This window comes from Dasypus novemcinctus, chromosome 9, assembly GCF_030445035.2.
Source record: "Dasypus novemcinctus isolate mDasNov1 chromosome 9, mDasNov1.1.hap2, whole genome shotgun sequence".
Classification (NCBI taxonomy): Eukaryota; Metazoa; Chordata; class Mammalia; order Cingulata; family Dasypodidae; genus Dasypus; species Dasypus novemcinctus.
In genome coordinates, this window is record NC_080681.1 from 47,839,439 (window position 1) to 47,911,527 (window position 72,089).

The window sequence follows — 72,089 nt, forward strand, 5'->3', positions numbered from 1 at the left end:
CTGGGTGTTATTGGTTTTTCCTTTTTGAAATTGTGTTGCATGGGGTAGTCAAGGAGTCATTGAAGTTCAACTGAAGAAATATTTTACATATGCAAAAGAACAGCAAAGATCTTTATGGTGTAATAGAGTTCAGGCAACGTGCAACAAAGGAACTAAGCTACTCTGCTCAGTGTTATAAAAATATGGTGAAGAATATCTCAGCAGTTTATACTTTCTTTAGGAAAGTGTTTTTAAAACTTTTATTTACTTTATTTTTTTTTTCTTCCATGAAAAAGTGTGTGTGCATGTGTACATTGGAGGGGCGGCAATGTGTGTGTTTTTCCTTAAGCAGTTATCCACAAGCCAGCCAATGTGTACCTGTGTCTTGGCTTACACAATTATCCACAAGACAGCTGGAAATTCATGTTGGTCCTGTCACATATGGAATTTACAGCCTAAGAGCAGATGTAGACAAACACAAATTACTCTGGGAAATCTCAAAAAGATTGGTATAAATTGGTGAGGGGTGTAGTCAGAGAAGTTCTAACTTGGGCAATATCCTCTTCTCTTCGTTCCTTGCCTGGGTTTTTACTTACCTCTCTTCTTTTCAATCTCTATTATAACCGCCCCTCCTCCCTCCCCCATCTCCCCCATTAAATTTCTTGGAGTAATTCAGGGCCTTGTCCTAGATTGCTATGTTTTTTTTCTTTTCAATACCATGAAACTGGGACCTCATAAATGAGAAGTCTGCACTCAACCACTGAGCCACATTGGCTTCCCTGAGTTGGCTTTTTCATTTGTTTGCTTGCTGTCTGGCTTTATTTTTAGGAGGAACCAGGAACTGAACATGGGAATCAGGCGCTCAACCACTTGAGCCCCTCCACTCCCACTGCTATGTTTTTTTAAAATTTACACTTTTCTACCCAGGAAATCTCACCCAATCCTGTGTCATTAAGTCTGACTGTACATTTTATACTACAAATGATTCTAAAATTTGTATCTTCAGCTGTAACCTTTCTTCTGAACTCAGACTAGTGTGCCCATATACTTATATTAGAATCCCTATATCAGTCAGCTTTCTGCAGGAAACAAATGTCACTCTAAAATTAGGTAATTTGAGGAAAGTTTAATCAAGGGACAATTTCAAAGTCCTGAGTAAGATATAAAGTAACCACAAGAGATGGTGAAGAACACGGTGCTTAACTTGAAAGGAAAAGGGGAAGAAAGGATTTTTGAAACTGGGAGAGAGAGGAATTACATGAAGAGGGCTGTGTTACAGGAACCACGATCTTAGTTTAGGCAGGGGAGGCAGCCAGCCCATGTGGAGGTTGCTGAGGGAATGCACACTCTGACTTCATTCTCCTCCCTTCAACCATTTTCCAATGCTCCCTGTTAGCGAAACTTACAAGGGAAAGTGAGAGAGATTATAGATGTAGTTCTCTAAGTCAGTCCTCCTGGGGCCACAAAAACAGGACGGAAGTGTAAGTTTAAGTGAGAATTAATTCTAAATATGTGAACTGACAGTATTCCAGAAGACAGTATATGCAAAGGCCATGAGAACAAAGCCCTCAGACCAGTAAGCTGTTCAGTATAATGGGAACAAAAAATCAGGGAGACAATTTATGAGGTTGAAGTGATAAAAGGGACCAGGTTCAAAGGCTTTAAAATCATATTAAAGAATTTGGATTTAAAAATTAAAAGCAGAGGAAGGTCAAGATAATAGTTATATTATAGAAACAACATTCTGGCTGCTGACTGGAGACTGGATTAGACAGATGGTGACTGAAGGGCTAATTGAAAAGTATGCAATGGAATTTTCAGACAGGAATTAGAGTATGACAAAGATACTCTATGACAGGATAGAAAGAAGCAAACAGACTGAAGAGAGATGTGAAAATGTTGGTAGGACTTCATGATGATTTAGATGCTGGAGGTGAGGGAGAAGAAACAGTCAAGGAATTTGTGTAGCTAGCTGGGTGTATATTAGTTGGAGGACAGCAGTTTCAATTCCAGTGGCAGAAAAGAGAATGGGAAGAATTGGGAAGGAAAATGAGTTTTACATAGATTAAACTTATGTTGCCTGTGGAACATTTTAGTTGAAAGGTCCAATAGAGAGAAGGATATGTAGATTAGAAACCCAGAGGAGAGATCATGAATATAAATGTATTCTTGGAAATTATTGTCATATTAATAATTATTATAGAAGGCAAGCAGGTGAGGAATTAAGGCAAAATAGTAGAGAATTAAACTGTAGCCTAGCTGACCTAACACTTACACTTCTTTCAATATACCCAACTAATAATAAGTTTAAGTATATATAAATTATAATATATATGTATGTATGTAAATGTATCCAATGTATATAGTAAAAGATAGCTGATTTCTAAACCTATCTTTTCAATTCTAATTCTTTGCCATAAATAATTGTTCATTGTTTTTGATGCTTTATTTATTTATTTTTGCAATTAGAGCTTGTTATCCAAGTTGTAGAGTCAACATTCCTAAGGTATCATTGTGAAAGAAGATTGCAGGTACCCAAAAGGTAGAGTAGACTGTAGTTTTAGAATTTGAAGGTTTTATCATTTAAAGGTCTTAGAAGTTGCACATTTTAGGTAAGAAAGCAAATGGTCATATAATTATGCCAGTAGGTGACTCTTTCAGAGATAAATTATAAAGAAAGTGATTAGCTAAGATAAATTATGGTATGTACTTGGACTAATTAAACATATCTACACTGACCAATATCCGTGTTTTAAGACTAATGGGAAGCAGAAGAGATAAGACACTCTGAACAATAGAAAGCAGTCTATATATTAGATTCTAATTTATATTACACTGATATTATAAGTCTCAAAAGATCAATTTAAATGTTCAAAAGAAACTCCATAAAATACAAACTTATTTAGATTTAAAGGCTGAAATGTGGGAAGCTGCGAAGAAACATAGATGCTGAAATTGCTAACATTTCACAAAAGACAAAAAAAAAAAAAAAAAAAAAAGTTCACTGCCTTAATGGAAACTGAACCAAATTCATAGAGAAGCAGATGTTTCCCTTTAGCAAACTTCCAAAGCAGCAGGAACTCGTATTCAGTCAGGAAACTGGCAGAGCTGCTGGAGCCATTTCTGAGTGGCTATGAGAGTTGAGAGAACGTCCTTGAAGACCTGCGCTCTGGTTAAAATGGAAGTGAAGGTTTTGGCAGACTGTGCTTTCGGCTGCCTGCCAGCGACTTTGAAAAGGATGACAACTAATGTGGCTGCCCAGATAGTTCTTTGGCTGCACCTCTGGTTGGAAGACATGATTTTGAAAGAACTCCACACAGGAATTCCATTTGGCAAGATCTTGCCTTTTGGCAAGGATGTGGAAAGTCTTCTTGAATAAGCATTGAGGAATAAATTATGTCTGCCTTAGGATAAAACTTCTTGGGGATAGGGAAAGAATTAGGCAGCAGATTATACAGAGGCAGAAAGTTTTCAGACTGTTGAGAGACACTAGAAATTTGCAATCACTAAAAATGACTTGATTCCAAGGGAAAAAAAAATGGGAAGTTCTTCAAAGGATCCAGAAAAGAGGGAACTAGCTTGGTTACTCAGTCATTGTTCTGGGTGAAGGAACCAAATAATTAAAATCATATGTGAGTTAGAAACGTGAAAATGTACGCTTAATTCAAGAAAACATTCATCTAAAATATTAAGAACATTTTGAATTATGTAAAACATATTTTACAGTGTAGAAACTGGACAACCTACTAATCATGAGTTCACAAATGTTGACAAAAATTTGCAGACCTGAGTCCTTCTGTTATCTTCCATATGAAATTTCTTGGGGACCAGTTACATTTGGGTTATTAGTATGAAATGTGGCATATAAGAACATTGTGGAGATGTCAGTGCTAGTATACGAGGGTGTAACAGTGTCCACATGCCTCCCTGGCTGGTGAAATGTCACCAGGTCTTTGCATCAGTTTATGCTCAGCTTCTGATGTGTGAAAGCAGCATAGTGTTTTGCCACTGACTGATAAAAAAAGGTCATGTTGACTTTTTCACCTCCCTCTTTTAAAATATGTAGTCATGACCACTTGAGATTTGGAAGAGAAAGATGTTTTCTCTAAGGTTGCAAGGCAAAATACAATATGCTCAGTTTAATTTGAGTTTCTAGCATAGTATTCAAATACAGTTTTCAAATTAGGTGTCTTATATTTTTATTTGCTAAATCTGGTGGCAAATTTTAAGGACAGTTTTATGAGGGAGATCTCCTTATGAGTTTCTATTGTATTAAGTATATAAATTCACCTGGATAGAGTCCAATATTAGTGAACCATAAAACAAATTATGCTCTCTGCAAAACATTGATAATGAAGTTCATGCTCAATTCTTCACCTGGTTAGTGAAATTATTTATTTTTAAAGAAATTTCTTTAATGATTTCACTTGCAATAGGGGTGCTGAGGAAATGGCTGAAAGATGCTTAATGGAGATGACGGAAAAGACAGAAGAGGGCCACCACCGAAGGAGAAGGAGAGGAAGAAGGCAAGGGATGTAAATTTTTAGTGACTAAGAACTGAGACTTTAGAGAATACCAGTTCAACTACTTCACTACGATTGTAACCTTGACTAAATACATTTTAAAAGAATAACACAAGGAATTACTGAGTACAGTGTTTGGCACATAGTAGGTGTATTAAGTTTAAAAATATAGTCTGTGTCCTGTAAAAAGATTATACAGCTATTGATATGGAATCCTGAGACTTGGAATCCAGATCTTCCTGCTCCGAGAGCAGTGTTCAGATAAAAGCTTTAGGGGCAGCTTAAACAGGTGACAGGAAAGGGAGGCCGTTAATAGTAATGCAATTGAGGGAAACAAGGTACAAACTGTAATTATAATTTAAAAATTAAAAGGACTGCTGTTGTTCTGCCTTTTTAAAAAGTGCTTAATCAAAAGGCAATTTCCCCCAATTACCTGAGGATATTTGACTTCCATGGGTAATTGCCTAATGTAAACTCTAAGGACACATATTTACAGTCAGCAGTTTTGAGAACCAATACCACAGAGTGTTAAAGACTTACTTATGATATCCATTCTCTTCAAGTTTAGAGTCATAAGTTGAGAAGGTTCATTGGCTCACAAGATTAAATCTATGAGGTTATCAATTAGAAACACTTGATTGTCGTGATACCAGAAAGTATTTTCTGAGGTAATTAGTATGAATTATTGAAAAATTTTATATTAAACATCTTGCTCTGGCTAAATCCAAAAATATTTCCTAAATAAATACTTTCATACTATCAATTGTCACTACTAGATTATAAACACGTTAAAGTTAGGATCTGTGCATATGGTATCTATAGATTCTCAGTGCCTTGTACAATGCATAATGGGCAAACAATGCAAAAAATGTAAATTGAGAAAAAAAAGGAATAATTAAGGAAATCATTAAGAAAGTGTGGTGGTTAGGAGCTATGTAACCAAGAAAAAACAACAACATGATTTTAAACATAATCCATTCCTGTGTGTATTGACAATTATTAATAGGACCTTTTGCTGAAGTTACTTCAGTTAAGGTATGGCTATGCCAAATCAGAATGTGTCTTAATCCTATTACTGAGGGATTTATAGGGAAGGTCACAGAAAGAGAGGAAGATACAGAGAGCAGCCAGAAACTGAAAGCCAACAAAACCCAGAAGATAAAAGAGAAGACAGGAGAGGCTGCCATGTCTATTGCCATGTGACAGAGAAGTCAAGGATGAAGGATAACCAGCTGCCAGCCCCGGAAGGCCAGAGTCCAGGAGAAAGCAACTCTTGGTTATACCTTTATTTTGAATTTTACCTAGTCTCAAAACTGTGAGTCAATAAATAACCATTGTTTAATGCAACCCATTGCAATGTATTTACTTTTTCAACAAGAAAACTAAAATAGGAACTATAAAGGAAGGCCAGATTTCAGCAACCTGAGAGAAACATACATAATGCTTAAAGTTGTGCACCAGCTCAGCTAAAATCACTTAAGTGTCTCTTTCTTCTACTTGCCTTGAAAAATGTTACACACAGTTTTCCCAAAATTCCAAGAGAGTTGATGATCTCTTTTGTCCAATCACTTCCCTATCAAAAATTTTTGCCCAAATACGAGATTAAATATATTGAGTAGTTAAAAAAAATGGAATTTTAACTAGAGTTTTTAATTTATATTTGAATGTCAGGTTAAATAAGCATCAAATTTCTCAAATGATGAGTAAATTCATAATAGTTAAACAATATAATTTTAAGAGCAAAGAGATTATAACATTTCTCACATTGACAAGATACTTGTCCCGAAATTACAAGGTTGTGTGTAAGTGAGCATATTGTTTTCCAATCAATATGGGTGAGCATAACAACAATGTACATTTTGTAGAATGAAAGGACCTTATATATATATATATATATATACACACATACACACATACATATATATAATGCATTTAGAATAGGTCTGCTACATAGTAAGCACAGTGTTATTGTTGGTTTTTATTATCATGTTAAACAAATCAATCTCTAGATTGAATATACATGAAGAAGGATGAGTGTCATAATCAGAAGAAAAAAATTTCAGTACAGGTAGATGAAAGGCATAAATAAAAATTGCTATTGAGTTGCATAATAATTCATTAATAGGATTTTTGTTTGTTTTAAACCAAAAATTTCTTAGGAGAGTCAAGAAAGGGAAAATGGAAACAGCATTAAAAAAACATAATAAAATACTAGGAGTTGACATCAAAGATAGTCTAGAAGAGAGGTGGGCTCATTATGAAAATAGAAGGAAGGTAAAAGAAGCCAGGAAATATAATGGGAATTGAGAAAGAAAAGAGAAAGAGTAACTACTTTTAAGATTTTGACAAAAGCAAGTTGTTTGGTTGATAATAACAAGCAGGAGAAGGGCAGACTTTCAACAAAAGTGTTTTATGGGAACAAAATCTACTGAGCTAAGTATACCTCAAATCCACCCAGCAGAAAAGCTCAAAGAATAACTGTTTCAATACTGATTCCTCAAGTGTATACAATACTCTCCTTCATGTAAAAGCCAAGCACAGTTGTAATAATTTAGCTATTATCAATCTGCTTCAGTCTTTGCGTTATTATGCGGAGAACAGCAAGGTGAGATCCAGGCAAACTGGACTGGGAAAAGGGAGCTGGTTCTGTGCAAATACATCCTGAAATATAGACATTTGAAGGATATCATCTCAGGGTCTAACTGTGCCAAAAAATAGGTGTAGGCAAGACAGAGTTTTTCCCTCACTTGAAATTTCAATATTGACTGATTGACTGGCAATATTCACCAGGATGTGGCCATTTAGTGCCATATGACAATCAGAGATTTAAGAAATGTGGAGTAATTCAAAGCTTGTAAATACAAAAATGACACAACGTTTTAGAGAGTTGCATTTGGTTTCCTCAGTGGTGAACTAAACATTTTCTCAAGGAATGGGAGAGATCCACAGCTAAAATACAAAAATGCTTAATATATTTGACATGATATTATGTGCTATGCTGAAAGTTAAAATGGCGAATGGTGGTAGCCTCTATTTTAGATAATATGGAGCTGGAAGGCCTTTCTCAGGTGACTATCTGAGTAAGGATCTGAATGGAACAAGAGACAACAAGCCATGAGGATCCCTGGGAAACCAGTGTCCAGAAATCAAGCAAGAGAAAAAGTATGAGAGAAAATGAATTTAGGCATACAGTCATGGACCTAATAATGTAAGGTAAAAGTTTCAAGTATATAATAAGAATCTAATCATTTCTCAGTGCTCTCCACATTAATTCAAGCCACTGCCATCCTTTGTCTGGATTATTTCAACAACCATCTAATTGTTTCTAATTTTGTTGCCTTCAAGTTGCTCACAATCCCCTTCCCAAATGTATACTTACTTAGCAACCAGGGTGTTCCTTTTTAAAGTAACTCAAAACAAGGCACAAAAAAGGCTTAAGACCTCCTTTTAGGATAAAACAAAGTTCTTATTTCACAAATGCCATTTCATTATTTCAGTAAAGTTCACAGTCTGCAAGACTCTGGCTCTCCTTTCTTCATCTCCTTTGAGTTCCTCTTCATTCACTCTGGTCCAGACTCCCTGGCTTTCCTGCTGTTCTTCAAAAATGTCAAATATGGTCCTACCTCAGGGCCTTGGCATTAGCATTGGAATAAACTTTCCTCAGGTACCTCTAAGAGCCTGTTTCTCCATTTCATTCAGGTCTCTCCCCTTACTTAATCTCATTGGAAAGAATAATTCCTACTATACTATTCCTCCTCCTGTCAATTTCCAGCACTTATCCTTTCTATTTTCCTCCACAACTTTTATTAAAATATGATATACTATTACCTAGTGTTCGGTTTGGTTTTCTCTTTGCTTTCTGTGTACCTGTATCAGAATAGAAGTTGTCTGGGAGCAAGGATTTTGTTTTATTCACTGTTTACTCATAAAACTGAGAACAATACCTGGCACATAATAGTTTATCAGTAAATATATTTTAAAATAAATGAATGACAAAGTGAAAATAGCAGCAACACAACTTGCTAATGGGTAAAACTTCAAGGTTCTCAGCATCAAAAATGGAGCAAATGGTGTTTCCATTAATTGAGATGAGGATCCGAGGAGAGGAGGAGGTTTAGAAAAAATACCAGATGTTATGTATGGAAAATGTTAACTTTCATTGTTTGCAATTGGTGTAGACTACTAGGGGAAACAAAGGGAGAAAAGAGAATCAAGAATGCTTTTCCCTGGAGGTTATTTGAAATAAGTTTTGTAGTATAACACCAAAGTGTGTAATTATTTTGACCAAGTATATTTGATCAATGAATATTATGTTAAGAAAAGTTTTAGAAATTAGGGGATCCTTAGAGAATCCTAAAGGGCACTCAGATAGCAAACATATGAGAAGTCGCTCCCCAACCCCTTCCACATTCCACTTAACCAAAGTAGTTCTGCTTTTAACAGGAGAAGGTATTCCTCTTTTAAGGATAGTAAATATAAAAGTTTTCCATGCCTACGAACATTTGAAACCAGAGATTTCAACTTCCTTTTTGAACAGATAGAAACTAGAACCAAAGAGGTGCCTTAAACTGCTCTTGATCGCAAACTTGACTGGCAGTGGAATGAGGTTCAAGTCAGGTCTTTTAACCCCAGGGTCTTTTCTCTTCTTATACAAAACATGACACATCTATGTTGAAGCCAAATATCATGTCATGAAAGGAGTTGGGATTTGTAAAAATGCCCCAGGAGTTTAATTGTCTGGAGCTAGCTCTTACTGATTCACGGGGAGCTCATTGTTAAATTTTCAGGGATTGTTCTAGCCAATTGTTAAAAACACATGTAATTAAAAATTAAACTATATAAACTTAGTTAAATTATATTAAGAATAAAGGAAACAAGAACTCAAAACTTATCACTTATTTTTTTAAACTCCCTTTTAGGAATATCTACATTCTTGATGTTATTGATGTTATTGATGTCTATTGTATGTTTATGGCATAAATTACTAACTCTTTGTTACTCTTCCCAATGCCCCATTCGGTGTTGTCAGCAGGCAACTGGAAATCTGCCATAGTAGGAGTATTTACAAAATGCTACAAACTAGCACTTTTCTCATTCCTCTGAACCTATGCACTTGGTAGGCTGGCTGTTAAACATATACCAGTACAACATTGTCTGAACATGAATATTACACAGTTCTTAAAAATTTTCTAGGTTAAATCAAGTAACTTCTCTCTGATTTTGGCCTGTAAATGCATGTAATAAAACTCTCAGGGAAGTGGATTTGGCTCAACTGCTAGAGCGTCCGCCTAACATATGGGAGGTCCAGGGTTCAAATCCAGGGCCTCCCCAACCTGTGTGGTGAGCTGGCCCACACGCAGTGCTGATGCATGCAAGGAGTGCCATGCCAAGCAGGGGTGTCCCCCAAGAAGGAAGCCCCATGTGCAAGGAGTGTGCCCCACGAAGAGAGCCATCCCACTTGAAGAAAACACAGCCTGCTCAGGAGTGTTGTTGCACACACGGAGAGCTGATGCAGCAAGATGACGCAACAAAAAGAGACACACATTCCCAGTGCCACTGACAAGAATGCAAGTAGTCACAGAAAAACACACAGCAAATGGACACAGAGAGCAGATTGAGGGGGAGAGAAAGAAATAAAAAGTAAAACTTTAAAAAAATTTAAAAACTTTCATCATATGATAATTGCACATTACATAAGTTAATATATATGAAATATCACAGAAGACCGTGCTACACCTGGGACTACTACTAGCTCATATGGAATATTTACATACATTGGAAGAAAAGTTCAATCATGTTCAAGACACTTCTGTTTGTCATAATATGATTATAGATTATTTTTCACTATAATAAAATATAATTTCCATCTGCCAGATAGTTTTTAAAATGGTCCTCACATAGCACTGTCTAGGAAATATTAAGTAAAGTCTTTGTATGTTCAAGCCAGCTACAAGGTAAAAATTGTTTGATTTAATCTAATATATAAAGCCTCTGCTTAAATGTAAATTATGCTTCAGTCAATACTTCTTGTATCACAGTCTTCAAAATCCATTTAATTTTTTTTTGGTGGAGGATAGTAAGTGACATAGAGAGTAGACCAAGGAGTTGTTTGTTATTTTATTATATGTACAGCAATATTGAGAGAAGTCCTCAATCCCTATCCGGGCTAACCAGTAATGCATTTTTCTCATGTGGAAAACAGATGGAATTGATAGAATGTGCCTATTATTCTTATATAGAATACACTATTTTTTTCTTTGCTGGAGAATTAGTTACATTTACATTTACAAAACATCCAAACATAAAATATAGGATTCCCGTATATCACCCTCTCACAAACATGGCATTGGTATGGAACATTTGTTACAATTGATGATAGCACGTTTTTATAACCTTACTATTGACTATAGTCTATGATTTAACTTAGGAGTCACTGTTTGTGTAGTGTAGTTCCATTGACCATTTTTCTAAGTTTTATTATTTACCATATATACAATCTAACATTTCACATTTTAATTATATTCAGAGATATATTTCAATGTTGCTAATTATCATCACAATGTTGTGCTACTATCACCACCATCAATTAGCAAAACATTTCCATCGTTCCAAATAGAAACCTTGTACAATTTAAGGCTTAACATTCCCTATCCCAACTCAGCCCCCTGGTAACCTATATTCAAGATTCTGACTCTTTCAGTTTGCTTATTTTATTTCAAATCTGTGAGAGCATTCAATATTTATTTGTCCTTTTGCATCTGACTAACTTTACTCAACATGATGTCTTAAAGGTGCATCTTCATTGTCACATGTATTAGGACTTCAGTCCGTTTTACAACTGTATAATATTCCATTATATGTATATATCACATTGAATTTATCCAATGATGGATTGATGGACACATTGGTTGCGTCTGTCTTTTGGCAACTGTGAATAATGCTACTATGAACATCGGTGTTTAAGTCCTATTGTGGATTTTTTTCTTGATTTCTTCTTCTAATTGTTCAATGCTTGTGTATAAAAACACAACTGATTTTTGGGTGTTGAAATTATATCCTGCCTTTTTCACATTTCATTTATTTGCTCTAGGAGCTTTGTTGTGGATTTTTCAGAATTTCTGTATATAGGATCATATCATCCCAAAACAGGGAAAGTTTTACTTCTTTGTTTCCAACTTGGAGACATTTGATTTCTTATTCTTGCCTAATTGTCTTGGTAAGAACTTCAAATACAATGTTGACTAACTGGTGACAGTGGGCATCCTTTTCTTGTTCCCGAAGTGAAAGCTTTAAGTCTTTTGTCATTAAGTAGGAAGTTAGCGGTGGGCTTTTCATATACACTCTTTATCATATTGAGGAAGCTTCCTCCATTCCTAGTGTTCCGAATGTTTGTATCAAGAAGGGAATGGATGCCTCATTTTATCAAAAGTCTTTTTTTATACCTATTGAGATGATCATGTGTTTTTTTCCTACTTTGTGTTAATGTGATATATTACATGAATTGATTTTCTTATGTTGAACTGACCTTGCCCGCCAGGAATAAATCTCACTTGATCACAATACATAAATCTTGTAATATGTTTTTGGAATTTGGTTTGCTTGTATTTTGTTGAATATTTTGCATCTATATTGATAAGAAACATTGGTGTCTGGTTTTCTCTTCTTGTGGTATTTTTATCTGGATTGTCTCTAGGGGTGATGCTGCACTTGTAGAATGAATTATGGAGTGTTCCCTCCTTGTCTTAGTTTGTTGTGCTGCTGAAATACAGATATTGAGAAATGGGTCAGCATTTAACAATGGAGATTTATTACTTTACAAGCTTATAGTTTCAAGGCTGAGAAAAATGATCAAATCAAGGCATCATCTGGTGATGCTTTCTCCCCCAAGATCAGTTGCTGGTGATCCTGGACACCTCTGTCATTTGGTAAGGCTCGCTGTGATACCTGCTTGTCTCTCCCTTCTCCTCTGGGGTTCATCCCTTTCAGCTTCTTGTTTCTAAGACTTTCTCTTTCTCTGTCTCCATGTTCATCCCATTTATAAAGGACTCCAGTAAGGGAATTACAACCCACCCTGAACCATGCCCTAATTGAAGAAACTTAACAAAAAGGTCCTACTTACAAGAGGTTTACACACAGAGGAATGGATTAGCTTTAAAAATATAACTTTCTGGGATACATACAATTGCAAACCATCACACTCCTTTTCAATTTTTTTGAAGAGTTTGAGCAGAATTTTAATTGTCTTCTTGGAATGGCAGTAGAATTCTTCTGTGAAGCCATTACTCCTGGGCAGTAGTTTTGAGACCCTTCCAAGGAATGGTTTTATAATCTGCAGGGAGAAGAATATGTCTCCCCTATTAGTCTTATGTTTAAAAAAATTTTGTTTGCAAATCATACTTGCTTGCTCTGTTCTGATGTTTGTAAGTGATTTCACGGTTGTCCATCAGTGTCCTAAATAAGGAAAAAGAAGATTGGGTTTGGACATCATTATGCAGATTTTTAATTATATTTCCCTTTCTGAACAATCCCTAATTATGTTTGTAGAAATCTAAATCCATGAAGAAGGCTGATCAAATAGTTAACAAGGAAAAATTTCTTCTTTCGCGCAGAGGCTTAGAAATAGTGCTGGTTATTTTGAGCTCTGAAATCAATAGGTAATAAAGGGAGACTGAACCATTTGACTGAACTAAGTTTCTTGTTGTTTAATGATTTTCAGTTCATTTTTCTCAAAAGCAATGGAAAATTGTAAACCTGAAATTCAGGAGAGGATTTATTTCAGGAGTTGAGAAATATAGATATTTGTAGACATTCAGTAATATTTTAGTTCTTGATCTGGCAGTGGCTAAACTGGACTTCATTATATTTTACTTTATGACATATACATGTATATTAACTAAAGTTTATGAATACAGAATATTATATTGTAATAATGAAGAAGATAGAGTCAAAGTATAATCACAAATTTTACATACACTAGGATAAGAACACTTCTGTAGACTCCTCGCTAACTTGAAGACTCATTGCACATATAAATATATAGGTGTTGTCTCCTGTTTTGTGTGCTGCAAAGAATTTAACTCTTTGTTGTGAAGACATTTCTCAACAATAACATTGTAATAATTGTAAATAAATAATCATAAAATCCTTATCTTCCCCAGAAAGTGAAATGAAAGCATTTAAAGCATGTTCCATACTATATAAGAATGGCTTCTTTGAGGTGAGTATATTCAACTTAGGTAATACATGTTATTTCTTCCTTCTTTGAGAAGTGTCCTTGGGCATTGAGTATCCATAAACTGTTTCACATATGGGGTGAATTTTTAGAAAGAAAATCACTAGCACCTGGATTGCAGTAACATTCAAAATGTCTTTGTGAGCTTCCAGCTGGCAGTATTTCTGCTCATACAGAATAAAGGCTTATAAGTTAAAGTCCCTTTTCTTTATACAGACCATCCTATCTACTTTATCACCTCTCTCATCCCTGTCTTATTCTTCTTTAATTGTAATAAAATTGATTTCTCTCTAAGTTCTACATTTTCTTCCATTTTAATTTATTTACTAAGTCTCATACTATATACCTGAAGGCTCTTATAACATGCTTTTTATGTGATTGTCGAAGGATGCTACATTTTTAAATATAAAAATTAATGGACCAAATTTGAACTCCTTTTAAAACTTTGTAATCTGAATGATGGATGAGTGCCTTCTAAAATCTACCAGTCAACTAAAATATCTTTGTTCTCCTTAAAAATTCTACGAACAAATAATTAATAGAAAAGATTTTTTTTCCATCCAGAATTCATTCCCAGAAGAGTGATTTAAGTGGAGTCTTAAGACTCAGAACATATGAGAATTCAATTTAAGATTCCAAAAATGTAATCACATTTCTGTTCTTAAGTTTCCAAGATTGGGTTCTTCTACTTTAAATTTTATTCATTAGGCCTGTACATTTCTGAGTTTTTGTTTGTTTTTCTCTTTTAAAAGAGAAAAAGAATGATTTTTATTTGGGCAGGTTTTCCTCATCACTCCAATTTGTATTTGTTTAAATATTTTGCCTTGTTGTTTACCACTATCATTACTGCCAACTCCCTAAAAATGTGTTCCTATCTCTTAGTTTTAATAAGTACAGTAAGGATTTGTGCTTTTACAGTCATTAAAAATAAATTCACGTTGACATGCTTGGTAGAATTTCTTCAATACCCTGTATAAATTAGCAGCAATGAATTCCCCTTCTGGTGCTGGGGGGTACCTGTAGTAAGACGGACCCTGAGGAGCCAAAAGAATAGGGAAGGAGAGAAGAGGAGATGAGGAATCAATTCATTTGTCCCTTCTCTATTCTTTGCATTAATAATGGCTTTTGTATATTTCAAGAGCAAAAAGCTGGAGCAGAGCCAGCAGAATCAAAACTCTCATAAACCATGATAATTCAATGTGTGATTGTGAAAAAAACGGCAGAAGGAAGAATTCATAGCACATCCATGGAAGTGTGATTTTTTTAAATCTGCTGTAATTCTAGGGACACACATGACTTTTATCCTACTATCTCATCTCACAAACACTACCACCTACTGGTGCAAGTCAATAAGTGGTCAGGAAGAATCTTTTTGTTCTCAGGTGACAATACTTTATAACATTCCCTTTCTTCTACATGAACAAACCTCTGAAGGGCTCTCTCGCATTTGTTTGCTTTTGCCTGATCTTTCTAGTTCTTATTTAGAAGACAATGTTTTACATCTTGAAAAAAACTATAAGGTCCACAATGTCTCAGTTCAGGCAATATATATTTGAAATACATGCTGTTAAATTTATGCCAATTATTTTAATTACTTAACATACTAAAATGTTCAGTCACTACAAACTTAAGATCTATTTTAGCATAAATCGTCAAATAATAAATGGAATTTATTTTAAAGAAACATCTTTCTTTTCAAGGAAAAAAAAATCACTGTTCCACTTGTTAGAACTCATAAAAATGTAATGGCATTCTTTTCCTTCTCTACATAAAAGAGAATTTTTTTGCCCCAAAGCAGTTCCTGTCCATTAGAGAAACTTGCTGGATGACATAAGATCTTCTACACTGGCAGATTCAGTGGCTATTTGGAAAGCTTCACCACCACCTGCAGCTGCACCTGCTGTGAGCATTTCCTCACAGATTCCTTAGTGAGTTCAAAATCTATTGCTTAGATTAGTAAAATGAGCCTAATCCTAGAAGCAATTTTCTAAAAGAGTAAAGGAGTTCCCTGGGTAGGGATGGCCTAAAGAGGTATTTTCCCCTTGCAAATTTATATGAACTAATACAGTGCTTGAACAATAAAGAATTGTGTATTGGGATATATTTTTCATTAACTAATATTGTACCAAAATTGCCTAGGTTGGAATTTACCATAGAATTAGTCCTCAGATAACTAGTGTGCTAAAAAAAAAAGAAAAGAAAGAAGGGAAAGGAGGAGACAGAAAAGGAGGAGAAAGAGAAGGAAAGGAGAAACAGAAGCAGAAGGAAATAACTTTCTGGCAGTCTCTTTTTTATTTAGTAATTTCATCTGCTAACTGCAGAAATTTTTATATATATTTGTGTTTTGTGTATATATAATTTTTTTTTTTTATTTTCCCCAAAGGTAACCTTTGACTTCTCAAATGAGAATCCAAACTTTGTGTCATTCCCCTGCATGCACAAGTTGATGTAGTCCCAGGCTATAGCTTTCATTCAACTCCTTCCACTCTTTCCAGCTTATACTGTCCAATCACACTGTTACTTAAGGTTCTTCAAATATTAAGAATCCCCTTTCCCAGGGCCTTTGACCTTGCTCTTCTTTAGGCCTAAAATGCTCATTTCCCAGGTATCTACATGGCTACATTTGACTTCATTCAAATGTCGGCTTTCGTGTCATCTAGAAGAAAGGCCTACCCTAAACACCTCGTCAAATTAGAGCAGTACCTTCCTCACTTTGCCATTTTCTGCCTCTTACCCCGATTCATTATTCTAATATTTAGTACTACCAGATATATTATAGATGTATTTCCACCTGTTTAGAATCAGTCTACTTCCAAAGAGTATAAGTTCCATGAGAACAAGGACTTTGGAAATTTTATATTGTTTGTATAGTAAAGCTTCTTGTACAGCATGGATGTTCTACAAATACTTGGTTAATAAACTTTTGTATGTATGATACATTAGACTTCAGTGTAGCTTTTAAGAACATTTTTCTTATTTTGTTTAAAAAAATTAACAACACCATTTGTGATGCCCTTAACAGATTAAATGATAAAATTGGCTTTCTTTATTGTTATGAAATTGATATCTAAGGTAATGAGCTAAGTTTTTATTTAAGAATATTCTAACAGTTCAGTTTAAAATGATGGTGGAATGGGAGGACATATTTTGTTAGAGATTCACAGAGTCACTCTCTTAGTCATGATCTATATTCAATATAAGGTAGGGTCTTGCCTCCAGTACTAAGAACTCTGCCAAGGCCCCCAAAAGCTCCCAAATAAGAAATTTTAACAATGAAATGGGGACAGTCTCAGAGTTATTTAAACTCTGAGCTCACTGTCCTTTTCCTTTTAAATGAGAATTGGACTACGTTATCTTTTTTTAAAAATTTTTTTATTTAATTCATTCTTTTAAAAAATATTACATTAAAAAACATGAGGTCCCATTCAACCCCACCGCCCCCACCCCCCACACCCCCCACAGCAACACTCTCTCCCGTCATCATGACACATCCATTGCATCTGGTAAGTACATCTCTGGGCATCGCTGCACCCCATAGTCAATGGTCCACATCATAGCCCACTCTCTCCCACGTTCCATCCAGTGGGCCCTGGGGGGATCTACAATGTCCTGTAGTTGTGGACTACATTATCTTAAGGATGTTTTCATGTTAAGATGTTCATAGTTCTATAACTGTCAATTAATTGGAAATGTCTGCTTTGACTCAAGATGTCAGAAAACTTTGTTAAATGAAAAGTAAATAGACTCTCTGCTAACAAAACTCTCATCATCTGATACACAAATATGCACAAGTATCTAGATATTTTCCGAAGAATTAAATGTTACAGTTTCCTTCATAGAGATGACGCTGAGTTTAAAATTGGTAGTTATATTTGTGTTTTAGTTTCTCGGCTGCCAAAACACATACCACACAATGGGTTGGCTTAAGCAATGGAAATTTATTGGCTCATGGCTTGAAAAAATCCAAAAATAAAGGCATTATCAACATGAAGCTTTCTCCCAGAAGACAGGCATACTGGGGTTGGCTGCTCACAGTCATCGTGTCTTGTTTTTGTTTTTTTAAATTAATTAATTAATTAATTTATTTATTTATATCATGGCAGTCTCTCCTGGTTTCTCTCCTTTTTCATTCTCCAGGTTCTTTTTACTTCAGTTTCTGACTGTTCACTATGTCTTCTTTTTCCTGTCCTTTCCCATCAGGCCTTCAGTGATAGGATGAAGATACACCCTGATTCCACTGGGCCATACTTATTTACAAGGGTATTCTCTCTGAGCGTTCACATCTACATGACTGGATGAAGTTCAAGAAGTTGTTTTTCTGGGATTCGTAGCTCTACAATACTAGATTTGTTAAGCACTCTCTGAACAATTTATTTAAAAAAAAAACATTTTAATTTATTTTGTAATCTCAGATCAAGAGTTAGCAGACTTTTTCCCACTGGAATATTCAATGCCAAAAGAAGAGTTGCTTGAATAGACTGATTTGGAAACATTTCATTTTGAATAGCTATGCTTCTGGTCTTAGGACAAAAGGATTTTAGGACTATGTGAAAAATACTAGTAGTATGTTCTTGGTATTTTTATTATATCCCCTAAAACATTTATTAAATAAAAAATGAAGCCAGATTTAATATTTAGCTCTTATTTAGAAAAAAAATTCACATTAATTTTGATCTTTTTAATGTAAAAAATATAGCATCTTTTGAAGTAATTGAACTAAAATATATTTGTACTATATAATATACACACATGAGTTGCATAATTTTCTAGTATTTGATTATGCTTGATCAATTCTTCCCTTTTGCAAATTTATTAAGAGCTAGATCCAGTGCTATTTTAACATGTATTGTTGGCAACGTTATTATGTTTTAAGTGACTAAATTAGTCAGCCAAAGGGGTGCTAATGCAAAATACCAGAAAAGGGTTTGTTTCTATAAAGAGTATTTATTTGGCATAGGAGGTTACAGATACCAGTCCATAAAGCATAAGTTACTTCTCTCACCAAAGTCTATTTCCACATGTTGGAGCAAGATGGCTGGCAATGTCTGCCAGGGTTCAGGTTTCCTGGGTTCTGCTCTTCTCAGGGTCTTGCTTCTCTCTGGGTTCAGTTCTCTGTTTTCTCCACAAGGTCAGCTATAGACTTTGAGGCTCTCTAAGCTTTGCCTCTCTCTACAAGGTCAGCTGTAAACTATCAGGCAAATGGCTCTGCTCCTCTCTCTTTGCAGTCTGCAGTATCTAAGGAGCCATCTCTAATCCGCTGTTCTTTTACTGGCTCAGGTCCTCTCTTCCCATGGCTTCAGCTCAAGACTCCAGCATCAAACTCCAAATCAAAACCCCAACACCAAAATGCCTCCAACTCTGTCCTTGCCATGCCTTTTATCTGTGAATCCCCACCCACCAAGGTACAGACCAGATTACAAACATACTCGAATATCTATTTTTGGAATTCACAACCATATCAAACTGCTACATATGCAGTTTACTTTCATTAAATTGTGTTGCATATTGCATACTCATTTAATTTTTTATTAAATTTAATGCACTTTATTTTTAGATAAACTTCAGATCACAGAAAAGTTATATGAAAAGAATAGGGGATTCCCATATAACCTATACTCCCTCTTTTACATTTCCCCCATTAATAACATCTTTCATTAATGTGGTCCATTTGTTATAATTGATGAATTATTGAAGCATTGCTACTAACCAAGATATATAGTTTACATTCTGTTTTGCATTTTCACTGTACAGTTTTGTAGGTTTTGATAAAATGTATAATGGCCTCTATCATTCATTGAAATATCATATATCATACAATAACAATGCCCTAAAAATGCCCTATATTCTACCTATTCTTTTCTCCCTCTCCCTTCCGAACCTTTGGTAATCACTATCTTTATATCAATGTTGCAAGTTCTTCCATTATGAAAATACTAATAAATCTATTTTGGTCTATGTTTGTATTCCCCCCTTGTATTTGTTCATCCCTCAATTTTAGGCTTTTGAGATGATGTTGCCTGTTCTGCTACAATAGGGAGAGGGCTTAGATCTTGGAAGGCAGATGGAAGGAACTATTTTGCTGTAGTTGTAGATATTTTTTTGTTTTTTTGGGGTGGGAGATATCCATCATCATCATTTTGTTAGTTGTCCTGGGCAAGTCTAATGAACTAGAGAGTAGGTGCTGGCCACAACTCTGCTGATTCTCAGGGCTCAGCAGGCATATGAACAGACCAAATATTTTAAGTCTCTGGGACATATATTTAATGGGTATACTGATAATTATAAGCTCACATAAAAGAGGTAGAAGAATCATGTGTAGGGCAATTATAAATGTGTTTAACTCTATTATACTGGGAAAGATATTATATGCTCCCAGATAAGGCTCACTGATGGTGTGCTGATTTCATGAGGCTATGTGCCTTGCCTATATTATCAGGTCATTTATAGAGCCCTTGGGAGAACCCCTGCTTGGGGTTTTGTTTATTGTGACAGCTAGCGAGATATGCCTGAAATATACATAAGCATAACCTCTGAAATGATCACCAATTCACTTTGAAATCTCTTAGCAATAAAAATTCTTTTGTATTTAATATTTCCCCCATTGGTCAAGGTATTTTTCTAAATGCATTGCTGGTTAGTACTTGATAGTAATCTCTTGGTGCCAGGGAAGGTCATCCCTAGGAGTCATGTCCCATGTCACAGGGAAGGTAGTGAGTTTATTTGCAGAGTTTTGCTTAGAGAGAGGCTGCAGTTGAGTAACAAGGTGGTTTTTATGAGATATTAGTTGTTATTAGGCATTAGTTGTTATTAGCCTAAGTTTCACTTTACAAGAATAAGATTGATAAGTACAAGCATTAATATTTAAAGGCTTGGCATATTGGTCTGTTTTTAAAGTAGTCACTGCCTATATACTCCAGAGATTTTAGCCACTTTGAGAAAGTAGCAGGACTCTGCAGGATGTGTATTTAATATTTTGTTCATTATTTCATGTGTTTCCACCCACTGAAAAAACACCCTATGGCAAAACAAACACATTTGTTTTCCATAGTGGCATGTCAACTACCACTGACCCCCTATACCAGTGACACTCTTGCCATAGGTCCCACAAAAATATTCCCACAATTGTATTTCTAACCAAGCCACATATTCACTTGTTCTTCATCCAGTCCCTCTCAGTTCATGGATTACTGAACTCATCCCCAACCCTGGCCCACTCATACTCATATTTCAGCATTGCCAAGATTCTCACTCTCAGGCTCATCCACTCCAAATTGCCACAAGCCAACATATCATAGATTCTGCCCAGATAGAGTATTGGCTTACTATTCTCTACTCCCTTTCTAATTCCCAATAACCTATCATCTACCCTCTAACTCCATCAATCTATCTTTAGTTTATATCAGTGAGATCATGCAATATTTGACCTTTAGTGACTGGCTTACTTCAATCAACATAAAGTCTTTGAGTTTCACCCATGTAGTTACATGTGTCAATGCTTCAATCCTTCTTTCAGATGAGGAATATTCCATCATATGTATAACACACTTTGTTTATCTAGTCATCCACTGATGGAGACTTGGGTCACTCTGAACTTTTGGCAATTGTGACTAATGCCATAATGAATGTTAGTATGCATATATCTGTTTGTGGCCCTGCTTTCAAATATTCTGAACATATTCCTAATAGTGGGATTGCTAGGGCATATCATCTTCCACAAAGGCTTCACCATTCTACATTCCCACCTGCAGTGGATGAGTGTTCCCATTCCACCACATCCTCTCCAACACTTGTAATTTTCTGTTTTTTTGTTTTTTTGTTTATTAGCAAGCCAGTTTAGTAGGTATAAGATGACACTTCATTGTAGTTTTGATTTGTATTTCCCTAATTGATAGAGATGTTAAGCATCTTTTCATGTGTTTTTTATCCATTTCTATTTCCTCTTTGGAAAGGTGTCATTCAAATATCTTGCCCATTTTTTAAATGGTTTGTCTTTTTATTTTCTAGATGTACAATTTCTTTATATATGCTGGATATTAGACCCTTATCAGATAAATGCCTCCTAAACATTTTCTTCCATTGAGTAAGTTGCTTCTTCACTTTCTTGACAAACTTCTTTGAAGCAATAAAGTTTTTAATTTTGAGGAGGTTCCATTTATCTCTCTATATTTTTTATTGCTCATACTTTGGGTGTATCACTTCCTACCACTAGAACTCATAGATGTTTTCCTGCATTATCTTCTAGGAGATTTCTGGTCTTGGCTCTTGTATTTAGGTCTTGAGATAATTTTTGTGTAGGGTGTGGGATCTTGTTCATTCTTTTGGATATGGATATCCATTTCTCCAAGCACCATTTGTTGAACAGACTATTTTGTACCAACTGAGTGTGCTTAAAGGCCTTGTTGAATATCAGTTGCTCATATATGCTCACATCTATATCTAAACTCTCAATTCACTTCCATTGCTCACTATGCCTATACTTGTGCCAATATCATGCAGTTTTGGCCACTGTAGCTTTCTAGAATGCTTTAAAGTTGGGTAGAGTGAGTTCTCCAAAATTTGTCTCATCTTTTTCAAGATATTTTTTGCTATTTAGAGACCCTCACTCTTCCAAATAAATTTGATACTTGGCTTTTCATTTTCTGTATAAAAGGGTATTGGAAGTTTTATTATGATTGTATTGAATCTACAAACCAATTTGTGTAGAACTGACATCTTAATTATATTTAGTCTTCTAATCCATGAATATGGAATATTCTTTCATTTATTTAATTTTTTTATTTCCTTAGTAATGTTGTGTAGCTTTTTGTGTACAAGCCCTTTTCATACTTTGTTAAGTTTATCCCTAAATATTTGATTCTTTTAGTTGCTATTGTAAATGGAATTTTTTTTCTTGATTTTCTCCTCAGATTGAGCACTATGAATTTATTGAAACACTGCTGATTTTTGTATGTTGTTCTTGTATCTTGCACTTCACTGATCTTGTTGTTGTCTCTACATACTTTGTTATAGATTTTTCAGGACTTTCTATGTAGAAGATCATGTCATCTGCAAATAGTGAAAGTTTTACTTCTTCCATTCAAATTTGGATTCTTTTACTTCTTTTTCTTGCCTAACAGATCTAGCTAGAACTTCTAGCAAATGTTGAGTAACAGTAGTGATAGTAGACATACTTGCCTTGTTCCAGATCTTAGAGACAAAGACTTTAGACATTTACCATTGAGAATGATGTTAGTTAGGGGTTTTCATTCATGTCCTTCATCATGCTGAGGAAGTTTCCTTCTATTCCTATCTTTCTAAGTGTTTAATCAAGAAAGGAAGCTGGATTGTGTCAAATACCTTTTCTGCATTGACAGAGATGATCATGTAATTTTGCTTTTTAAATTTGTTAAGGTGGAATTATACAATTGATTTCCTTGTATTGAACAACCCTTGCACACTTGATCATGACATATAGATTTTTACCACATTGTTGATTTGATTTGCAAGTATTTTGCTGAGGAATTTTGATCTAAATTCATTAGATTGGCCTGTAATTTTCTTTTTCCATGGCATCTTTATGTGACTTTGGTATTAAGGTGACATCATAGAATGAGTTAGGTAATGTTACCTCCACTTCTATATTTGGAAGAGTTTAAGCAGGACTGCTGTTAGTTTTTTCCATCAGATCCTTGGCTTTTCCTGGTTGAGAGGTATATGATGACTAAATCTCACTACTTGTGACTGGTCTGAAGTTTTCTATTTCTTCTTTCACCAATGCAGATTGCTCATGTGTTTTTAGAAATTAATCCTTTTCATCTAAATTGTCCATCTTGTTGGCATACAATTTTTCAAAGTATCATCTTATAATATTCTTTATTTTTGTGGCATCAGTGGTTATATACCTTCTCTTATTTCTGCATCTTCTCTCTCTCTTTTATTTTCTTTTTTAGTGTAGCTAAGGGTTTGATAATTTTATTAATCTTCTCAAGGAAATAGCTTTGGGTTTTGTTAAAAAATTTTAGTGTTGTTTAGTTCTCAATTTCATTTAATTCTTCTCTAATCTTTATGTCCTTTCTTCTACTTGCTTTGAGATTTTGTTCCTCATTTTCTAGTTTCTCCACGTATGCATTTAGGTCTTTGATTTTACCTCTTCCTTCTCTTTTAATTTTAAGGCTATAAATTTCCCTCTCAGCACTGCTTTAGCTGTACCCCATAAATTTTGGTATGTTGTGTTCTCATTTTTATTTTCTTCAAGATAGTAACTGATATTTCTTGAAATTTCCTCCTTGATCCACTGATTGTTTAAGAACATGTTGCTTAACTTCTATATATTTGTGCCTACTCTGGTTCTCTTCCCCTTTTTAATTTCCACCTTCACTCCATTGTGGTTAGTGAAATTGCTTTCTACATTACAATCTTTCTAAATTCACTGAGACTTGTTCTGTGACATAGTATGGGGAATGATCCATAAACACTTGAGACAAATGTATATCCTGCTCTTTTGGGTGTAATGTTCTGTATATATCTATTATGTCTAGTTCCTCTAATGTTTTATTCAAGGTCTCTATTTCTTTATTGACCCTTTGTTCATATGTTCTGCCTAAAGGTGATGATGGTGTATTGAAGTCTCCCACTATGATTGTAGAGGCATCTATTTCTCCTCTTAGTTTAGCTAGTGCTTGTTTCATGTATTTTGGGGTACCCTGGTTAGGTGCATAAATATTTATGGTTATTCTTTCTTCTTGGTCAATTAACCTTTTTATTAATATATAATGTCATTTGTCTCATAGAAATTTTGAAATTCATTTATTTTGTCTGATATTAGTATAATTAGTATAGCTACATCTGTCCATTTTCGGCTACTGTTTGTCTGTAAAATCATTTTCCAACCTTTTACCTGCAACTTATTTATGTCACTGGTTCTAAGGTGAGTTTCTTGTAGACAGTATATAAATGGACCATATTTCCTTATCCATTCTACCAATGTGTGCCTTTTGATTAGAGAATTTAATCCATTAACACTCAGTGTTATTACTATAAAGGGATTACTTAACTTAGTCATTTATTCATTAGGTTTATGTATGTCATTTTTAATTTTTATTTCTCTTTTTATCCTTTAAGTTATTCTTACTAATAATAATCCTTTCTATATTCTCCTCCAACCTTTTCACTCTCTCCTGTTTTTTCTTTTCCTTTCAACATGCAGAACTCCTTTTAGTATTGCTTGAAAGGTAGGTAGGACTCCTGTTAACAAACTCACTCAATTTATCTTTATCTGTGAATATGTTGAACTCCAACTCATTTTTGAATACCAGTTTTGATGGATACAGAATTCTTGGCTGGCAGTTTTTTGTTTTTTGTTTTTTTTCCCCTTTAGCACCTTAGCTATGTCATACCACTGCCTTCTCACCTACATAGTTTAGAGGAGAAATCAGCATTTAATCTTATCAAACATTCCTTATATATGATGGATTTCTTTTCTCTTTTTGCTGTCAGAATTCTCTCTTTGTCTTGAGTGTTTCACATCCTGGTAAGTATGTTTATCAGGTAGGCCTGGGATGATTTATTCTGTTTGGAGTGTGCTGCACTTCCTGGATTTACATCCATGACCCTCATAAAGTGAGAAATTTTCCACCATTATTTCCTCAGACACTCTTTCTGCCCCTTTACTTTCCCTTCTCCCTCTAAGATGCCTGTAATGCATATATTTGCTTGTTTGTGTTGTCATTCAATTCCATGTGTCCCTGATGAATTTATTTTCCATTTTTTTTGTCTTTCTGTTCTACTATCTGTGAGATTTGGATGTCTTACTCTTATTGTTCACTCTTCCCTCTGATTGTTCAAATCTGCTGCTATATTCTTCTAGCATGTTTTTAATTTCTTGAATGATGCCTTATGAAAGATCCGTTGTCACTTTATGTATGTTTAAAATTTCTTCTGTATGTTTCCCAATGTCATCTTAATATCCTTTATCTCTCCCTTCACTTCATTGGGTTGATTAAGGATGCTTGTTTGGACATCCTTGATTAGTTGTTTCATGTTCTGTGTCTCCTCCTGCTTTGTAGTTTGTTCATTAGACTGGGCCATGTCTTCCTATTTATTGTATGGCTTGTAACTTTTCTGCTGATGTCAAGGCATCTGTTTGTCTTGATAGGTGTATTCAGTTGGTTAGTTCTCTTTCTAGTCTAGGGTTTTATTGTTTTGGTTTTGTGTTAAGTGAACTCTTTGACACTTGGTTACACATATTCTGTATCTTTGTAGTTGCCTGTTTTCAACTGAAAAAATATTAGGTCCACAAAAAAGACAAGATTTTAGAATAGAAAAAAGGGAAATAAAAAAAAGAGAGGAAAGGAACAATAAAAGATATGGAAAAAAATGATATGGTTCATGAGTTCCAAAAATAGATATTGGATTATGTTTGTAAACTGGTCTGTACCTGTGCGTGATTAAATTATGATTAGAGCTTTGATTGGGCCACATCAGTAGGGTGTTGCATCCCTACCCCCCTTGGTGGTACAGATAAAAGATATGGCAAAGGACAGTGTTGGAGTTTTGATGTTGGAGTTTTAATGCTGGAGTCTTGAGCTGGAGCCCCAGGAAGTAACCACACAGGGTAGCTTGGTTGTGAGGAAAGAGAGAAGCCTCAGGAAAAGTAACAAATCATTCACAGTCTACAGCTGGCCCTGTAAGAGAGGCAAAGTCTAGAGAGCCTCATAGTCTACAGATAACTTGTGGAGAAAACAGAGGAGTTGAGTCTGGAGAAAAATGAACTCCAGGAAGAGAGGAACCCAGGAAGCCTGAACCCTGAGAGATGTCCACAGCCATCTTGCTCCAACGTATGGCAAAAGACTTTGGTGAAAGAAGTAAATTACACTTTATGACCTGGTAACTGTAAGCTTCTACCCCAAATAAATGGCCTTTATAAAAGCCAACTGATTTCTGGTATTTTACATCAGCACCCCTTTGGCTGACTAATATAAATCATGAAAAATAAAAAGGGATAAAAATATAAATGGTGAAAAAAAGAAACAGGAAAAAATAAACTAACATAAATAAAAGACAAGAAAAGTGAAGAGAGAAGAAAGAAATTAAAACAAAACAGGAGAAGGCAGAAAGAAAAAAGGAAGGGAAAAAATGAAGGAGAGAAAAGAAAGAAAGAAAATAATAAGAGAGAAACACACACACAACACAGCTTCCTCTTAGGCCACCAGCCACCATCTCAGTCTGCCTGTGCCTGTCAATCAATCATACACACAGCCTGCCTCTCCACAGGTAAAGTACCTGGATATAGAAAAAACAACAAAATAAAACACCTCTGTCTAGGTTCTACTGCTTGAGGTTGTTTGACACTTTGCTCCCCTCCTATGGGGAGCTGACTGGGTGCCTGACCATTTGCCAGCTCCCCCCTCACCTGGCCAGTTGGGCACTTGTCATTCTGCCAACTCATGCCCCAAGAACCCTTCTCCCCTGGGCTCCTGGGCACCTTTTGTCTACCCAATCACTTTCTTGGCTTCTCTCTTTCCCAGGGCCAACTAGGTGTATGTCAGCCTGCCTGATCAACCCCACCTTCCATGTCCTTGGAGCTGCTTAGGAACCAGCTCACAGTCCTTCTCTTTCCTAGAACCAGCTGTTCTAACTGTCCTATATCATCCTTCCCACTCCCTTATCTCCCTGAACTGGCTGGATGCTTGCCAGCACTCCCATTTACTCTCCTCTCCAGAGCACCAGCAGCAAACCTGTGTGTACCATGGCTCTCCTCTCCCTGGGGCCAGCTGGGCACTGGTCTTTCTGCTTGATCTCCCCTACCCCTGGTTCCCTCTCTCCTTGAGCTGGCTGGGTGCTGGCCACCACACCTGATTCTCAGTGACTCCCCTCCTGTATTAGTTACTCAAAGGGGTGTTGATGCACAATACCAGAAATTGGTTGGTTTTTATAAAGGGTATTTATTTGGGGTAGGAGCTTACAGTTACCAGGCCACAAAGGATAAGTTATTTCCCTCACCAAGATCTATTTCCATCTGTTGGAGCAAGATGGCTGCTGATGTTTGCTAGGATTCAGGCTTCCTGGGTTCCTCTCTCCCAGCGGCTTGTTTCTCTGCAGACTCAACTGCCCTGCTCTCTCCACAAGGCCAGCTATAGACTATCAGGCAACTGGCTCTGTCTCTCTCCTGGGGCTCAATCTCTCTGGGTTCAGCTGCTCTGCATCTCTATGTTCTTACTTCCCTGGACTCCAACTCAAAAACTCCAATTTCAAAACTCCAGTTAACTCCTCTACTCTGCCATGTAGTTTTATCTGTGGGTCCCTACTCCCTACTGACATGGCCCAATCACAGTCTTTAATCATTATTTAATCAAGTAAAAGTGAAACCTCTGAAACCAATACAATCTAATATGCAAACAGGTCAGTTTACAATCAAAATCCAATATCTATTTTTGGAATTCATAAATAATACCAAATGACTACACTGCCTCCTCAAGAGCCTGCTGTGTACCATCATGCACTCCTGGTCACCAAGTGGCTCTCTTTACTCTCAGGGCCAATTGAGTGCTAGTCTGCTGCCTAAATCACTCCCCTGGCTTCCTTCTCCCTGTGCACCAGGTAGTTGCCTCCTTGCTTGCTCTATCTCTCATAGCTTCCCTCTCCCCCAGTGTAGACTGGACTGCTCCTCTACTGTCCTCTCTCCCAATTGTCCCTGCAGTAGTGTAGCTTCCCTTATGCCAGAGAAGTCTGCTTACCTTCCACAGTTTCTGGAGGAGGAGTGCAGCCTGCCTTCCCTAATCTACCATCTTGGATCCTCCATGTACACATTTTATTAGTTTAAAATAATTTTAAATAGCTTTATGCTTTTGATGTGTTATGTTATGTAGTATTATTAAAAACTTTTGCAGTATTAGTAAAAACTCTACCTCTATAAGGTGAAATTTTTCTAGGATTCTATTTTCTTGTTTGAAAAAATAATTTATAAGATCAATAGATTTTAGGTAGGTATGTAGAAATGTTCAAAGGAATATTGCAAAAATAAATACATAATATAATCTAATTTTAAAAGTAGAATCAAGTTACATTTTTTTTCAATATCGACTTATTGTAATCATGAAATAAAAATATATTTTCAGGCTTCTTAAGGATGAAAATTACAATTTTAACTATCCAAACTAGCACTAGAAACTCCATAAACATGTTATAAAAGTTCAGTATTTATTCATTTATTACTTCATTTGTTCAACAAACATTATGAAGTGTTCACTGAGTGCTAATCATAAACACGTTGCTTCTTAAGAAGTTGTCGCATAAGAGAAAGTAGAAAGTTATGCATGAATAGGATATTGCACTGACTGAAAAGGAGCAATCAATGTTTAGCTGTAAGCAACAAAAATTGGGCTCACAATGCTAATAGTAGTCTATTTTTCTAACAAGAATTCTGGCTATGGGTGAGTGTTGATGTGGGTTATTCATTCAATAATGTCAAGATCAGAAAGAATGTCTGTTATTTTTCTCGTCTTTTTCTCTTGGTAAGAAGAGTTACTGGAGCTCTGGGCATCTTTCACCCTTTCAAGGCAAGACAAAAAAAGAAAGAGTGAAAATCAATAAGAAAGTAAAACTTTCCTAGACAGCCCATGAAATCATAATTTATATAACTCATTTTTGTTACATAGAACCCCTGGCTTTAGTCAGCCTAAAATAAAGGTATTTAGATTTTTCAGCCTCTGTAGTGATGGGGAAAAAAAGAAAAAGTGCTTGAGGACAGTCAGTGTATGCCTCAGGTTGGAGCATAAAATGAGAGGCAAAGGAATGACCTCCCAGGAGTAATTTGAGCTTATTTCTAAAGGATAATTCAGAATTAGCTAGTTGTATAATAAGTGAATAATATTCCAGACAAAAACATTCCCCAGAGCAAAGGCACAGAAGCTTTAATCACAAAGACCAGATTTATCAGAGGAATTACAAATAGTTCAGTGTGGCCCCGAAAATTTCTTGTAAGGAGAGACAGAAGATGAGTTTGCAGGTAAACGTCAGCCAGTAAAGGCAATCTTAAGAGATAAAGTAAGAACTCTGAACTTACTCTAAAAATAGTGAAGATTTTAATAGAAGAAACATGATCAAATTTCACTTAAGCATAATATTCATGGCAATGTTTTGGAAAATGCATTAGATATTGAAGAGGCAAGCCAGAGAAAGAAAAACCAAATTAGGGACCAACTGCAACAATTCAAACAAGAAACAATTTGTGTGGAGAAAATGTCAGTGGAAATTGGAGGGAAAATTAGATATCCAACATTTTTTAAAAGAATGGTAGAATGGCATTCATTTCTTAGTAAATTAAATTAGAAATGAAGGCCTAACACTGTAATCATCTAGCCTTCAATATCCTTAATGAATTCCTTCTACTAAACCTGCTCTTCAACTTTATTGACTCTCTCATCTCTTCATTAATCTACATTTTCTTCCTTATCCAAAGGTATCCTTACATCTTCATAACCTTTCTATTTTGATTAAATTTTATACACATAAATTGCCAATATCCTCATATACCTTTTGTCTTTTTGTTCCCTATGTACATCACTGGGAAAACCTTTGGATGAAGGCAAAGACCTACCTCTTCAAGACTCAAACTTAAGTTGCTGTAAAATGATTTAGAAAATTACAGAATTGTTAAGAATTATATAAACATAACTCCATGGACCCTAACTTCAATTGGTCCTTCATCCTTACCTGGAATCTTAATATAATTCCTATGATTTCTTAGCAGCATGTTTTCTTTTCTTCATGGATCTATTTTAAACATTCTCCATGCTTCTCTTAGCACTTCATCTCCTCACCTGTCCATTCCTTCTTATTGAAATCCTGAAAGAGCCCGGAGAGAAAATGTGGTCTCTGCCCCTCACTTCAACTGGTAAAAAGGGGGAAACTCAAATTATAATTGATGGGGTAAAATAGGGGAACATATTTCCAGGAACTCTCAGTCAGAGTTCCAAACTGTTGTCATAGTTGAATTTCAGACAATCCACTGACATTTTTTTTGTCTCAACCATTGAATGAAAATACAGGATCCTTACAAGACACCCATACATTTCTTCTCTGTGAAAGTACACCAATTAACTTCTTGGATAGAGATTTATTAAGCAAACTGGATTGTAAAATAGAAGGCAAGTCAGAGGAACTATTCCATGAAATTCCAGAAGACTATGAATAACCATTAGTTAAGAGTTGACTTTAATTATGATAATTCAGTTCTGCAGTTCCTAATTCAAGGTTACCCCAAGATGCTGCAATTAGGGCTAGAGCCCTTGGGAACAAAAGATCCAACTCATATGGGTAACATTATTGGAATTTATAAAAGTCATTGCTTTTTATTATTATTTAAAAAGTTGTGGGTTTGCTGAAAAATCATGCATAAAAACAGGATTCCCATACATCATCCCATGAGCAATAACTTGCATTGCTGTGGAACGTTTGATACAATTGATAATAGCACATTTTTTATAACAGTACTATTAATTAAAGTCCATGATTTAACTTAAGTTTCTCTGTGTGTGTAAGTTAGTTCAATGGATCTTTAAAAATTTTGTTTTATTATCATATGCACAATCTAATATTTCCCCTTTTAATTATATTCAGATATACATTTCAGTGCTATTAATTATATTCACAATATTGTGCTACCATCACCACCATCCATTACCCAAATATTTCCATCATTCTGAATAGGAGCATTGTACATTTAGTGCAATCATACAACATTTGTCCTATTTTGTCTGGCTTATTTCATTCAACTTGATGTCTTCAAGGTTCACCTATGTTGATGTATGTGTCAGGACTTCATGCCTTTTATGGCTAAATAATATTCCATTGTAGGTATATACCACATTTTGTTCAACCATTTATAAGTTGATGGACACTTGAGTTGCTTCTATCTTTTGGCAATTGTTAATAATGCTACTATGGACATTAGTGTGCAAATTATCTGTTTAAGCCCCTGCTTTCAATTCTTTTGGGTATACACCTACTAGTGAGATTTCTGGGTCATTTGGTGGTTCTATACTTAGGTTCTAAGGAACCACAAAACTGTCTTCCACAGCAGCTACACCATTTTACACTGCCACCAATAATAAATGAGTATTCTTATTTCTCCACATCTTTTCTAGCATTTGTTATTTTCCATTTCTTTAAATAGCAACTATTCTAGTGGGTGTGAAATGGAATCTTATTTTGGTTTTGATTTGCATTTCCCTGATGGATAATGATACTGTGTTTCTTTTCATTGACTTTCTGGTCATTTGTATATCCTTCTTAGAGAGATTTTTTTTCAAGTTTTGTCCATATTTAAATTGGGTTGTCTTTTTGTTGTTAAGTTGAAAGAATTCCTTATAATTCTGGATATATTCTGGATATCAGATATATGGTATTTTAGTTTGCCAAAGTTGTGCCAATGCAAATCAAAAATGGGATGACATTTATAAAGGGGATTTATTTAGTGTAAAAGTTCACAGTTCCAAGGCTGTGAAAAGTCCAAACTGAGGCATCAGCAGAGATGTTTTCTCACCAGTCGGCTGCTCTTGAACCTGGCGTGTTGCCACATGATGAAGCCAGATGAACACTGATCTCTGCCAAGATTTCAACATCCCCCTACAAGTTCACCCTTTCCTCTTGAGTTACTCTGTGGCTCAGCCTCTCGGGGCTTTGTGCTTAAACCATCCTCTCTCTTACATGACAGGATCTAACACAGTGGCTTCCTTTTCCTATGTCAGTCTGAGTGAATCTCTCTTTGTATTTCCATTTATATAAGACCCAACAAGAGAGCAGAGACTCAACTTAAGTCATGCCTCCTTGATGCAGTCCAATCAAAAGCCCTAAAGTGATCTTATCAAGTAATTTTATCAAAGGCCCTTCATCTGAATTTAATGCAATCAAGGGTATCACACTCAGAGGAATGGATCAATTTACAAACATAATATTTCTCTTTTGGGGATTCATAAAATGATCTCAAACTGCCACACATAGTTTTCAAATATTTTCTCCCATTATGTAGGTTGTCCTTTTACTTTCACTATAAAGTCAATTAAAGCATAAAAGTTTTAAATTTTGATGAGCTCCCACTTATCTATCATTTTTCTTTTGTTGATTGTGATTTGGATATAAAGTCTAGGAAACCACTGCCTAACACAAGTTCCTGAAGATGCTTCCTTAAATTTTCTTCTAGGACTTTGATAGTTCTAGATGCTATATTTAAGTCCTTGAGTAATTCCAGTATCATGCTTTTTTTTTTTTTCCTGAAGAGGTTCATTGTTTATATGGGAAGATAAGAAAAATACACGGCAGGAAGACATGTACTAACAAAACTGCTATGTTGTAATTTACTATTGTAGCTATCATTTGTATACTTCTTTATAGTTTTGGGGATTCTTTAACTTGCGTGGTATTATTTAATGCTTACTGAGGCCTTGTAAAATAGTTGTTCTTCTCATTTTTTCACTTTTCTTTTCAAGAAGATTTAAGTTACAGAAAAACTACACTGAAAATATAGGGGATTCCGCTATACTCCACCAACTCCCCTGTATTAGTCAGCCAAAGGGGTGATGATGCAAAATACCAGAAATTGGTTGGTTTTTATAAGGGTATTTATCTGGGGTAGGAGCTTACAGATACCAGGCCATAAGCATAAGTTACTTCCCTCACCAAAGTCTATTTTCACGTGTTGGAGAAAGATGGCTGCCAACATCTGTGAAGCTTCAGGCTTCCTGGGTTGCTCTCTTCCAGGGTCTTCTCTTTTCTTTGTGGGCTTACTTCCCTGCACTCCAGCATCAAACCCAACATCAAAACTTCAACATTAGAAAAACCCTCAACTCTGTCCTTTGCCATGTCTTTTATGGCCTTAATGATGTGACCCAATCAAAGCCCTAATCATAACTTAATCTTGCCCAGGTACAGGCCAGATTACAAACATAATCCAATACTTATTTTTGGAATTCATAACCATATCAAACTGCTATACCCCCTCTCACATTTTCCCTGTTAATAACATTTTACGTATGATATATTTATTACAATTGATGAACAAATATCAAAATATTGCACTAACCATGGTCTACATTATGGTTTATACTTTACACAGTATAGTTTTATAAATTTTTGACAAAAGTTATAATGACTTGTATCCATCATTGCAAAATCATGCAGAACAATTCCAGTGCCCTAAAAATGCCCTATGTTCTACCTATTCTTCCCTCTTCCTCCCTTCAGAAACTATGGTAAACATGATCTTTATGCCAATGTTACAAGTTTTTCAGTTACTGAAATAATATGTCTATTTTAGTCCATGGTTGTATCTCTCCTTCTGTTTGTTCATTCCTCAATCTTGAGAATTTTGGGATAGTGATGCCTGCCTGCTTCTTTTGATTAGTGTTTTTGTAATAAGTTTTAAGATCAGAAAGTGTGTGTCCTCCAACTTCGTACTTTTATTTCAAAATGACTTTATCTATTTGGGGCCACTTACCTTTCCACATATATATGAAGACTGGCCTTTCCAGCTCTGCATAGAAAGTTGCTGGAATTTTGATTGGGATTGCATTGACGCTATATATTGCTTTGGGTAGGATTGATATCTTAATAATATTTAGTCTTCCAATTCATAAATACAGATGCCCTTCCTTTTCTTTATGTCTTCTTGGATTTCTTTTAATAATGTTTTATAGTTTTGTGTACAAGTCTTTTATATACTTGGTTCAATTTATTCCTAAGTATTTGATTTTTATGCTATTACCTTGTGGGATTTTTTTTTTTATTTCTTCTGATTTTCATTGCTTCTGTATAGAAACACTACTGATTTTTGGGTGCTGTTCTTGTAACCCATCACTTTACTGAATTCATTTATTAACTCTAAGAGGTTTGCTGTGGATTTTTCACAATTTTCTGCATATAGTATCATATCATCTGTAAATGGGGAAAGTTTTGCTCTTCATTGTCAACTTGGATGACTTTTATTTATCATTCTTGCCTAATTTTTCTGGCAGGAACTTTAAGTACCATGTTGAATAACAGTGGTGACAGTGGATGTCTTGTCCTATACCTGATCTTAAAGGGAGAACTCTGAGTTTCTCACCATTAAGTAGAATGTTAACTCTGGGCTTTTCATATATACTTTTTAAAATCATTTTAAGGAAGTTTTCTTCTATTCCTAGTGTTATAAGTGTTTTTATCAAGAAGGGGAAAAGTACTGGAATATTTCAAGTGCCTTTTCTTCATTAGCTGATGTGATCATGTGGTTGTTGTTGTTACATCATTGTGTTAATGTGGTGTATTACATTAATTGATTTCTTTATGTTGAATCAACCTTGCATAACAGGGATAAATCCCACTTGATCATGGTGCAGAATTCTTTGGATAATATTTTGGATTCAGTTTGCAAGTATTTTTTTGAGGATTTTTTAATCTACACTCATAAGAGATGTTAGATATTGGTGTGTAGCTTTCTTTTCTTGTGGTATATTTCTAGATGTGGTTTTCCTCATAGAATAATGTATTCGCGAGTGTTCCCTCCTCTTCAAATTTTTGGAGCAGTTGAGCAGAATTGGAAATAAGTATTCTTGGACCATTTGATAGAATTTTCCTGTGAAGACATCTGGTCACATTTCTTTGATGGGAGGTTTCTGATTACTGATTCAATCTCTGTACTAGTTATTGATTTGTTCAGATCTCCTACTTCTTCTAGAATCATGTAAGTAGTTTGTGTTTCTAAGAATGTGTCCATTTCATTTAGGTTTTGTACAGTTGTCAATAGCATCCCCTAATAGTCTTATTTATTTCAGCCTGTCAATAGTAGAGTCCTTTCCATTCTTGTTTTTGTAAAAAAATTTTTAGGAGTACTTGGAATTGAACCCAGGACTTTGTACATGGGAACCAGACTCTCAACAGTATTTTATACTTGTTAGAACTTATATCTTTGTACACTGCATGTCTTAAAACATAGATTCATCATTACTTTTTATGCATTTTCATTTTAGCACCTGTAGGAAGTAAGAAGTCAATCCACATATTAATCAACACACTACAATAATTCTGGAATTTATAGCTATCCAAATGGTTGCCTTTACCACCAGTCTTTATTTCTTTATACCACTTTGAACCACTGTATAGTGTCCTTCCTTTCAGTCTGAAGAACCCCCTTTAGTATTGCTTGTAAGGCATGTCTACTGGTGATGAACTCCCTCAACATTTGTTTATCTAGGAATGTCCTAATCTTTCCCTCATTTTTGAAAAATGTATCACAGGACATAAAATTCTTGGTTGGCAGTTGTTTTCTGTGAGCAATTTCAGTGGTTTAACCCTACTGCTTTCTTGCCTCCATGGTTTCTGATGAGAAATCATTACTCAGTGTAATTGGGACTGTTTGTAAAAAACACATGATTTTCTCTTGCAGCTTTCAGAACTCTTTCCTGATTCTTTACATTCAATAGTGTAATCAGTATAAGACACAGATTATTTTTCTTCATATATATTGTTCAGTGTTCTCTTGAGCTTTTAGAATGTGCACATTCATATTTTTTGCTTAGTTTGGGAAATTACTTGTCATTATTTCTGTAAATATTCTTTCTGCCCCATTCTCTCTTTCCTCACCTTCTGGGATTCCAATAATGTGTATATTGGTATAGATGATGGTATCCCAATGATCTCTTAGGGTATTTTGAATTTTTATTTCTTTTACTTTCTGATCCTCAGCCTGACTCATTTCAAGTGTCTGTCTTTGATTTCAATGATTGTTCTGCCACTTTCAATCTGCTTTTGAAACCCTCTTGGAATTTTTAAATTTCAGTTATCAGGGCCTTCAAATCCAGTAAGTTCTCTGTTTCCTTTTAAAACTTCTATTTTAACCAAGACTTTCATATTGCTCATTCATTATTTTCTTGATATTCTTTAGATCTTTCTCTATATTTTATGAACATTTTCTTAATAAATCAATTTTATTGATACATATTAATAAAGCATAAATCCATCCTAAGTGTACAATCAATGGTGTTTGGTATAATCACATACTTGTGTGTTCATCACTTTAATCATTTTTAGAGAATTTTCATTATTCCACTAATAATAAAGATAATAGTTAAAAACAAAAACCAACCAACCAAAAAAAAAACCAACAAAACTCATCACTTCTTAATCTGTTTCTCCTGCCATATATAGCTGCTATTCTATTTCCTTCTCTCTAGTTTATTTGTATTAATATTTTGTGAAAACAATTTATAGATGCAATATCACACATGTTTTTTTTCTGGTGACCTATACTCTAATTATTAATTCCATGAGTTTACACAACATGTTTTTTTTTAAAGATTTATTTATTTTTATTTATTTCTCCACTGCCCCGCCAGTTGTCTGCTCTCTGTGTCCATTTGCTGTGTGTTCTTCTGAGAACACTTCTACCCTTTATCAGCGGCACCAGGAATTTGTGTTTCTTTTTGTTGCGTCATCTTGCTGTGTCAGCTCTCCATGTGTGTGGCACCATTCTTGGGCAGGCTTCACTTTCTTTTGTGCTGGGCGGCTCTCCTTATGGGGCACACTCCTTGCGTGTGGGGCTCCCCTACGCAGGGGGCACCCCTACGTGGCAGGGCACTCCTTGCATGCTTCAGCACTGCGCATGGGCCAGCTCCACATGGGTCAAGGAGGCCCGGGGTTTGAACTGTGGACCTCCCATGTGATAGGTGGATGCACTATCCATTGGGCCAAGTCCGCTTCCCTACACAACATATTTAGTTCATAAAATAACACAATCATACATTATTTGTCCTTTTGTGTCTGGCTTGCTTATTTCAACATAATGTCCTCCAGGTTCATCCATGTTGTCATAAGCTTCATGACTTCCTTTCTTCTTACCACTGCATAATATTTCCATCATGTGAGTACAACACAATTTGTTTATCCATTCATAAGTAGACAGACACCTGGGTTGTTTCCAACTTTGGCAAACTTAAAAGATGCAGCTGTGAACATCAGTGTGCAGACATCTGTTTCTGTCACAGCTCTCAGTTTTTCTGGGTATATACCTAGTAATGATATTGCCAGGTCACATGGCAAGTCTATATTCAGCTTCTTTGGTAAATGCCAAAAAATTCCTCCACTGTGACTGTACCATTCTACATTCCTACCAACAGTGAAAAAGTGTTCCTATTTCTCCACATCCTCTCCAACATTCACAGTTTTCTGACTTTTCAATAGTGGCCAGCCTAATAGGTGTGAAATAATATCTCATTGTAGTATTGATCTGCATTTCCCTAATCATTAGTGATGCTGAACATTTTTAATGTGTTTCTTCTCCATTTGTATTTCTTCTTTGGACAATTATCTTTCCAAGTCCTTTGTCAATTTTTAATTGGATAGCTGGTCTTTTTATTGTTGAGTTGTATGATCTCTTTATATATCACGGATATTAAACCTTATTGGATATGTGATTGTCAAACATTTTCTCTCATTGAGTTGGCTGCCTTTTCACCCTTTTGATAAAATCCTTTGAGGTGCAAAATTGTTTATTTTGAGACAGTCCCATTTATCTATTTTTTCTTTTGTTGCTCATACTTTGGTTCTAAATATAAGAAACTACTGCCTCTCACAAAATCTTGAAAAAATTTTCCTATGTTTTCTTCTGGTTTTCTTTACAGTTTTCACTTTTATGTTTAGGTTCTTGATCCATTTTTTTTTTTTTTATTCCTCCCCTCCTTGTGACTCGCTTGCTGTCTGCTTTCTGTGTCCATTCACTGTGCATTCTTCTGTGTGTCTCTATTTATTTTTATTTTATTCCCCCCACCCTTGTGGCTTGCTTGTTGTCTGCTCACTGTGTCCATTCACTGCATGCTCTTCAGTGTTTTTATTTGTCTCCCTTTTTGTTGCGTCACCTTGCTGAGTCAGCTCTCCGTGGCTCTTGCAGGTTGCGTGGCACTGCACAGTGCTTCGCAGGCCAGGCGGCACTCTGTGGTCCTTGTGAGTGAGCCTGCCTTTACAAGGAAACCCATGGATGTGAACCCAGGACCTTCCATATGGTAGATGGGAGCCCAACTGATTGAGCCACAGCCACTTCCCTCTTGATCCATTTTGAATTAATTTTTCTATAAAACTTGAAACGGGGTGTTCTTTCTTTTGGATATGCTGTCCAGTTCTCCATTTGTTAAATAGACTGTCCTGGGCCAGCTGAGTAGGCTTGAAGGCCTTGTCAAATGTTACTTGCCTATAGATGAGAGGGTCTATTACTGAGTTCTTGATTTGGTTACATTGGTCAGTCTGTCTGTCTTTCTGCTTGTACCATACTGTTTTTACCACTCTATCTAAGTAATATGCTTTAAAATTAGGAATTGAGAATCCTCCAGCTTAGTTTTTTTTTTTTTAAGACAGTTATGGCTATTCAGTGCTCTTTATCCTTCCAAACAAATTTGATTATTAGATTTTCAATTTCTGAAAAAAAAAACTGTTTGGATTTTTTTGGAATTGTCTTGAATCTGTAAATCAGTTTGGATAGAATTTACATCTTAATGATATTTAGTCTTCCAATCCATGAACATGAAATGCCCTTCCATTTATTTAAGTCTTCTTCTATTTCTTTAAACAATGTTTTATAATTTTCTGAATACGGGTCCTTAATATCCTTGGTTAAGTTTACTTCTAAATATTTGATTTTTTGTCATAATTATAAACATAATTTTTCCTGATTCCCTCCTCAAATTTCACATCAGCAGTAGATAGAAACAGTATTGATTTTTGCATATTAATCTTGTATCCTGCCACTTTGCTAAACTCATCTATTAATTATAGGAGCTTTTTTTTTTTTTAAAGATTTATTTATTATTTATTTAATTTCCCCCCCTCCCCTGGTTGTCTGTTCTTGGTGTCTATTTGCTGCGTCTTGTTTCTTTGTCTGCTTTTGTTTCTTTGTCCGCTTCTGTTGTCGTCAGCGGCACAGGAACTGTGGGCGGCGCCATTCCTGGGCAGGCTGCACTTTCTTTTCACGCTGGGCGGCTTTCCTCACGGGCGCACTTCTTGCGCGTGGGGGCTCCCCCACGCGGGGGACACCATTGCGTGGCACGGCACTCCTTGCGCGCATCAGCACTGCGCATGGCCAGCTCCACACGGGTCGAGGAGGCCCGGGGTTTGAACCGCGGACCTCCCATATGGTAGACGGACGCCCTAACCACTGGGCCAAAGTCCGTTTCCCTATAGGAGCTTTGTTGTGAATTTTTCATGACTTTTTTGTAATAGAATCATATCGTCAGTGAATAGGGAAAGTTTTATTCTATCTTTTCCAATTTGGTTGCCTTTTATTTCTTTATCTAGCCTAATTGCTCTAGATAGAACTTCTAGTACAATATTGAATAGAAATGGTGACAGTGGGCCTCCTTGCCTTGTTCCTGATCTCAGCAGAAAAGCTTTCAGTCTTTCACCATTGAATACAAGATAACTTTATGTTTTTCATATGTATGCTTTACCGTATTGAGAAGGCTTCCTTCTATTCCTCTCTTTTGGAGTGTTTTTAATTAAGAAAGTGTGCTGTATTTTGTCAAATGTCTTTCCTGCATCAATCAAGAGGATCATGTGATTTTTACTCAATTTATCAATGTGGTTTATTACACTAATAGATTTTCTTGTGTGGAACCACCCTTACATAACTGGGATAAAACCTACTTGATCTTGGTGTATAATTCTTTTAATGTGCTTTTGGATTCAGTTTGTAAGTATTTTGTTGAGGATTTTTGCATCCATATTCATTAGAGATATTGGGCTGCAATTTTATTTTTGCACGATATCTTCATCAGTTGGGTATTAGGGTGATGTTGACCTCATAGAATGAGTGTGGTAGAATTTTTTACTGTTAAAGTTTGTGGAAGAGCTTGAGCAAATTTGGTATTAGATTATCTTTGAATGATTGGTAGAATACACCTGTGAAGTCATCTGGTCACAGGTTTTTCATCTTTGGGAGGCTTTTGATGATTGTTTCAATCTCTTCACTAGTGATTGGTTTGTTGAGGTCTGTTATTTCTTCTAAGATCAGCGTAGGTGCTTTATGTGTTTCTAGTAATTTGTCCATTTTGCGTACATTGTTTAGTTTTTTGTATACAGTTCTTTATAGTATCCTTTTATGAACTCTCTTATTTCTGCAGGGTCGGTGATAATGTCTCCCCTCTCATTTCTGATTTTATTTGTGTCTTCTCTCTTCATTCTTTGTCAGTCTACCTAAGGCTTTGTCAATTTTTAAAAATCTTATCACAGAACCAACTTGGTTTTGTAGATTCTTTCTCTTGTTTTTTGTTCTCAATTTCATTTATTTCTGCTTTGATCTTTACAATTTCTTTTCTTCAGCTTGGTTTGGGATTAGTTTGCTGTTCTTTTCCTAGTTCCTCCAGGTGTGCAGTTAGACCTTTAATTTTAGCTCTTTCTTTTTTTTAAGGACACTAAGAGCTTCTCTGACAGCTCCCCAAAGCTCCACTTTCCTGCCCAGCAAATGAGACTCTTCAGTTAACTGTCCCCTGCATCCCTGAGAAAATACAGCATCTTTAAATTTCCACTGCCACCACTACTATTGCTGTCTGGGGCAATGGAAACAATGGCTGATATTTTCTGTTCCAGGGCAGGTTGAAACAATCAATCAGAGCTGGGTTACTGATGATCTGATTTCACTAATCAAGAGCTGTGATAAGTGATCAGTTATGCTAACTACTGTTCATGGGAAAAAGAATTCTTCTGTTCCTTTCTGTCACTAGCAGCTAGCTAGGGTCTGTACTCCATGGTTTGCTGTGGGAGTGGGGGCATCAGTAGCTGTCATATGAAGAGAGCGATATACTGTTCTTCACTGAATGCTGTACAATATTTTTCTGACCTCCAGTTTCAAAATGTTTCTACCAAAAATTCCTCCTGTTTAATCATTGTTTCGGTGGAAGACTGTGTTCTGGAACTGCCATCCCCACTATCTTCCTACAGTTCTCCAAAGGTCAGGATCCATGAGACTTAAACTTCCCGCAAAATCCTACCTTAATCCAATATGTGGATTACTTACTAATTTGTTTCAAAACTGAGCAGGTGTGTGAGGAAGATTCCTTTTACATAGAAGTGGTATTGTCCAAAAGGGGACATAAGATATCCACGGATAACCTATGATTATGTCAAAGGACTACACATTATTTAGGTCATGATCTATCTCAGGTGGTTAAAGATTGGGGAAGACTTTTCCATTGAGACCCTCTCCCAGAATTTGCTATCCAGGCAAAAGTAGCATGAGACAATGAAAGGAGTATAAAAACTGTACAAGCATTCTGGGACAAAGGTCTGCCAACTTTGAATATATGTGAGCAGTAGTTTGAGACCAGCACATACCACAAAAGCGATCACATCCTGAGTTAGACTAATTCCAGTAAGTGAGAACCTATCTTAGATGGGACTGACTAATTAGATTTTTTCATTTAAGGGCCTTTGATTGAATTTTTTATTTAGGGTATGACCCAGGGTGGGTGTTAATCTTCTTACTGGCGTTCTTTAAAGATGGGATTAATACAGAGAGAGGGAGCCACAGAGGCAGTAGGAAAAGACCCAGGAACTCAGAAAGGAACCCACAAAAGCAAGAGAAAAAGTCATGAGAGCAAGAAGTTGAAATCAATGGATACTGGGAGAGGGAAAGCCACAAATGGAGCAGCTAGTATCTGAAAACAATGGAGCCTGGAGAACAAGGCAGAGACCAGCAGATACCACCATAAGGTGCTGCTGTGTGACAGGAGTCCAGGATTATTGTCAGCCATGTCTCCTGAAAGAGCTTCACCTGATACCTTGATTTGGACATTTTTCAAAACCTTGGAACTGTAAGTTTATAAGTTAAGAAATCCCCAATATAAAAGTCAACCTATTTCTGGTATATTGCCTTGGTAGCCTTTAGCAAACTAAAACACCAGGAAAGGGATATTTGTCCTCTGGGAAACAGAGAGGGCAACCAAACTCCTGTAAAAGTGAAATCCAAATAAGCCATCAAACACACAGAAGACAGAGGCCCCACAAAACAGGGCAAACCTGCATACTGCACTCACCTTGGACAGACCTTCCTGATGGAAAGGCTGAATCTCAAGAAAATTTCTGTCTTATCACCATCTGGTTATACAACCAAGAAACAGACATCTTAGGGAATAAATTGCTGTCATACCATTTTAAAATATAAAGTATACTTAGTACAGGAAAAGAGTACAAGAGAGACAAAGAAACAGGAAATGATGACACATACAAAGGAAGAGAATAAAAGCCCAGAAAACACCAAGGAAGAAGACCAGAATATGGACTACAAAACAAAATCTTTAAAAAAAGATCTTAAAAATGTTCACTGGATGAAGGAAAGTGCAGAGAAAGAAGTAAAGGATATCAGGAATACAATGAAAAGACAAGGGCAGAGTTCTGAAAGCTGCAAGAGTAAAGCATGTGTTACCTACAAAGGAGTCCCATTTAGATTGAGTGCCAATTTTCATCAGAAACCATAAAGGAAAGAAAGCAATGAATTGAAATTACTAATGTGTTGAAGGGAAAAAAATTGCCAGCCAATAATTTTCTATCTGGTGAGACTGTCTCAAAAATTAAGGTGAGAAAATGCAAGCAGGAGAATTGTACCCTACAGCCATGTGGGATTTAAGCTCCCTCTTAATTTAGAGGTGGAGTGGACATCTCCATCCCAGGGTCCACAGGATGGAGGAATAAAATATGGATTAGAGTGAACTTACTGGTATTCTACTATAGGACTATTGTGACTCTAGCAATGGAAGAAATTGTATCATTGATGTGGAGACAGTGATGAGGGCAGGGAGAGAGAAGTAGAGATGTGATGTGGGGGTATTTTTGGGACTTGGAATTATCCTAAATTGTATTGCAGGGACAGATGTTGGATATTATATGTCCTGCCATAACCCACTGAATGTAGTGGGGGAGAGTGTTAAGTACAATGTAAACTATAATCCCTGCAGTGCAGCAGTGCTCCAAAATGTATTCACCAAATGCAATGAATGTGCTGAACTGATGAAAGAAGTTGCTGATGTGGGAGGAGTGGGGGTGTGAGGTGTAGGATATATGGGAAACTCTTATATTTTTTAGGGTAACATTTTTTGTGATCTATATATCTTTAAAAAAAGACAATTAAAATTTTTTTAAAAATTAAAAATATATATTAAATTTTTAAAAGTACCCTTAAAATGTATTATGATGTGAATTGTCATTTTTTGTTCACTTTATTGTTTGTATTTTCAAAAGATACTCATTAGAAGGTACATCAACCAACAAGTAAAACAACATTTCAGCTTTCAATATTTCTTTATCAATTCTATTGTAGAAAAAGTGTGACTAATGGAGGAAAAGAAGAGAATTCTTAAATAGTAAGAAAACTCAAAAAAATTATTTATAACTGCTTACTCACTGATAACATCTTTCCAATAATTAACAATTAAAAATAAATAACCAAAAACTGAAAAAAAAAATTAGGGTGAGATTAAGACACTCCAAGATAAACAAAAGCTGAGGAGTTCAATATCAGTAGACCTGCCCTATGAGTAAGGGTAAAGGGAATTCTTCAGGCCAATTTAAAGGACACTAGACAGTGGTTTAAAACAGCATGAAGAGGTAAGTAGACTTGGCCCAGTGGATAGGCCATCGTCTACCACATGGAAGGTCCACGGTTCAAACCCTGGGCCTCCTTGACCCGTGTGGAGCTGGCCCACGTGCAGTGCTGATGTGTGCAAGGAGTGCTCTGCCACACAGGAGTGTCCCCTGTGTAGGGGAGCCCCATGTGCAAGGAGTACGCCCTGTAAGGAGAGCCTCCTAGTGTGAAGGAAAGTTCAGCCTACCCAGGAATGGCGCCACACACACCGAGAGCTGACACAACAAGATGATGCAACAAAAAGAAACAGATTCCTGTGCCGCTGACAACAACAGAAGTGGACAAAGAAGAACATGCAGCAAATAGACATAGAAAGCAGACAACTGTGGGGGGTGGGGAAGGGGAGAGGAAAAAAAAACAGCATGAAGAAATTAAGAATTGCAATAAATTTAGCCACTTGAGTATCTATTAATGTCAGTATTATTGTATTGCACTATTTTGTATGCACCTCCTCTTCTCATGTCCTAGAGATAATAAAATGCATATTCATAAAAAGTGAAGATAAAATGTAGGATTTTGGCTATGCAATGCACGAAGATACAAGTGGTAACAAGTACAAAAAATGGTGGGGTGATAGAGGTGTACAGGAAATGTAAATGTACATGGATTTGAAGTTAAGGTGGTATCAAAGCAAATATAACTGTTATGTATTTAAGATGTTAAATTTCAACCCCATGGTAACCACAAGGAAAACAGGACTTGGAGTTGTCCTCAATGATATTGCAGGGACAGATGTAGAACACTCTATATCCTGCTGTAACCCACAGAATGGACTGAGAGAGAGTGAAAACTACAACATAAGCTATAATCCATGCTGTGTACCAATGTTCTATAATGTACTCATCAATTGCAATGAGTGTACCACACTAATGAAAGAAGTTGTTGATATGGGGGAAGTGGTGGTATGGGAAGTGGGGTATATGGGAACCTCATATTTTTTAATGTAAAATTTTGTGTGATCCATGTATCTTTAAAAAAGATAATAATAAAACTATATATATATCCAGATAGAAATGAGAAGGCACTCAATGTGGTGCAACACAAGAAAGCAACTGAGTATAAAAATAGGTAATAAACATTCCAAGCTATTTTAAAAGACAAGGAAGAATATTTATATTTTAATAAAATAACAGATTAATATTTTCAACTTTTAAGATTTTTAACATTGCAAGGTATTATTTAATGATACCTCTTTTTATTTGCTTTAGTTTATAAAATAAAGAAAATCTTGAGAAATTTTTTTTACTTGGTAATTTACTTAGACTGTTTACTACTAAATAAATTCAGTCAACATATTGTGTACCAACATCCTATGAAATAAATCCATTCTCTATGCTTATTTTACTGATTTGATATATGGTTATTTTCATTAGTTTCCTTTTGTTCTTTCATTAATGAGATTTTTAAAAAATCAGTACATATACATGATTAAAAATTAAACTTTAGAAAGATATACATAGAGAAGTCTTATTTTCATTGATCTCTACCACATTTATTTCACCACTCTTATTTTTACTAGAGTATTGATTATCCTCATGTTTGCGTGTGTGCATTTGTCAATTTAAACACAACATCATAGACATTATTTTTTTCTTCCTCACTTATATCCAAATTAGTATATATTACTCACTATTCTGTATTTTGTTTTCTAAAGTTTGCAATACATCTTGGAGTTTTCATCTTATCAGTACATTAGTTTTTATGGTTATATAATGGCCCATTATGTAGATGTGCCATCCTGAATCAACCAGTCTCTAATTCTGGATATGTGAGTGCTTTAAAAAAAATTGCTGTTATGAACAATGCCACAAAAATAACCTTGTACATATATCACTTTATATTTTTTCATTCATAAATATTCCTGAAATTGGGATTGCTATGTCATAGTGTATGTATAGCTATAATTTTGAAAGAGACTGCCAAATAGTCCTCTATGTAGATTGTACCATTTTACAATGGAACAATGTGTAGAAGTATATTCTCACTGCTTTGCCAAAAATATATTTTCAAACATTTGGATTTTAGCCACTTTTGTATGTTAGATATATTTTCTCAGTATATTTTAAATTTGCATTCCTTTTATGTAAGGGCAGTTGAACATCTTCTCATGGGTTGAAAGACCATTTAACTATTTATTTCCTATTAACTAATTGTGTCTTTTTCCATTCCGCTATTTTTTAATCTAGTTCTTATCAATTACTAGAAGGTTCTTTCTTCATTCAGGATATAGGTGGCAAATATCTTTTCTCAGTTGCTTCTTTTCATTTCAATTTTTAGTGCTTTTGGCATATTTTGTCATTCAGTCATTTAGATTTTAATGTGTTCAAACTAGACAGTCATTATACTCCAAACTATGAATTTGAAAATCTGCTATTATGAATGTATGCATTAGCATAAACATCAAAGTTACTTGCAGGATATCAGTGATGGGGAATGCATGGGAAGAGGTTGACCTGGGCCATATCTTTAAGGCATATGAATGAGTTTAAGTGTTTTGGGGGTATTGTCATGGTAGGTGGAGATCCACAAAATAACCAAAAGAATATCAAATTCCCATCCTGGGGAGTTCTGCCACATTATCTAATGGGGCAGCAAGAATCCCCCAAATACAGAGGCAGTGACTAGTGAAGGAAGATGGACCACTGATCGGCCCTTAATATTGATAAATGTACTTATAAATCTTTACTCTTGAAATTGAAACAATCTAGTATTATAGGGTGCCTAAGAATTATCTCCTGAGAGCCTCTTTATTGCTCAAATGTGGCCACTCTCTAAGCCAAACTTAGCTTATAAATGCATTACCTTCCCCCTGGCATGGGACATGACTCCTGGGGATGAGCCTACCTGGCACTGAAGGATTACTACCAAGCACCAACTAGCAATACAACTGGAAAAAGACATTGGCATAAAGGGGGAAAGAGTAAAGGCAAGGAGTTTATATGGCTAAGACACTTCAAAGTAGTAAGGAGGTCATTCCAGAGGTTACACTTATGCACACCTCAAGAGGATCTCAATGACTGCCACAGAAAATATTGCCTCAAATAGTGGGGATCCTGAGGGCTCTGGAGACATCCAGACACCATAGGCAAGGCTGACAGCTCAGGAGTTTGGTGTCCTGCCATAGGCCCTATTTTGGAATTTATGTTCCCCAGTGTGACAGAGTTGGACTCTGCTGTGGTTTTCCTACACATGGCTCTTCTGCCTCTTCTATTTGAATCTAAAGTTATTACTAGAGTTGATATGTGTATGTCCAAGAGACTTAAACCGTTGGGCTTTCCATGTGCCAGTTAGACCCTGAATCTCGGCAGAGTTGCAAAACCTACTCTCCAGTTCATTGGATTGCCCAGGGCAACTAACAAGGAGATGATGGTGGACAATGACCATCCCAAGGAACATAGTTTACAACTGCAAGTAAGATAGTCCCACCCATCTGCCCCATGGGATCTAAGCTCCCTCTCAATTAGAGACAGAGTGGGCATCTCCAATCCAGAATCTTTAGGATTGGGGAATGAACAAAGGACTAGAGTAGCCTTACAGTTACTCTACTATAAACTCATTGTTTTTCTAGCAATGGAAGGACTTTTATCATTGATGTGGAGACAGTGATCACTGGAGTTTCTGAGGGGAGGGAGAGGGAAAAATAGCTATATTATGGCAGCATTTTTGGGACATGAGAATTGTCCTGAATGATGTTGCAATGACAGATACAGGCCATTATATATCTTGTCATAACTTACAAAATTGTGCAGGAGAGAGTTCAACTATAATGTAAACTATAATCCACACTTAGTGGCAGTGCTCCAATATGTGTTCATCAGTTGTAACAAATGTACCACATTAATGAAGGATGTTAATGCAGGAAAGTGTGGGAGGGGTAGCAATTGGGGCATGTGGGAATCCCCTACATTTTTAATGTAACATTTATGTAATCTAAGTACGTTTAAAATATTTTAAAGTATATTAAAAAAGAGACTTAGGGAATGTAGAATTTCCCAGTTCAATAGAACCACACCTCTTTTTTGTACCTGCTCATTCTCACCAAAACATTTACCCATCACCACAGCAACAGTCCTAGTAGACGCTATGTTTTTTCTAGACATGAAATCTCACTCAAGTATTTCTTCAAATGGTAAGCAACCATTTTAAAAATTGCTTTTCTGTTTATTTTGCTAAGAGTTATGTATATTTCTTGAATGTTTTTAACAAAATACTTAATAAGGTTTATTTACATTACAGCTTAAGTTCATCACAGTATAGAAGTAAAGCATAATTTTTACTGAAAACTGCACAATATTCTTTTTTTTTTTTAGATTTATTTTTATTTATTTAATTCCCCTCCCCTCCCCAGTTGTCTGTTTTCTGTGTCTTTTTGCTGCGTCTTGTTTCTTTGTCCGCTTCTGTTGTCGTCAGCGGCACGGGAAGTGTGGGCGGCGCCATTCCTCGGCAGGCTGCTCCCTCTTTCGCCCTGGGCGGCTCTCCTTACGGGGCGCACTCCTTGCGTGGGGCTCCCCTACGCGGGCGACACCCCTGTGTGGCACGGCACTCCTTGCGCGCATCAGCACTGCGCATGGGCCAGCTCCACACGGGTCAAGGAGGCCCGGGGCTTGAACCGCGGGCCTCCCATGTGGTAGACGGACGCCCTAACCACTGGGCCAAAGTCCGTTTCCCCATAATATTCTTTTAATTTCCCAGGTGGTAAAACAAATACCAGTTAATTGGTTGGGTTAACAACAGGTATTTATTGGCTCACAGTTTCAGAGACTAAAAGGCTTTCTTCCTCATAGGGTTGATATCTTCTGTCTGGTTGTGAATCTTTGGTATTCCTTGACTTTTCCATAAAATTACAATGGACATGGCAGTATTTTTTTCCTTCCTCTTCTGGGTTGTGTTGGCTTCCATCTTACGGCTGCTGCCTTGTCTTCCTCTTCCATATCCAAGTTCCATTTTTTATATGAACTTCAGCCATATTGGATTAAAGCCTACCCTCTTATCAGTTCAGACACACCTTAACTAATAACATCTATTTGCAATATCCTATTTACAAATGGTTCACACTCACATGACCAGGGGTTGGGACATGAATATGCTTTTTGTAGGGGACATAATTTGATCCCCAATTGTTTGACCTCCGGATACCAAAAAAGGCATGTTCTTCCTATGTGAAAAATGCATTCATTCCATTTCAACATCCCAAAACCTTACGTCATTTCACTAGCAATGCTAATTGAAAAATCTCATCAAAATCAGTTATGAGCATGGTCCATCCTGGGGCAAAATGTTTCTCTATCTGGTGGGAATATGAACCTAGAAAATAAGTCATCTCTTTCCAATGTTGTGCCTGACATTGGATAAACATTCTAATTACAGAAAGGAGAAATTAGAAGGACAACAGAGGTCACAGGTCCCAAAAATTCTGAAATCCAGCATGAGAAACCCCATTAAATCTCAAAGTCTGAGATTCAAGGCTTTATCTCAGCTTGGTGGAGGGGCAGCTCCCCCATTTCCAAGTGCTAGTGCAGTGACTTACCTCTCACCTAAACCTGGAACACAGCCCCATCCTCTCCAAGCATTGTTTGTCAGTCAAGCTCTCCTCAAATGCAAGGGCATCAAAATGGTGCCAGGATCTCTGTGAATGCAAGGCCAGAGTCTCCATCATCTCTGAGCATTCACTCTGCAAGTGAAGGAAAAGACCTGCCCTTTCTACATTTGTGTGTGGGCCTGCTCTCTTGCCTCAAGATGTCTTCAATACAAAACTTGGTCCAATGTACCCTTTAACTTCATAAAATTACAGTTACTATACCAAATACACTGTCACCCAGAGCCTTGTCTCTTATAAGTATTTGAGAAGCAGTATCCAATGGTGATAGTTCACATATCTCTTTTGCCATTTCAGGACATGGACTATGAGTGCCACCTTGATCAATAGAAATAGAGAAATTTTTTACTTTAAATCTAATCAGATAAGAGAACTAATTCCATAAACCATAGAACTAACTGAGAAATCTCATTCTTAAGATTCTTTTTCTCAAGAAATACTCCTGGAGAGATTTCTTACAGGAATTAACTCACATGATGGTGGTCATTGGCAAAGTCTGAAAATCAAAGGGCAGACTGCTAGGTGTAAACGCCAATAAAGGTTTTGGTGAATTCCCCAGAAGAAGGTGACTGACTGAAAGTGAGATAGAAATTCTTCCTTCTTATTAATGAAAATATCCATTTTCCTTTTAAGACTTTCAACTGATTAGATGAAACTTCTCCTACTGCTGAAAGTAATCTCCTTTGTTGCTTTTAGATGTAATCAGTCATGGATGTAATCAACTAATGACTTAAACCCATGAAACATCTTCACAGTAACAATCAGGCCAGTGCTTGCTTGACCAAACAACTGGATACCATAACCAGTTGGTGTTGACCAAAGAACGTAACCATCACAAATATCGTTGCATACTGAACACTAACATATTAGCTGAAGAATTAATTGTGTTAAGTTACTAGTTAAGAGGTGTGTTCAATGCTTTATATTATGCAAGATTCTCGGAGGATTGTTTTTTGTTTTTTTTTTCTTTTGTAGTGTTTATTGACATTTGGAGAAATTACCTGGGGTTTTAGATGGGTTGATTATATTGCTATTTTCCCCATTTAATATAATGAAATGTAGGCTCTCTTTCTGAAAATTTGCCATGCAGCATGTAGTCAAGTATGAATTGAATTAAGATAACAAGGTTATATGTTTTCATATAGTTTATTTTTAAAAATTTAGATCATTGATGGAATTTATTCTGGTGTTTAGTGTGATGTACAGTTCCATGTTATTCTTTTTTCCATAAGGCTGCATTGTTTTCCCCATTTATTAAGAAGCCCATCTTTACCAAACTGCTCTGAGATGATGTCTGATAAACTACATTTACCTTTGGACTATGTATGCCCATCTCTTAAATATTGTCTTTCTTTAATTCTCTGCCCCAAACTTTCTTATCTTTTAATTCTTTGTACTAATCTTAAGAAATTTCATTCTAAGAACTGTTCTACATGCTGGTGATTCTCATATAAAAACGTCCAGCCCAGTTCTCTCTTTTGAGCACTGCATCTGAATATCAAGCCTTGAAATGCCCATACTGTAGCCAAATATCCTCATACATATCCCATGTTCAGGATTCTCTATCTCAACTAAGGACACCATTTCCCATGCAGTTACTCAAATATTTACTTTCTCACTTTTCCACTTTTAGAAATAAGCATTATTTTTTTGCATTAACGTACTCTTATTTTTTATTTACAAAATAACTGTTGAAATTATTCAGTATACTTCATCCTCATTCAGTTCACCCTCAGAGCTAGCACTTTAGCAAAAAACATAACTTGTAATCTTCCTTTTTTCACATTCATTCTTGCATCTTTTCAATCCATTCTTCAGATTTTTCATGTAAAAATATTGTTTTAAGTAGAGATAAGCCAATGCCTTATTACAAACCTTTTACAGCATCTCATTAATTATACAAAAAAGTCCAAAATCTTATCTATGAATTCCAAAGCTCTCTATGGTGTATTAACCACCCACCCCTCACTCTTGTTATTTAATCTCCAGACACACGGATTTCTTTCAAGTCCTGCAATGTCATGTTTTTCCCGGTTCTGAACTTTCACATATAGTATTCTCAATGCCAGGAATAGTTCCATATCCCCTGTTAGCTTTGCCTTACTAATATTTATTTATCTTTTAAGTCTTAGCTTAAATTATATTCTTCAAGCAACCATTTATAACTAATTCTGCCAATAAATATAAATATTAAGATACAGCCATATATCAGGCATTCTTAGATGTTAAAAATACAGCAAAATCTTATGGAACATCTAGTATGGGAAGGAGACAGACAAGTAAATATAAACCAGTAAATCAACATAAAGACAGAAAGATATATATACTACTATAATATACCATATTATGCATGGACAAGGTGACTCTCTTGGACAAAATATTGAGATATTTTCCAATTTTATAACAAATAGTTATAGTGTCATAGGTTTTTCTTCATTACAATCATCAAACCAGAACAAAGACAAATGTTGCTAAAATGCAAAGATATTGAATCCTACCAAAGACCATTTTCAATGAAAATAATCGAATGTACATGTGGAAAAGTAAAAATTGTCACTAAAGAGTCGAGAGGGCAGTACCTTATGTAAATTTGTCAAGGCAATAAACAGCTTGCATAAAAACTAAATTTTATTAATAAGGCAAGAATTCTAGTTTTCCCTATAGAAACTACATGCTGAACAGAAGCCTGGGAACACTGTGAGTGTTGGAAAACAGATGATTCCAGTGGAATCAGAAAACAGTTCCATTGCATTTGCTTTTTTTTTAATTTTAGAAAGTATTGTGCTGAAATTTAAGTAATAGTAATACCATTCTCTATTTCCTTTTGCATCATGTCCCCCACAAAGGTATACTCAGGTCCCAAACCCTGATCCTGTGGGTTATGAATCCATTTGTAAATAGGATCTTTGAAGATTTTATTAGTTAAGATGGGCCCAAACTGAAGGAGGGTTGGCTTTAATCCAAAACAGCTTCAGTCCTTATAAGCAAAGGAAGTTGGGCATGGCAGAAGAGGCCCCAGGGAATGGCCAGAAGTTGGAAGTCAATGGAAACCAGAAAAGAAAGGAAAAGATGCTCCTATGTGCATTGCCTTGTGACAGAATGGTCAAGGACTTAAGGATTTCCAGCAGCCAACCCCAAAATGTCACAGTCTTCAGAGTGAAAGCATTTCTTTGGTGAGGCTTTGGTTTTGAACTTTTCCTATCTTCAAAACCATCAGTCAATAAATTCTTGTTTTATAAGCCAATCCATTGTGAATATTTATTTAACAGCTGAGAAATTAAAACAATCATTAAGAAGAATTTTAGTGTAGAATATTGTGAATTCTTTCTTTTTTATTTCTATATTAGCCCAAAGACCCTAGAAATACTAAGAAGAATCTGGCTTGCTAGCTTTTCTTTGCTGACAAATTTTAAGACTAGTGACCTTTAAGCCTGTCCTTTCGATAGAGCCTCTCCTCAAATCTTTTTTCTTGCTCTGCCATTCTACCCATACCCTTGTCCCTGTTTTCTTTTGCATCTAAGGTCCATTGCTTGCCATTTTCCAAGAACTTAACTGATTCACTTTCTCTATAAAGACAGCCAAGAGTATTTATTTTACTGTGTATTATAGAAAAGAATAGTTGGGGTAGGCATTTACTACAAGGGGGAGAAAATGGCATACATAAATAAAAGGGAGAATGATGTAATGCAAGCTGATGATCAGAAAAACAGTGCTGTGAATAATGTAGTCACAAAGTGAAAATATATATATATATACTGCAATTACTACACTCCCTGTGTTGTTTAGCTACCTTTGAATATTTTGAGGGATAAAATTAAAAACAAAAGGCTAGGAACACTCCACAAAGCAAATTCCTACCTAGTTTGTAAAATTGTACATACTTACTTTACAATTTATCACAGCTGGTGTTCTTGACCTGACTCTAGGCTAAGAGATTCAAGAGCAGCAGGTTTCTATACCTTAGCATACTCACCTATAGAGATATTTTGATAGCTTCTTTGGAAAAATGTATTGTGCTCAAAGACAAAATGACAAAAAGGCTTTAACTTCATAAATGCTGAAATACAATTTACTTTTCTCTCTTTTTAAAATTTTGATCATTTGTTTCTTCCACCTGTAGTTTTATGTTTTGCTCAGCTACTTTGCATAGAGCTCCTGTAGAATATGGATTTAACTTACGTTGCTTAGAGTACCAGCCACAAAGTGTAAGTATATGCAATAATGAAATGTTAAAGGTGTGGAAACTGAGACTTTATTCATTTTTTGATAATTCAGAAATCATGTATTATCCATTATATCCTAGACACTGTGCTATGTCCTTGAGATATAAATATGATGATAAGACATTTTTGCCCAGGGGGAATTTTAAATGTGTGTTTTTCTCCACAGATATTAATACATGCAAGGAACTAGAGATTCAGTGAATAAGGTAGACATTTTTTCCTATACTTGCAAAGAATGTATTCTTGTTGGGGTGAAGGCAGTAAAAATGATAGTTTTTAAATGGTAATTGTAATTTTGATAGTGCCATAAATAGAAATACAGAGTGCAATAACTGTATATCAGAGGAATAAGACCTGGTCTGGAAAGTAGTGTCATATAGAAAGCCATTTTGGAGAATGTACCATTTGAGAAGAGCTTTAAAGGTTGAAAAGATGAGAAAGGGAGTAGGGAGAAGATCACACCAAACAGAAGGGATAGTAAGTGCAAAGACTCTCAAGAGGAAAGAAGATGATGAACATCTTTAAGGGTCTGCAAAAAAAAAACACAACTTATGAGGATGAGAGACAGGCTCAAAGGGCAGGTGATGGTAATGTGATCACCATTAACAAGTATTAATTAGGATTTAAAGAGAAAAGTAAATTCTATCATTTAAAGTATACATTATAATTTTGTTCTAATCATGCTGCTAACATGATTATGAGCCAGTTCTGTCATATATTCTTGCATACCAGTTATTAGCATTCTCCCATTCCTTTGATCACACAAGAATAGGCTTACCATGCTGTATTAGTCAGTGCTCTTGAGGGAAACAGAACATATAGGAGATGTCTGTAAATACTATGATATTTTAGAAAATGCCCACATGACTGTGGGCATGCACAAATCCAAATTCTGTGGGGCAAGCTGTAAGCTGCAAGACCCAGCAAAGGCTTTCCATGAATTTCCCAGGAGAAGCTGGCTGACTGACATAGGGATGTGAATTCTCTCTTATGACTTTTGAAATCACTTCTCCTTTAAAGGCCTTCGACTGATTGCATGAGTCATCTCTCATTGCTGAAGACAGTCTTCTCAGTTAATTGTAGGCATAACCAGCCATAAATGCAATCAATTTACTAATGATTTAAATCCACAAAATGTCCTTACAGTAACGATTAGTCTAGTTCTTGCTGGACAAAATAACCTAGGTATCATTATCTGGACTATTTGACATGTGACCTTCATCATTACACATGCAAAATTAGTAAAGAGGCTTCAGATCTGTGCTGTAAATTATCATGTATTGGAATAGATGAATCCATTATGTCTATGAGACATATATATACATGTCTCAGTTACTACAATGTGACTTTTCATGCTGTGCCTGTCCAAAGCCCACTGGCTCCTTCTTGGTTTCCTTTGTCCTCTGTGATCTGTCTTCTCAAAACCCTTCTCATCACATTTTAACATCTCCTAAATATAGGTGTCTCTTAATGTTCTACTTTGTATTTCTTGATTTTTCTTTCTATACTCCCTTCTTTAACATTTCTTCAAAACTTGGAGTACTGTAGCAGTTGACAGCATTTATCATAAAAGTGAAATTTAATTGAACTTAATACCAGATATAATGTTTTTTTTTTTTTTTCAAAAGTTTGTTGTTAGAGCCTCAGACTTTTTTTTTTTTAATTAATTTATTTATTTATTTCCCCCCCCTCCCCTGGTTGTCTGTTCTTGGTGTCTATTTGTTGCGTCTTGTTTCTTTGTCTGCTTTTTTGTTTCTTTGTCCGCTTCTTGTTGTCATCAGCGGCACGGGAAGTGTGGGCGGCGCCATTCCTGGGCAGGCTGCTCTTTCTTTTCACGCTGGGCGGCTTTCCTCACCGGCGCACTCCTTCCACGCGGGGGACACCCTTGCGTGGCACGGCACTCCTTGCGCGCATCAGCACTGCGCATGGCCAGCTCCACACGGGTCGAGGAGGCCCGGGGTTTGAACCGCGGGCCTCCCATATGGTAGACGGACGCCCTAACCACTGGGCCAAAGTCCGTTTCCCCAGATATAATGTTAAACAGATTTTTTTTTCAACAAAATGCCTTATTCTAATAACGCTTCTATTCTGTTTTATTTTTCTAACTTTATTTTTAAAGAAGCTTTAGATTACAGAAAAGTTATATGGAAAATATTGGGGATTCCCATATACCCCACCCCCTCCCCCTCTTACATTTTTCCCTATTAATAACATCTTTCATTGTTTTGGTACATCTGCTAAAATTGATGAAGAAATATTGAAGCATTGCTATTAACCATGGTCTATAGTTTACACTATGGTTTACACTTTGTGCCACACAACTTTATAGGTTTTGAGAAAATATATAATGACCTGTATCTGTCATTGTAATATCATGTGAAACAACTCCAATGCCTTGAAAATGTCCTATGTTCCACTTCTTCTCTTTCTTTCCTCTCAGAACCTCTGGTAAACACTATCTTTTTTTAAAAATAAAGATTTATTTATCCCCTTCTTCCCCCCATCTTTGTCTACTCTGTGTCCATTCTCTGTGTGATCTTCTGTGTCTGCTTGTCTTCTCCTTAGGTAGCACCAGGAACAAATCCTGAGACCTTCCGGAGTGGGAGAGAGGTGCTCAATCTCTTCTGCCCCTTTAGTTCCCTGGTCTGCTGTGTCTCTCATTGTCTCTCCTCTGTCCTCTTTTTGTTGTGTCGTCTCACTGTGCCAGCCCTCTGCTTGGGCCAGCTTGCTGCATGGGCCAGCTCTCCACTCAGGCCAGCTCACCACCCAGGCCAGCTTGCCTTCACTAGGAGGCCCTGGGAATTGAACCCTAGACTTCCCATATGGTAGACAGAAGCCCAATCACTTGAGCCACATCTGCTACCCAGGTAACGACTATTTTCATATCAATGTTATAAGTTCTTCTGTCACTACAAAGATAAGTCTATTTTGGTCCATAATTGCATTTCCCCTGCAAATAACCCTTAAAAACAACTCTGTTTTTCTCTTTGTTGCCTCTTCCTTCTTTAAACTGCAGCACACCAAATAGGTAATTCCACAAGGAGTATCCTTTGCATATTTTATGGATGAAAATTGTGACCAAAGAGAGTTAAGAAAATTGTCCAAGATGACAAATGGAGTAGCTACAGATCCAAGATTCAAATTGACACAAGTTGACTCAAGATCACAAGCCTTGATCATAATACTATTTCATCAAAGATTAATCCTGCTAAGTAATACCAATTCAACCGTAAAAGGTATGTGATAATTGTACAGGTGTAAGAATTAGAAAGGAATATTTTGAATCTTCACTTGATTAGTTATTAGCTTTATGAATCTGGGTAAATTTTTTTACCTTCTCTGAGTTTTATTTTTCATCAGTGAAATGAAGATTTAAAAAATCATACCTAGAGTGTTATTATGAGGATAAATTAATGCAAATATTTTTTTTTCTTTGGTAGTCTCCCAGGTAAATATATCTCTTGAGTTTTTAGTAATTTTATTCTTGAATATTTGTTCTTATATTGAATTAATATTTATAGGTCTGGTTAAACTTCTTTTTAATATATAGGTTAATTTTTCATCGTTCTTCTTTCTTATTTTAAATACAGAAAGTATTAACTCCCTTCTGGTATACTGCCAAAAACATAGCAGTGACAAATGAGCACTATATCTATTATCTGGTTAAATCAGCAATTTCGATTCATTTTAGATAATTATTCTAAAATTAACTGAGCCATTGGACAGTTGTTGGTATTTAATCATGAAAAAAAAAAAACAGAAAAACTATTCTCTTCTATTAGTTTAGTGTATTTAATTGTATTCATTTTATTCCATTTACATTGATCTATTTACTTATTTCTTATACCTATCTGATCAAAATAAAAATAACTTCAAATTCCTTAAACTTTGTTTCTTTAAATAATTTGACAGACTTTTTTCTATGCCATCTATAGATTTTCCAAATTTTTTAAAAAATACTTGAGTTTCTTAATATTTAAAACAATAGTTTAGTCTGCTTTTTTTATTAAGTGATTCTTCGAGGAAATCATTTTGCTAGGGTTTCTAACAAAGCCATCAGTTAACATGACTTGACCCTTTGCCTCAAAGAACTTGCAATTCAAAGATCAGAAATTTTTACCAAATCTAATTCTGTCGATAATATACAGCAGTATCAGATAGCTTTATATATATATATATATATATATATTTTTTTTTAACCTAAACATCCACTGTTCTTGAAAAAAGCTGTGTTCCTTTACTTTACATAGTGCTTTATGTTTTCCAAACTGTTTTTGCATGCATATTCTCATTACATTTTCACAGGAATCATTTGAGAGAATTCTCCCACTTAACAGATAGGGAAATTTAACTTGTCTGGGTATCAGCTGCTTAAGAACATATCAAGTTAGTGTTGGGATCTCAAGACTTCCTTATACTCTTTACTCCTGCAAAAACAGAAAGGATTATAATCTGACTGATCATGATCAAGGACAGAAATTCAAAAGGACACACATATTAATTCCCTCTCTTTTTTCTCTTCCTACTGAACAGCCAAAAGAACAAAGGTCATTACATATTCCTTCAAGGAAAGATATTGTATTTCTTTCTCTCTTGCATCTCCCCTCCCCCTCCTTCTACATCTTTCCCTCTTTCCCTCACTCTTCATATAACATATATAACATAAATATCAAGTTGACCCATAGCCAAGTCTTTTGGAGTAAAAATGCAGTTTTGTTCTCTCTGCCTCGTTCTTTCCTGGGTCATCAGTGTAGTTTAAACTCAATGTCACAAGCTAGAGGAGATCCTTAGAGAAAGATGTTTCCCATATTTTAGAATTTTTGATATTTTAGTAAGGTGACACAAAGCATGTAATTTGGGCATTTGGGCCATGAACCCCTTTACCAAGGTAATACAGTACAAATAATGTGGGGTTTGGGGCAGTGAGCTTTAATTCAATCAATCAATATTGGTTCAAAAAAATCTATGAATACTCAGGCTAAGATATTTTGCACAAAACTTGCAGATATCTATTGGCAGCTAATAAGTTTGTCACAAACTTTGGAAAATATTTGATGTACTAAGTGCTTTTTGGTTTTGGAATTTTGAGGTTTTGTCATCTTATAGTATGCTAACCTTGGATTACAATACAGAGGTGGAGAATGCGTTGAAAGAGAGGCCTTTTATCTGTAGTCTAACCCAACCCACTAAAAACAACAATCAACCTTCAGTAATTCATTATTATTTTAATTTCCTTTGCCTTAAATCTTTCATATGGAGATGAATGGTAGTGATTTGGGAGGGGTTTGTGTTTTGCCAATTTCCCTGAACAAAATATCACCAAATAAGTTCCCTTAAAAAAATTGCTTTTCTTTTTCATGATCTAGAAAGAAAATATTTCCTGAGTTCTAGTATAAACTTTCTTCTATTATTTAACTAACATTATAGATTATATACTTTTTGTCATTGCCTACATTTAATGAACTCATCCTCTCTCATCCTGGGATGTTTTATAACAATAACATAATTACACACCATGAGCAATTTTATTTTTTTATAACTTTATTCAACACAACTTGACTCTTTTGACTACCTCATCTACAATAAATTTGCATTTGGTTTCCTGGTACTATACTCTTTGAGTTCTTTTTTACAAGAATCATTCCATGAACTTATATTTATAGCTAGCATGTATTGCATGTGTTCATAGTATAGACTCATATCATCCTGCTTCTTCCTTAGAAGATAAGTTAAACTGTGCCCCAAAGGATTTTCATTTTCAACTCTTCCCCAATGCTGTTCAGTGTTCAGTTTTCCCCATGTCCCTCCCTTCCCTCCCTCCCTCCCTCCCTTCCTTCTTTCCTTCCTTCCTCCCTCCCTCCCTTTTCTCTCTCCCTCCCTCCCTTCCTTCTTTCCTTCCTTCCTTCCTTCCCCTCTTGGATCTTCTGTAAATTATTCTTCCATAAGGTGTGATCTTCATTTATGAAGCATAAACCATGGCCCTCTTTTTCACCTTGGTGTCTTCCACACCTAACGATAATTCCTGGAACATAATAGACATCCAAAAATATTCCTTGATTCAGGGGCTTACAATTACTGAGCACTTACTATGCACAAAACTCTCACTAGTGCTTTACATATGATACTTTACAAAAACACCTGCTTGTGTCTGGGGATTCAGGGAAAGTTTCTCTGAAGGCGAAATATCTGCAATGAAAACTGAGGTATCAATAGGCACAAAATATTGTAAAGAAGGGTTTTCAGAGCTTTCAGGGCAGAAGACCTGAGATGCAAAAATGCATGAACAGTGAAGAATAAAAAGAAGATCGGTGTTATTATGGGGAGAATTCTAAATCTTAACAAGTAAGCTGGGGTTTAGAGATACAAAGTTTCATGTGAAAGATTTGATTCTAAGAGCAAGGTTTCACCACTGAAAACAATTAAGCAGATAGGTATCTGTTAAGAACTGGGAAAGTTTGGGGTTTTGCTCTACTTGTAAGATAGCAAGTTAGCCTGACAAAGTTTCATGAATTTAACAAGTATGCAAGTCTCCTGGGTCAGAGACATAGGCCTTTATTACAATTTTGGCAGTAGCAGTGGTTTGGCATTTGCACTGTTTCCCTGAAATCCATTTCCCACAACTTGATGCAAAGAGAGCCAGATGCTCTCATTGGTGGTGTTCCCTGGGTTTAAGTAACCCAACCTTTTATAACAGGAAATAATCCTGCCTAAGCTTCCCTCCAGAAGGCAACGTTACCTTTGTTATACTGATCAATATATTGATCTACAAATATCTTCAATAAAATGCTTTCTACCACCTGAATATCCCATATAATTAAGAATTAACTGTTTCAATTCTAATTGTCAAATAGATAAAGACATAAGGAATTTTCAACTACTTATGTAGCTTCACAGTTCTGTATGAATTGATGTAATCATACTAAGCAGTTATTATGAAAATTAAATTAAAATAAAATAAATTCAGGAGTCAACTTGTTCTTAAATTAAGTGAAGGATATTGTATTATTTATTGGGAGTATATTATAAAGGTATGTCCCAAATTAGGAACTTGTTTTAGTTTTAAATTCTTTCTTTATATAAAAATGTCACAATGCTTTTTAGACTGGAAATTCTCTTATAATAGGAGATAAGAATAGAATTTTTATTGCCAAGTTATTTGAAAGGTGTTAAGAACCATTAATTCTTCCATATTTTTACCTTAAGGCAGTTGCAGGAAATGATTTTTTATGCGAAGTCAAATTCAGCAAGCTGTATCTTTTTAATATATTTGCTTTAAAAAACCATTTGTATATGTAGCAGCCATTTTTTAGATATGATCAGTAATCCAATAACTACTTTTGGCCTTTAGACACTTTGAAGTTTAATCTCCCTGAGGATTTTTATTTCATTTACAAGTGTAATTTGTTTGAAAATATAACGGATTTCCCTTTCTTGAAATGATTTGTGTTAGAAAAGGAAACGAATGTTAATAGAAAAACAGATGGAGACCAGAGTACTGGGAAAATAAACTCTGAATGCATTCATTGACAAGAATATATTATGTATGACTTTTAGATCATATATTCAATTTACCAAAAAAAAAAAAAAAGAAAAAAAAAAAAGGTTGGGAGATGGAGGACGCAATGCAGCAAAGAAAAAGCTTTATTTTAAAAAAACTATAATGTTTTTATATTTGTATATATGTGTGTCATTTTGAATCTAAATGAAAATGAAAAGCATGAAAAATGGATGATTATCATGAGTCAGTGGAAATATTAGGATCTCTGTAAAACAGGGATTTCAGTAAGGGTGATATTGACCCCAGGAGGGGGATTAAAGGTCTTGGGATAGTCAAAAAATTCCTATATATTACAATGGTTTTTGTCCCTCCAGAACTCAAACTTACAGATAAAATATTAAATTTTAGTATTTAATATTTCCCATTAATGGCTATACTTTTTTCTTAGATGCAAGAATGAAATGTGGCTGAGAAACACTGACCTATATATGTCAAATGTTTTTAATTAGATAAAAACTTAAAATATTTGAAAGCAAGACATCTGTTCAATATAAATAAATATATACATATATATAAAGATTTGCTTGTGAGTAATTGCCATGCCACATCTTACATGTTCTCTTTAAATTAGCTAATTTCAAATCCGTTACCTTAATTCAAAAAATAAATAATAAAACAACACCAGAATACCATTATATGAAAATTTTGAGATAGACTGATAGATATATTTTATTTATAAAGCATTATTTCTTTTCTTACCTATTTTCAGTATTTTCCATTATAAGAATATAATAAGAAATGTATTCAAATCTTATTAAACATTGGGCCTAGAGTGGATTAAGCCAAACTAATTTTATTAATGAAAAAGAGAAAACAAAACGAAATAAGCAAGCTGGTTAAAAGTTCTTTTAACGAACATTTATTTAATGTTTCTTTAAAAGGAAAAGTCTAATATGTATGGTTTTTTTAAAATAATTTTAGACTCACTAATATTTTTTCAGGTTTTTTAGCAGTGAAGCAACACTGACATCCAGGAGCTAGTTAAGTGAATCTCAGCAGCAGTTTCAATATTAATAGAAATACACCATCTAGAACACACACATACACAAACACATATGCACACACACACTGACATTGCACCTCAATTTCACTGAACAATAGTCCCAGAATATTCTTTTGCATTTTTCTTCTTTTACATTTTTCTTATCCTAACCAGAATAATTCTGGATTGTAGTTGGAGGCAAAATTGTTAATGCTGTCATTGTAGTATTATTTTAATTCTCCGTATGATATTCTATATCCAGTGAATACTCATTATCAGTCCACTGCCTATCTATCCCTTAAAGTTTTGCTTCCAGAGTTCAACATTATAGTACAAACAAATTATTCTTGTGTTTGCCATCTTACTCCCAGGAGAGTGAAGTGAGGCAATAGATTAGAAAATGAAATTATGAAATAAAGATTTATGATATCAAGCATATGTAATGTCATATTTGTATCTTCTTTTAGTCTTGATAATAACATTCTTCTATCAAACATTTTCTTGAGTTATCCCTACTGAAACATATATATCTATTTTTAGTTATTCATAGCTTCAAAAGACATTCATCTATATCCTGAAGTTCTCATGCGATGTTAAAACTAACAGTCCCAAACTTACGTGTTAATACTAAGATGTAAATGGCAATTAAAACTCCCCCCCCCCCTAAAAAAAGAAGAAGAAGCACCCCTGGAGTTAAATCATCTGAAAAGCAAATGTGAAATTAAAGTAACTAAATTACCTTGATTATAGGTAGTAACATTTTAGAAAGCACTGAGCCCTATAGATTGCTGGTAGCTGCAACAAACAGTTCTAGACCAAATTTGGTCCCTAATTTTCCAGTCTTATTCAATAACACTGTACAACGAAATAAATCATTCTTTCTACAACTCTTTCTTTTTAAGGTTGCCTTTCCAACCAGCATAAGTAGGAGATGGCCACTAAGAGGCCAGATAAGGGTGGGAAAAGAGAGAACATAATGGGTCAGTAAATGTTTTGTAAGAAACTGCACGTAAGATCCACATAAATGATACATGCCTCTTTGAAAAAAAAGAACTTTGTCTTTAATAATTCAGTAACCAAATTCTGATTATAGATCTTACCCCAGGTAAGGTTCTGTGCCCAACTAGATAAACATTTTAACTCTACCCAGAACTCAAGTCTTTACACATAACCATCTCTTTGAATGAATGGCTATTATAGCAAAATATATTCTAGTGCAGGCCATATAGTGCAGAGAATAATAAGCGGTTAAATGTGTTGCTTTAGAGGTATAAAGTCTTTAAATAATATCTGTTTGCTTCGGAAATCCTTTTTTCCTCCCACATGCATTCTAATTCTTTAGAATAAGCTCTTCACCCACCAGGCTACATCCAGGAACTTGCTGTGCTTCTAATAATTACTCACCTTGCTGTTGTTCAACTTTAGAAGAGAAACTGCTGTGGAGAAATAGCTCTAGTAGTCTGGCACAGAGAATAAAATAAATTTGCAGACAGTAATCCCCACCTCATTGTACATTTTCCTTTGGTTTCTGTGAAGCTTTCCACCAAAAATAAAAGGAAAACTTCATCTGCATAATGCATATTTTCTTTTAAAAAATTGTTAATATAGATACCAATAAACTATTCCAATTTGGTCCATAAGTTGCCCTAAATATCACTGGTTTGAAGTTGCCTAAAATGACTTAAATTGGCACCAACACTGGACAGGACAGCTGTTCCCATTTCTTCCCCTGAAGGGGTCCATGCCTTCCTGGGAAAGAAAGGAAACTTGGCTGGAAAAAAAAAAAAGCCTTCTGCTTACACAATACCAGAATAACCAGAAAATAATTTTAAAAACAAAACCAATTGAAAAAAATAAAATAACGCCACAAAATGAAATGATATTCTTTATTATTGCATTGATAGTTTTAATGCAAATCTCCAAATAAGTCGATAATGATAAAAACATGTTAAAACTTTTGGCATGTTTTACACTTCATCGTAGTATATACTGCCAAATGACAATTCGAAGATGCTTGAATAAATGTATATATTTCTCATCCCACTGTATTCTTTAAGCTTTGATATAAAATTCATTCATTTATTCATTAAATATTGATCAAATGCTTGCCATATGCCAGAAGTTTGATAAGGGTGAAAAGCTCATAGATGAAAAAGATTGACTCCTGCCCTAAAAAGCGCTTATAATTGACTATCATAGGATGTTTTATGGATGTATCATGCTTGTGTATACATGCTTTCTATAGGTATAATTTAAGTTGTCCATTAATAAACCTGGTTTATGTGCAGTAGCAGACAAGAAGTCCAAAATCAAGGTCAAACTCTTTTATAGTATATAGACTGACATTTGTCCTCTGTTTAAGATCAATATCTACATGACAAATAATTCCTTTAGAGTGAAACCTTATATTATCTGAGAAAGGAAAGAAAAGGTTAATGAAGTAAACCTAATAGAAAGCATTTCCTGGCTGACAGTGGCCTAATATGGTTCTATCTGTAAGAGTAGAAATTAAATATCTGTAAAGTTTTGAATTAAAAAATTATGCAGTCCAATTAAAACAAGTATAAATAAGTGCATAGAAAATAGTGACATTGGCGTGTAAGAGATATAGATAAACGTGTGGTATTCTCAGTGTATATGTATGGTGACCCTAATGCATATATTAACCCAGAAGCAGAGATTTTGACTAAATAAAAATTAACTACCAAAAATTAAATAATTATTCTTTTAGAATATAAGTAGAAAATGAAATGTTGATTTTTACCCACATGAATATTTCATAAATTTGTATGCCTGTTAGAGTCAAAGCACTGTCAAAGGAGTTAGAATATATTACTCTGAAAGATAAGTTTCATTTTCTCATGAAGAATTTGAGGTACACTAAACATTAGCCCATTAAATTTTGCAATGAGAATTTTCCTGAAGATCAGAATATTTGGGTCTCTAATATTTTTGAACTATAGAGGTTCAGAACTACACAAGAGAAATGAGGTATTTTGACAGAATTTTATGTACAGGTAGAATGGTTTTGTTATGTTTGTTCTTGGCTTTTACCTTCATGTTTGTTTCCTATTGTCATTCTTAATGATACCTAATATACCAATTTTATTTTTTCATTATAAGAAGATAGTTACCTATGTTTTCTAACATAGAATTTAGTATTACCTAAAAATATTCCAATACATTTATTTATTTAACTAATATTTACACACTATTTACTATGTGCCAGAATTGGGGGGAAAAAACCCAACAGACAAGTCCTGTTCTCATAGAGCATATTTTCGTCTGTTTATGGAGATGCAATTTTAATTAACTTCTGTAGGGATTTCTTACTTTTTCTGCACTGGCATTCCTCTTTCCTATTTCTATTAATAGAATTGCAGTAGATTCTTGCACCTGTATCTTACCAGTTCAACAGGTTTGGTACTTCATTGGAAATAAACTTTATTATTACCCACTGTATTAATCAACTGTTCATTTGCTCTAAGCCTCATCCCTCTGTGCTCTACTCTTGTCTTTACATATTGGGCACTGTATTTCCTAGGAGTCCTTATCTCTGGATTATGGGAAAGTTTGATAGTGAGAGACTTTGGCAGAAGGTTAGAGGTTGGAGGAAAGGATGAAGGCAGGATAGTTACTATCCTCTCTTCTTTCTGTGACAAGTCCAGTAGGACTATTTCCTGCATGTTTTCTGCTTCCACTGGAGTCTTCTGGGCACTGGTAAATCTGATTTTTCAAACAGCCCAAAAGACGGTAGTAACGTGATTTTGCTAATATCTTTTCCATCACCCATGTGACAAATGCTCTAAGTTAAATTCTATCCAAGTGAAAAAACTGCAGTGATTTTGTTTCCTTGTCTAGATTTTGCCAGATACACTTGGGAATTTGAGAGAATTTATTTTGGTACCACTTGTGTGCTGATCTTCATAGATATAAAATTGTCCCTCCATGTCCTTGTTATAGTATTCTACACAGAACATGCAGTATATTTACACCATGCCCCGCAGAGGGATCTCAAACTGCTTTCCATATTCCATACTCTTTTTGAGAGTATATATTATGTAAGTATACAAGCTTTCGTTGATTAGTCTGTGCATAGCTGATAGGACCATGAAGTGGATTTTACTACCTTTCACCTGTTGTAGATTTCACTTCTGTGACTACTTCGTTGGCATTATCGATTTTTCTTTCTTCCCTAGGCTATCAATATCAACACATGCACACACACATTTGCACACTCATACACATTTGTTTTAGTAACCCTTACTTTAAATTAATTTGTCTTTACTTCATACTCGCTTTCCAATTATATAATTTTCTTCAGATTACATGGTTTATTCCAAAGATTTTCCATATTCTTTGATCTCCTCTTTCACAGCTACTTTTTTCTTCAGCCCATTACTCTTAAATTTATACTTTCTCATGTCTCATTATTTCTTCATCCCATTCCAGTTGAGACTAAATCCCTAACTTTTCCTTGCTTTAATTGTATAATTATATAATCTCCCTTCCATCATTTAATTTCAGCCTCGATTATATATTTCCTTCCTTTACTCAATTTTTTATGTCAAAGTACACAGGTTTCATTTGGCTCATTTCATTTCATTTGGCTCATTTCCTTTAACATAAGCACTCTTCTGATAGGTGACTTGACCAATTCCATGCTTTCATGTATCATCTCTAAAATAAGGGTATCAATGTTCATCTCTCCCCTGACTTTTATAGGCTACTTAACATTGATATTTGGAGACATAATTGGGTTAAAACGTATTATATATTGAAAATACATTTACTCCCTTTCTCTATCTTATCTCCCTGAATTTGTTCATTACCAGCATTTCCCATCTCAGTAAATGGCATTGCTATCCACAAGTTGCTTTGGCCCAAACCTCACAATTTATATAATTCAACTTTCATGAACACTGTGCACAATCTATCATCAAGTCCCACACTTTATCTGCAAAGCATGATCCTTATCCATTGTCTTCCAAACCACTTATCATTTACATCACCATTTCTTAGTACAATAGCTTCCTCAACTAGTTTTTCTTTATACTCTTATTTCCATTCTTCACAGAGCAGTTTTTTTGTTTTTTGTTTTTTGTTTTTGTTTTTTGGTGTTCTTCATTCTTTAGCCACATCAACTCCCTTGTTTCGTTTGATATTTGTTCTTTTTTTTTTTTTCAGGAGGCACCAGAAATTGAACCTGAGACCTTCCATATGAAGGGCAAGAGTTTAACCACTTGAGCCACATCAGCTGCTTGTTCATTCTTTGAACAGCAGTTTTCTATTTTATAGATTAGAGGACATCTGATTATTTCCAGCATGGTAGCAAACTAACATGGGTGATAGTTCTCACCCTTCAACTCAACCCTGAATAAATTACACAGAAACATGGGAAAGAATAGATTTTGGGGGTGGGGGATAGGTAGAAAAGTCACTCTAAGAAATTCTTGGGGAATACTAAGGCTGAGTCTAACAGGCTTGCACATGAATTGGTGTGGCAGTGGCTGCAGATTATGGTGGATAATGGTCCAATTTTTTAGTAAAAGACTACACTGGGAAAATTTTCTAAATTCTGCTCACTTCTCTTTGTTGCATTTAGATAGTCATGTCCTGTCTCTTCACCATATATATTAACTGCAGTGTTCTTGTTTGCCTGTGAATGCCAAAAGGAGAGGGGTTATCTCAGAGCACTAAAGGGACAAGAAGGTATGATAGAGTTAGGTGATATATGAACATCCAAAGTTGGACATTCAGTCCTCTACTCCCACCACTCTATTAACTAAGTCTGGTGGATTACAAACTAAGGTGACTCCTGCCTCTCTGGTTGCTTCTTCCTAAGATTTGTAAAGAAAACCTTGGCAAGATGAGTGGTCTAGTTGGGTAAGAGCAAACAGGAGTGATCCATAGGACTTTTGTGTGTCTGAGCATTCATCTGATCAAGAATTTGTCTCCTCTACTCTAGCTAATTTTCATTGGGAGAACTACAAACAAAGATCTGGCACTCAGTCTTTCCTCAATGTCCTTTACAATAACTAGCTAATGAACACAAAATTATAGGATAAAATAATTAGAGAACTTGAGGAGGAAAAAATATATATAAATATAAATGTGTGTGTGTTTGTATATTAGAGGTTTGCAATAATTAACGAGCTGTAGCTCAGTTTCCCCTGATATACATTGGGGAAAGGCTAACTCCATCCCCCATAAGCATATGTGTCCAAGGCCATGGCACTTCCCCACAGGTTAAATAAGAAACCACATAGAGATGGGAGTAAAGGAAAATGGAGATCTTCCCTATATACATACCAGAGGGAAATAAAATTCCTACAGAACAAAGAAACATCTGCTCCTGCAATATTCCAAGAAACCATAACTCCCTAACCCACTATCTTCTAGTCACTATCAGGAAGAAGTTACACCTCAAGGGCTTCCTATTGGCCCCTGCACTTCACTCAGACCCTCAACCCCCTCTCACCAACTATCATTGCCATGCCTAGGAAAGTTCTGTATAAATTCAAGTTTCTCCCTTCCAAGGGGGGGCTGAAGTCTGTTCTTCAGAACCCCTCTGTTGGGAGAGCTCAATAAATCTCCCATTGTCTATAGTCATTTCAGTCTCCATGTCCCAGTAAGCGCTATATTTTTCTCCAACAGTATCATAATACCATAACTTTGAATCAGAATTATTAGAACAGCAGGATTATGGTAGATTGAGTTATGTATCCCAGGAAAGACATGCTCTTAATCTTATTCTTCCTTCTTATGAGTGTGTACCCATTGTAAACAGAAGTCTTGAAGATGTTATTTTTACTTAAGATGGAGCCCAGATGATTGAGGGTCGTTCTTAATCTGGATTATTGGAGGCCTTACAAAGAGAAACTGGGAGTCAGTTGGAACCCAGAAGAAAAAGGAGAGGACATCACCATGTATTGGACCAGAAATACAAGCTAAGAAATTCCAAGAATTGCACCAGTCAGCAACAGAATGTACAGGCTCTGAGAGAAAGCAAGCCTTGTTAATATCTTGCTTTTGGATTTCCTTTATCTTCAAAACCATGAGCTAGTAAATTCCCATTGTTTAAGCCAACCCATTGTGTAATATTTGTCATAGCAATCTGGCAAACTAAGACAAGAATCGGTTATTTAAAATAAGCATGACAAGTCTGATTTAGGGAGTAAGGGAAGCTATTATCAACATAAAGCCAGAAAAAAAAAATGATAAAAATCAAGTGAGATACACACAAACACACATATTTAAAACTTAGGGCAAATAAATAGGATAAATAGCAGGATGGTATGGTAGGCAGAATAATCCATCCCTCCACCACCACCACCAAAGGTGTCTACATCCTACTCTCCAGAAACTTTGAATATTAGGCTATATGGTAAAGGAGAATTAAGGTTGCTAATTATCGGACCTTTAAATAGGGAGAGTTACTTGGATATCCAGGCAGGCTCAATGTGATAAGAAGGATCCTTAAAAGTGGAAGAGGGAGGAACAAAGAGATTCCAGTGTGAGAATGACTTAGCACAATGTTCCTAGCTTTGATGGTGGAGGAAGGAGGTCATGAATGAGCAAAGAAAGGAGGGTGGCCTCTAGAATGTGAAAAAGGCAAGGAAACTGATTTTCCCTAAACCTGCAGAAGGAACACAGCCCTTCCAGCATCTTGGTTTTAGCTCAGTGAGACCTATTTCAGACTTGTGTCCTCCAGAACTGAAGATAGTTTTTTGTTATTTTAAGGTACTGTTTATGCTAACAAGTTATAGCAGCAGTAGGAAACTAATACAGAAAACAAATTTGGTAAATTGAAAGACCATTTTGAAGAACTCTCTTAGAAAACAGCAGAAAATATCAAGGAAAAGCTATAAGATATAATCCAGATGTAAAAATGGTAATTCCAGATAATAAGAGGCCCAGGGAATGGGGAATGCAGAGAAAGGGAACTTTGTACAGAAGTGGCAACTGAGATACAGAGAAATTAAATGACTTACCTTAGATTACACAGCTTAAGTGAGGCAGAGCCAAGTATTATCAGAAATGGTCTGATTCCTGGAATCCAAGCTTTTAATCCTATGACACAGCTGCCTCTCTGATGTAAATAGTTGTTTAGATAGTCTTTCCTGCTTGGGCTATCTAAAGCAGTTCCTCTCCTTACCAGTAGATCATTTATTCATTATTTACATTATTGTTTTCACCTCACCAAAATTTATACCCCTTGAAAACAGGAATCATATTCATCACTTAATCTGTAGCCTTCAGAACCTTGAGTGAATCATAGTAGATCATTTGTTACGCATTTGTTGAATAAACAATTGCAAAACATTACTTATTTTCAAGCCTAGAAATCTTCTTCTTAGACCCCCCCACTGCTTACATAATAAGCAAATAAACTTCAGGGAGTACAGAAAGCTGTGAATTTATAAGGGACTGTGGTAGAGCAGCTGGTAATGGGAAGTAGGGAGGGTATGCGTTTTGCTAGTGCAAAGTAAAAACAGCTGCTGAAATAGAGAAAGAGAATTCTGAGTATGGGCATTAGGGATTAGGGGTGTTTTTTCCAGGTCACATTACAATTTAGTTTGCTTTTCATTTTCTGAAATTCATAAATATTTGTAAAATCATTCTAATGTTTTAGTTGTTCAAACATAATTTCAGTTAGAGAGATTCATGTTTAGCATGAATAAGATCACAATTGTCAGAGCAATAAAAATGTAATTAATAAATGTTGTATTTTAAAGACTGAAATGTGGATAAATATACAGAGAAAATGTGCACCAGTTAATTAATTAATTCATTAATTAATGATCACTCTTAAGTGAGTGCATGCACACCAAATACAACAATTTTTTTTAAGATTTTTAAAAATTTATTCACACACCCCCACCCCTGCCATTGTCTGCTCTCTGTGTCCTTTCCCTGTGTGTTCTTCTGTGACCGCTTCTGTCCTTATCAGTGGCACTGGGAATCTGTGTTTCTTTTTGTTGCATCATCTTGTTGTGTCAGCTCTCCATGTGTGCGGCACCATTCTTGGACAGGCTGCACTTTCTTTCGCGCTGGGTGGCTTTCCTTATGGAGCACACTTCTTGTGCATGGGGCTCCCCTACCAGGGGACACCCCTGCATGGCAACGCACTCCTTGATCGCATCAGCACTGCGCATGGACCAGCTCCACATAGGTCAAGGAGGCCTGGGGTTTGAACCGCGGATCCATTGGGCCAAGTCCGCTTCCCAACATATAGCAATTTGATCATTGAGAATGCAGAACCATATGAGAAGGTCAAACAATGTTAGCAAAGAGATATTCCCCTCTGTCTATTTCAGCTTTAGGTATTAACATAGTGTGAAAGTGATAAGGCATTCATAAGT